At 40.6% G+C, this 53,263-nt stretch overlaps 2 protein-coding genes across 3 annotated transcripts; both read right to left on the bottom strand.

The window, feature by feature from the left end:
- Nucleotides 1–6,380: 6,380 nt before the first annotated feature.
- Nucleotides 6,381–14,154, bottom strand: chmp7 (charged multivesicular body protein 7). 2 transcript variants are annotated; one of them, XM_061729833.1, is made up of 10 exons: nt 13,740–14,154; nt 11,225–11,396; nt 9,404–9,589; nt 9,162–9,295; nt 8,272–8,320; nt 8,052–8,171; nt 7,869–7,967; nt 7,718–7,775; nt 6,685–6,864; nt 6,381–6,581 (listed from the first exon to the last, which is right to left on the bottom strand). In XM_061729833.1, exons 1-10 carry the CDS (start codon nt 14,000–14,002, stop codon nt 6,529–6,531), a joined length of 1,314 nt encoding a protein of 437 aa, XP_061585817.1. In that variant the 5' UTR covers nt 14,003–14,154; the 3' UTR covers nt 6,381–6,528. The 2 variants fall into 2 exon arrangements, with proteins under 2 accessions (XP_061585817.1, XP_061585816.1); XM_061729832.1 differs by having other exon boundaries at nt 6,661–6,864; nt 13,740–14,153.
- A 4,081-nt stretch (nt 14,155–18,235) lies between these two features.
- On the bottom strand, nt 18,236–31,457 carry lgi3 (leucine-rich repeat LGI family, member 3). Its single transcript, XM_061729831.1, has 9 exons — nt 31,204–31,457; nt 29,450–29,521; nt 28,403–28,474; nt 24,493–24,564; nt 24,321–24,392; nt 24,031–24,200; nt 21,900–22,064; nt 21,726–21,816; nt 18,236–19,130 (listed from the first exon to the last, which is right to left on the bottom strand). Exons 1-9 carry the CDS (start codon nt 31,404–31,406, stop codon nt 18,401–18,403), a joined length of 1,647 nt encoding a protein of 548 aa, XP_061585815.1. The 5' UTR covers nt 31,407–31,457; the 3' UTR covers nt 18,236–18,400.
- Between the last annotated feature and the right edge of the window lie 21,806 nt (nt 31,458–53,263).

The raw sequence follows: 53,263 nt of genomic DNA, 5'->3' as shown, positions 1-53,263 counted from the left end.
TCACACTCAAATACAGTAACACTTTATAAATGTTATTGGAAATATTCCACAAAAATGCACCCATAAAGATAAACCTGGACAAATTTGTCACTGCAGTCCCACAATGCTCAATGAAATAACTGTAAATATAAATGAATAAATAATTTACCGGAAAATCAACAAATGAAAATCAGACATTCATTCTGTTAAACTGTGTCGATAATTCTGTTAAACTGTGGTTTAACAGAATTATTTGGGGAGGACAACACATAAAAACAATGTTACTGGCCTGGACAAAATTAGTTGGTGTCCCTGGAAAAGGCTGAAGATGATTTGATCATAGTGATGTTAAACTGAAGTGTGTCCTTAAATCATCATCGCAGGTGTCCTCAGTGAAAGTTTCTCATTCTGCTGAACATGATGGACCAGAGAAAACAAAGGAGAGAGTTGTCTGAGATGCTCAGAAAGGAAATTCAAGACAAGAAGTCAAAGGTTACGGTTAGAATCTCCAAGCAGCTTGATGTTCCCGTGACTCCAGCTGCAAACTGATTCAGATGTTTAGGGTCCACAAGAGGAAAATTGATGACAAACTGAAGATGCATATAACACAAATGATAACTGAGATCCCAGAATAACCTACTAAGAGATTCAAAGTGAACTCCAAGGTCAAGAAGGAACATCAGTGTCTGATCACGCCAGAGTGAACAACCAAGGACGTCTGCACTGTTGAAAGGAAATCATTAAACAAAATCCAGACTAGAATTTATCAAAATGCATATTGACGAGCCACAAAGCTGCTGTCCTTTGAACAGCTGAGACAAAACTAGAGCTTTTACCAAATCACATCAGCTTTTATGTTTACAGATGGAAAAATGAGGCAAACAAGGAAAAGATGACCGTACCTGCTGTGAAGCTCAGTTCTGTTCTGCTGTCTGACACAAATATGTGCAGGTCCAACGACATCTCCAGACTATCAAGGTTATCTGGAGCGACGTGCTGCGTCTATGAGCCCTGATCTAAATCTGATCTAAGTCCTAATAACCACATAGAGACACCGCTGAAACACGCAGACGGAGATGAAACCCTTCAAACCTGAGACCGCTGGAGCAGTCTGCTCCAAAATACCTGTCTACAGGTGCAGAAGATACAGTATGTGCAACAAAATACTGCACTGATGAAACCAATTCCTTTCTCAAGGTCAGTTGATTTAAAAAAAATAATTTATTTAATGATTCTCTTAAACCACAATCATTCAAAATCAAGACCTTGTTTTCAGTTCACTATTTATCATTACTTTTGTCAGTTTCAAGCACTTTACATTGTAATTATAATTCCTACATCAGGTTCAAGGATTTTTTATTTGCCATTTGTGCATAAACCAACAGTCCAGACACATTGGTATTCTGGTGCAGAGCTCTCTTAGAATCAGGAGTTTATGAGAAAATACACTTTATAAGAAATATAAGATATAAAAAAAGGTGGTAGTATGTCCACGGAAATTTAAATACAAGTACTAACAAATGTTAAATAAGTACAACAATATACTGTTGCTGTGTTGTGAAAAGAGATTATTTATTTATATATTTATTCTTTATTTCATTCATTGATAAAATAAAAATAACTTGTGCAATAACATAACAAGATGTGCAATATCATATGCGCAATATCTGCCTGTCTACCTCACACACACTCTACCTGCTTTTTTTCTTTTCTTTCAATCTACTGTATATACTGCTCATATTTTGTAATTATATATATTTTTTTATTTTTAACTTTTTAGTCTCTTTTACCCCTCCCCTGCATGTGTGTGCTAAGTGTACTGCTGCCAACAAAGTAAGTTTCCCCACTGAGGGAGAAAATAAAGGATTATCTTATCTCTTATCTTATCTTAAAACAATAAACAATTTAATATAAACACAAATGTTCCTAAATTGTGAATGAAAGGGAGCAGAAAGAAGAAGAGATGACAGCTGTACTGCACATTGAGACACACATCAGTAATATTTTTCCACCATCAATCTGACTGTGGATGGAAGAAGCTGTTAAAAAGGCGTCTCTCAGCTCGTATGTGCAGCGTTGATGTCCCGGAGTGAGCTGGGTGGAGTGAGTCTCTGATGATGCTCTCCGTCCTCATACATGGGTCCATGGAAGGAAGGTTTGTCCCTCTGATCCTCATTACTCTCGGCCTCTGTGGCGTTACTGTACCAGACAGTGAGGATGTTCTCTATCAGTCCGCTGTACGCCTGGATGAGAGGGCGGCGATCAGGACCAGCTTTCCTGATAACCCATTCATTCATTGTGAATTCATGTCATGCCAATTTAGAAAAACAATCCACTGTATTAAATCTTGCCAACTCTTCTTATTCTCCCACCACATGATCTGGCTGCATGTCACTCACATCTCCAGGTCTCAGCTGGCTCAGTGGATGGGTGGGGTTGATAACAAGGGAAGGTTATACCCAGTACTCGAGTTGTAAAAAAGAAATCAGGGGGGATGGTGGATTTTATCATATGGGGACAGATCATTTGTGCTGATTACAAATAATATTATATATTACAAATAATAGCACTGACCAAAACACCTGCAGAAATACTGCAGGAATGACATAGCAGCAGTTAAATGCAGCCTTCTGTAAGCTTTAAATATCCACTGGGCTTACATCAAATACATCAAAACACAACAATAAAAAACAGTTTTCTGAACTTATCAATATGACTCTGTCCTTCACAGGATAAGTAACATGGATCACTGCAAAAACTCAAAATCTTAACAAGAATATTTGTCTTATTTCTAGTTAAAATGTCTCATTTTAGTAAAAAAGAATCTCATTACACTTAAAACAAGACTAATCACTGGAAAAAACAATAATTTCCACCTGTTTCAAGTAGATTTTCACTTGAAATAAGTAGAAAAATCTGCCAGTGGAACAACATTTTTTTGCTTGTAATAAGAAGATAAATCTTGTTCCACTGGCAGATTTTTCTACTTATTTCAAGTGAAAATTTACTTGAAACAGGTGAAAATTGTCAAATTAGTTATTTTTCTGGTGTTATTTTTCTGGTGATGACTCTAAATGTTGAAATAGCAGTAAAACCACATTCATTAATGAAATGACATAAGGGATGGAAAGGGGGATGGCAGTTTTTGACCGTTTTTATTGCAGGGGGGGATGCCATCCCCCCTCATCCCCCCTCAACTCCAGTACTGGTTATACCACACTGCCATGTTGGTAATGTTATCTGTATTATGATGTGATCTGAATCCTGACTGAAACTCTTCAAAAAAATCCTTTCTATTTAAGTAGTTGACTAGATGATTTGCAACAGCTCTTTCAAACCCTTTAAACATAAGGACTCAGACTTTAGCTTTAGTACCTCCAGTGTATCAGTGTTAAAGTCTCCCATAATACTGACTGCTTGTACTCAACACTATATAAAGATTTTATTTTATTTTTGTAGAGTCTGAGACGTCAGAGAGAAACTGTGTAAAGACCAGGTGGACGAAACGGACAGAATCTCAAGACCAGTAGCTGAAGTTGGTTCTGACATACAGACATGACAGTCGAGTGCAACCAGTACTGGAGTTGAGGGGGGATGAGGGGGGATGGCATCCCCCCTGAAATAAAAACGGTCCAAATCATCCCCCCTGAAATAAAAACGGTGTAAAACTGCCATCCCCCCTTTCCATCCCTTATGTCATTTCATCAATGAATGTGGTTTTACTGCTATTTCAACATTTAGAGTCATCACCAGAAAAATAACTTATTTGACAATTTTCACCTGTTTCAAGTCAATTTTCACTTGAAATAATTAGAAAAATCTGCCAGTGGAACAAGATTTATCTTCTTATTCCAAGCAAAAAAATCTTGTTCCAATGGCAGACTTGTCTGCTAATTTTAAGTGAAAATGTACTTGAAACAGGTGAAAATTGTTGTTTTTTTCCAGTGATGAGTCTTGTTTTAAGTGTAATGATATTTTTTTTACTAAAATGAGACATTTTAACTACAAAATAAGACAAATATTCTTGTTAAGATTTTGAGTTTTTGCAGTGATCCATGTTACTTATCCTGTGAAGGACAGAGTCATATTGATAAGTTCAGAAAACTGTTTTTTATTGTTGTGTTTTGATGTATTTGATGTAAGCCCAGTGGATATTTAAAGCTTACAGAAGGCTGCATTTAACTGCTGCTATGTCATTCCTGCAGTATTTCTGCAGATGTTTTGGTCAGTGCTATTATTTGTAATATATTATATTATTTGGAATCAGCACAAATTATCTGTCCCCATATGATAAAATCCACCATCCCCCCTGATTTTCTTTTACAACTCGAGTACTGAGTGCAACCACTCGTCCTCCCCCACCAGTGCTTCAGAGAATATGGACGTTTAAATACCTAGGATATGTCGATCATTAATACTAACATGACCCTCTTGCTGCAACTAGGTTTCTGAAATACAGAAAAAAACTGTTTTATGATCTCATACAGATAGATAGATGACTTTATCCCCCAAGGGGAAATATCAAGTCATTCACTAACAGAGACTATATCTGGTTTCTGTCGCTTTCGTTATTGAGGCAGCAAGAGAGAGCACAGATGTAGTTAAATGTATTATTTTAGCTGTTTGATGGGAAGTAATGGAGCTGTGCTGGGAGACGCCACACCGGCACCAAACAGTGATATTTTGAAAAAGTGCTGTTCATCAATAACATTGATCCACACAACCTGCCTGCTGCAGAATGGAAGAAAAACCCAGAAGCATTACCGCATCTCACACACACCTTGACATTATGAATTATCTGATTTATGCTTCTATCACTGCAGTGACTGCCTACACACTGCAAACTGTGAGAGCCCAGTCTCGCAGGGTTGCACTTTTTTTTATTGTTCTACTTCTTTTTCTATTGGAACATTTAATCCCTGTAGCCTCCTGAGTCATGCATTTACAGTTCAGTCTCTTCAGATCAACATCCGGATACCCGTGGTCCTCCTCCACCTCCACCTCTTCTAGTTAACTGTTACTAAAAATACTGATGACGCACATGTGGCAAAGCTGCGCCTGGTCAGGTGCAGTTCCCGGTCCAGCCACCAGGTGGCTCCATTGGACTGCAAGTCCACTGTGAACGCCTCATTGCAAATGCTCCCAAATAGATATATAACATATATAACATTAAAACAAACAAATCTATGAGAGAAAGTGAAAAAACATTATCATTTTTCATCACTTCAAAAGGGGCTTTATTATTATATTTATTATTTCTTTCTCTGTCAACAATAATTATGATAATAATGAAATATTTGCTGCAATGAAACATGAATCTTGCTTCCCTAATACTAAAGTAAAAACCAGTAATAAGATAGTTTTTAGATAAATCCATTTTAAAGTGCTCAGCATGCCAAACATCACATCTAAGTGAAGATACTGCACTGAAGTCATTGTTTCGTAATCATTTCCAGATTCAAATGTACGGTAAGCTTCACGTGAATTTGAGCGGAGATATTGTTTATTGTTAAGTTTCCAAAAACTTTTTGAATTCACTCTTTGAAAATATTCCTCATTCCTGCGTATATATATGTATATATATTAAATATAGTAATAATGCACATATATATGCCTTAGGTTTGTACCGGAATGGTATCAACCATTAATATGTGTGCAGACAAGGTAAAAAAAAGAGAATATTTCTCAGACTAATATATATATATATACACATATATACACACACATATATATATATACACACACACACACACACACACATATATATATATATATATATATATATATATATATATATATATATATATACATATACATATATTAGTTTTCAGTAATACTGAAACAGAAAATGCAGTTGTGTCTGTTGCAAATAAATCTACAAGAAGTTATTAATTACTTAAACTCATAAGTGCAATAAAATCTGTTGAAATAAAAGTAAAAGAACGATTAACCCGGCTTCATGACAAGTCAGGATGCATATTCTCATCATTTCAAAAGACACCACCAACAAAAGATTAAAATACATTTTATTTTGACAAAACATATTTGGTAAAACTAATGAGTGGTTTATTATTCCTCACAGGTACATGGCAGTGGACTGAATATACTTAAGTCCATATAAATCATTTGGCATGACATTCTCTCCACAATCATTTTATTTATTAAATTTACAATAAAGAAGGCCACTTAAATGCAGAACCGTCAATAACAGACATACACACATCAGTCAACACATGAGCCATCAGTGCAGTTCTGTTGAGAAATTAAAAACCTTTATTGTGATAACAGACTAAAATATTTTATTATATATGTGTATATATATATATATATATATATATATATATATATATATATATATATAGTTATATATATATATATATATATATATAGCCTTTTTTCAACTTTTTCTTTTTTCAGTCATCCAATTATTTAGCAGTTTATTGCTTCTTTTTTAATCTATAAACATGTATTCCCGTATATTTATCACCATAGAGTTTGTCTTGATACGCTGCTGAAGATCTTCAGACAGGAACTGTGTTGTTTGTGCCGTTACTGTGTCAGCTTGAACATCTTGACTGGCGACGTTTTCTCCCGACGAGAGTCTGAACAAAGAGATGGGACCACGCGTCACTCCAAAACCGTACAACACAGAGTTAAACGTAGACATGTGAACCTGCGGACCTGCGTCTGACAGAGTTAACTGACTCAGCTCTGCTTCCAGCTGCTGCGTGGTGGGGTCCAGGCGGCTCTGGGGAACCGCAGGCAGGGAACTGAGGAACGCGTCCAGGCTGTTGGTTGGGACTGCAGGTAAACGCGACGAGTAGTCTGGCCTCGACTCATCCAGCAAAGACTTCAGCTCGTCCTCCAACTCATCCATGTCTTCGTCTGCAGACAAAGAAACGTCAAAAACTGAACTCTTTGCCAGGGCTGGGCGATATATCGAGATTTTAATATATATCGATATATTTTCAAACGCGATATGGCACGAGACAATATCGTTTATATCGATATAGCTTATTTTGCGACAAATTGACTGTACATCAACACTGACCCCTCTCGCTGGGAGAAAAGTACCTTTGTGTGCTGAAACCTGACAGTGTTGACAGGTTAGTTTTCCTGGCACAAAATCTGTAAAATGTACAGTAGTTGGCTTGTTGTAGTTATTTGAGATTTGCACGAAGAGATGCACTATTTACATGTTTTATTTGAGATTTGCACAAATGTTTTGTTATTTGCACAACTGTCAACCAAGTGGGAAAGTCTGCCTGTTACTGTCCACATTGTGTTAATTGCACAGTGTATTTTAAATTAATTGCTGTGTGTATTTTTGTTATGCAGGAAAGAGATATTATTTGTTTTATTTAATTCAAGAACAATTTTTATTCTATATATGTAGGCAGTTTAGTTTTGTTTCATTTGTTTTATCCTTTTTTCATATTGTGCAGACCTCTGATAATAAAGGAACCTGTGTGACATTTGGCACGAGGCTTTGTATTAAAACTGACGGGGGGGTCAGGGTTTGCCTCAGAAAAAAATGAAGCTAACAGAGATGCTATGCTATAATGCTTTGAGGGAAACCCCAATTACGTCACGGAAAAAATATCGATATATATCAGGTATCGCCATTCAGCTTAAAAAGTATCGAGATATGACTTTTGGTCCATATCGCCCAGCCCTACTATCTCCTATGTTTTCTGAAGCAGCAAAGCAAAGACGAGACACTCGCAGAATGGCATACCTCCAGTCGGCACAGCACCGGAAATAGTTTGGTTCACGTCGTCTTGTGTGTCACACAACTGGTTACATGAAAGGAAAAACAGAGAGAAAGATGTAAAAGTCCGTTGAAGTAGCTAAACAAACAGTTCCCTGCCTCTAAAATAGACATGCACCTCTTGTATTTGATCCACAAGACTCTCCGCATGCTCCACAGTCACGTCTTTAAGAGACAGCCTCAGCGCCGCCACCCCCGCCTGATAGGCCTGCATGACCTGCAGACATGGACACACTCTTCATTCCAAACATCTGATCAGTACAGCTGAGCCCAGTTATTCGGTTCTGTGAGCAGCTCTTACCATCTTATCAGTCTGGGACTGGGCTATTCTGTCCAGGATCCCCCTGATTGTCTCCAGGTTGGCGAACAGGCCGTCTGCTCTCTTTTCCACCCTCTTGCGGCTTCTCAAACACCTGAGTGCCTGTGAGGCGGTTGGAGGAGACAGACAAGTAAACTGACCGTCAGGAGGTATTCTTCTGGGAAACAAACGAGCTTTAGGTTCATTTTAATAATGTTATTACATGTGACTTCTTCCCGTCCTTCAACAGACTTCTTGCTTCCTCTTTGCACCTGAATGCAGAAAGTGTCACATTATGCCACATTAGAATAAAATCACAAGGTTAGTCTTTTTGATCTGATGTAATTCAGTGCCTGGAGTTTAATGTCTTAAGACCCACATGGACTATTTCACAATGAGAACAATAAAATCCTAACAAAACAAAACTGGACACTAGGGATGGGAATCGAGAACCAGTTCTTGTTGAGAACCGGTTCCCAGTGTTTCAATTCCTTGGAATCGTTTGCCTTTTTTGCAAACGATTCCCTCATCGATTCCAGTGGGCGCAAATGATGTCACCACGCACGTTGCGTAAGGAAAACATGGCGACAAAGCGGCATAAACGCTCAAAAGTTTGGTTACATTTTACCAAAAAGGACGACTTGCAATGTGGACATTTCAACAAAGGTAGGAAACACTAGCAACATGCAAAAATGTTGAACATACTGGACATTCTTGTGTAATTGTCACAGAATCATTTGTTGTATTTAGTTAATTTCTACAGAAGAATATTTATTTTATTATTATTATTTTATATTTATTTTCAAAACAAATAGAGGAGCCCAAGGCTGGGAGCGTCTTAAGACCTCACTTGTATTTTTTTTGTTCAAAGATATAAAACAAAGTTGATGCTAATCGACCTGTTTGTTCTCCTTTTTTCCAAATGAGAATCGATAAGAGAATCGTTAAAGAATCGAATCGTTAAACAGAATCGAAAATGGAATCAGAATTGGAAAAATCTTATCAATTCCCATCCCTACTGGACACATGTTTCTGTCTTAACTAATGGCGAGTAAAGTCTTCTTTCCAAGTATTTCTCGTGATGGTTCCTCCCTGTGTACATCCATCCCTTACCTGTCCGCCTCCAGGCCCAGCTTCTTCACCCTCTCTCCCAGCAGTTTCTCACTGCGCTGCAGCTGGTAGATGCCGATGTCCACATCACCGGGGGGGGACACGCACTTCTGTCCAGGCTGACAAAATTTAACAATCTGCAAGAAAACACACAAGGACAGGCTTTACTTGTACAAAAGGTCTCAAGCTTTTTTTTTTTTTTTTTTTTTTTTTTTTAATAAAGTGGCAAACAAATCCTGATTTACCTTCTCTCCCTCATGCATGGCCACGATGACTTGTTTGTCCTTCTGCAGCTGCAGCAGAGCCATGCACAGGGTGCTCTCGTCAGCACAGATGTCAGAGCAGAGGCCGCTGAGCTCTTGAAATGACACGATGGAGCAATTGGAAAGTTCACTGCTCTGGTAGACCCTGAGTAACTCTGCTGCTTTCTCCTGGAAAACCAACCAAAAACCAAACTCAAATGCGTATCTAGCAACTACCAAAATAACGTGATTTTGCACAACTGAAAACATGTGAAAGTGAAACTATTCAGCAGGTTTCAGAACAAACCGCATCTAACCGTAAACCAGTATATAAAACCCTTTTTCTTTTTCTTCCTTAAATCAATCTGTTACTCAAATGTACAACACGAGTTCATAAAAGATGATATAGAAAAACAGAACGCAGTGATTTGCAAATACCATAAAACCCTTATTTGATTCAAAATGTTTACGCTATGAAAATGTATCATCATAAAGACAAAAACATTACGTAACTTTAAATATGAAGGCAGGAGCACATCTCAAAAACAATGTCACAGTCTGATGTTTACGTCCTCTCTGCTATCAACAGGCCGTTTACATCTGGTTGCCATGGAGACCAGTTGCTGGACATCTGATATCTGATTCAGGCTGTTCGACAGTTCTGGATCTTCTTGCTTAAACTAAATTGTTCAAAATGTTTTCAGTTGATGAAAGGACTCCTCTACAACAAACCTGTGTGTGTGTGTAAAGGATTGTAAAGGATGGTTGAGCAAGGCCCTCCCTGAATAAAATGGAAAGATGGGAGAATTTTTGGCTTTAAGACCCGTCTATACGCTTCAGCTTTAATGTTTCCTTTCCTGGTGTGTTATCAATCAATTTGATGATCAGAGCTGGGTGGTAACAATAAACCAGATGCTTCCTATTCTCTTTAGTCTAGAGCAGGGGTCGGCAACCCGCGGCCCTAGAGTCGCATGCAGCTCTTTAGCGCCGTCCTAGTGGCTCCCTGGAGTTTTTTCAAAAATGTTTGACTTTTTTAAATTTTTTCTTCTTTTTTTCCTCTTCTTTTCTCTTTTTTCTTCTTTTTTTCCTCTTCTTTTCTCTTTTTTCTTCTTTTTTTCTTTTTTTTTCTCTTTTTTTCCTTTCCTTTTTAATCTGGACATTTTGACTTTTTTCTCAAAATTTTGACTTTTTTTCCTCAATATTTTGACTTTTTCTCGACATTTCGACTTTTTTCCTGAGATTGTACTTCAACATTAATCTCGACTTTTTTCTCGAAATTTTGACTATTTCTCGAAATTTGACTTTTTCTGGACATTTTGACTTTTTTCTCAACATTTCGACTTTTTTCACGAAATTTTGATTATTTCCTCGACATTTCAACTTTTTTCTCAAGATTGTACTTCAACATTAATCTTGACATTTCGACTTTTTTCTCGAAGTGCATAATGAAAAAAAATCTTCCCCCAGTTATAACTAATATAGAAACATGCAGCATGTGTTGCCTTCATTCTAAGGCTTATACAAGACTTTTTTTTTTTGCGGCTCCAGACATATTTGCTTTTTGGTGTTTTTGGTCCAATATGGCTCTTTACACATTTTGGGTTGCCGACCCCTGGTCTACAGGATGCAGTGTTCATGGTTTGGAATAAAAATAAAGAAAAATCTCAAATTTTGATTTGTCTGACCAAAGGACAACTTTCCACTTTGCTAATTTATAATAAGACGTGATATTTTGTGTGTGTGTGTTAAAAGTATAACAGAAATATGAAAGAAAAGGAGTCCCTGTGGCTGCAGGAGTCCACTGGACAGACTGAATCCACAAACCTTCACCAGTTCAATGACCACGAAGGACTCGTGCAGCGGCACCCGGCTGCTCCCCAGCAGCGTGGAGAAGGTCCACTTGAGCGGCTTGACCAGCAGCAGGCCCACGCTCCAGGACACCCAGCCACAGTCCACGCTGGCGGCGAAGTCGGACTCCCTCTGGATCCGTCCACACCTGCCGAGAGGACAAAAACAATCAGTGATGAGGCTGCAGCGCCGGCACAGATGTGGCACAGATGTTACCACATTTCACCACAATAAATGTTTTTCATTTCTCAAGAGAACTGCACTGATGGCTCATCATGTGTTGACTAATGTGTGGATGTCTGTTATTGACAGTTCTGCATTTCAGTGGCCTTCTTTATTGTAAATGTAATAAATACAATTATTGTGGAGAGAATGTCATGCCAAAGGATTTATATGAAATTAAGTATACAGGACTGTCTCAGAAAATAAGAATATTGTGATAAAGTCCTTTATTTTCTGTAATGCAAAAAATGTCATACATTCTGGATTCATTACAAATCAACTGAAATATTGAAAGCCTTTTATTATTTTAATATTGCTGATCATGGCTTACAGCTTAAGAAAACTCAAATATCCTATCTAAAAAAATTTGAATATTCTGGGAATCTTAATCTTAAAATGTAAACCATAATCAGCAATATTAAAATAATAAAAGGCTTGCAATATTTTAGTTGATTTGTAATGAATCCAGAATGTATGACATTTTTGTTTTTGTAATTGCATTACAGAAAATAAAGAACTTTATCACAATATTCTAATTTTCTGAGACAATCCTGTATTTAGTCCCACTGCCATGTACCTGTGAGGACTAATGTTTGAGGCAGGGCATAAATTCCTGCGACACCGGGCGGGCCCGAGGAAAAAGAAACACTTTCACCTTGAGGCGTTGGGTGCAGCAGCGTTGTGTGAGTAATTCTTTCTTTGTGATGTGTGTAGTTTTAATAATAAGTGTGAGCTTGGGCGGGGCTTAGAGAATTAGGCAACCTGAACGTAATATAAAACTTTCTTCAGGTCACTGTTGTCGGCCGTGCAGTTTCACTGACGGGGTAGTTGCCGGTATGCAGCAGGTACTTCTTTTTAATGTGAAGGTTCCTGTTTTGTTTTATTGTTAAGCTGTTGTTTTCCTTGTTTCAGTGTGGTATTTTTGACACTGATTCAGAGTTGATGCTTTGATATGTTTTGGTTGAACAGTAAGAAGCCAGACCGAGGTCCTGTTTCCCAGTGTGAAGTGTGTGTAAACTAGTGCACCGTACTGAGGGGAGTGTGCACCAGCCAAGTGGTGTATTTATGTAAATGCAAATGTATATGCATCCCTGGCAAATGGTATATATTTAAGTGGGTCTTTGTGTCTGCAGGAGTCGTGGATAAGTAGGCTGCTCCAGTCCACTGTGTCTATTCAGACCGAGCTTGAGCACCTTGTGATGTTTGTTTACTGAACCTAGTGAGTCTGGGAACCTCAAAGCACTATTGCACTTCAGAGTTCTGGTCATTAGTGGTATCTAAATATCTTGTTTGTTTCCTTTCTTTTGTTGTGTAGCAAAATGTTTTTCTTGTTTTGTTTTCTATGAAATCCTCTTTTTCTGTCATTACTCTGACTTTGTAATAAAATAATTATTTTTATATTTAACTCACCTGACTGACTGCTTCTTACTGTTGGTGATCTTGTCATAAGGTTACACACATAATAATTATATATATATATATATATATATATATATATATATATATATATATATATATATATATATATATATATATATATATTCAAATTGCTTCAATCTGCCTACAGGATATATGTAGATCTTAAGAGAAGAATATTTGCAAGGAGTAAATTCAAAAAGTTTTTGGAAAATTAACAATATCTCCGCTCAAATTCACGTGAAGCTTACCGTACATTTGAATCTGGATTGATTACCAGCCATGTAGCTGTGAGGACTAGTTTGCACCTGCACAGGTGTGCGTGTACCTGGACATGGACTAGAGCAGTGGTTCTCAAATGGGGGTACGTGAAGGCACTACAGGGGGTACGTGAGATTTAAAAATATACATATATTTAAAAAGTAGCATCCATGCAAAAATCCTTTAGAAATAAATATTTCATAAATAATTGAGGAAAATATAAGTCTAAATTCATAAAATGAATTTTATCTTTAGGAGTAGACTATTCAACTTATCATCCTGAAACCGCAGAGTATCCCCACACCAGGATGGTTCCACCTAACCTGTCAATCACCTGGCTTCACCTGTCAATCACTTGGACCAACGATGGAGTCGTGGTTGAAGCGTAGCAGCAATATTTTTATGTTTAATAAATCAGTTACTGATGGCACAGTGCTCTGTTTTAGGTCTTTTTTACAACCAAAAGTGCTTTGCGCTGGTTAGGGGGTACTTGGTTGAAAAATTATTTCACACACATCACTGAAAAAAGGTTGAGGACCACTGTTCTAGAGGACAGGTGAGCTGGTACCTGGACAGGTAAAGGTGTGTTTACCTGGCCATGTCCGTCAGGACGGTCTGCAGCCCCAGCGGGGACCGGTCCTTCCTCCTGAAGGTCTGGTTCAGCTCCTGCAGGTCCAGTCTCACCGTCCCCCTGGTCCTGCAGCTCCGGACCACCAGGCCCGTCCAGAACCCCATCTTACTGTCCCAGTCCGTGGAGTCCACGTCCCGGTTCTCCCTGAAGTCTGAGAACAGAAAGTTCATGCGCTCGTCGTCCTCCCAGTCGGGCGGGAGGTCCATGTCCGAACCCCGAGACATCCCGACCCCGACCAGGGTTAAACCCGTGTGTTACTGAGTGGAAGAGGGAGATGAAGAGCTTGTTTTGGTGCTATGGCAACGTCAGCTCGGCGGAGCCGCCATCACTGCTGCATGGTTTCATAAACGTCCCGAGCTAACGACATGTCAACAACAATCGCTGCTCGCTTTAGGACTCAGGCCCGCGCGGAGGGGCGGGGACAAACGCGCCGCTGCAAGGGTAAACAGCGAGTCTCCGCCCCTGCAGACGACCCGAGAACAAATCAAGCGAATCCACAGTTTTGCTCACGAGTCTCACATTTGCGCCTTATATGCGCATGTGTGAGATATTTAACCACGCCCCCTTAGAAATCACCGTCAATAATGCAGAATATTCAACCATTTAGGGTTTTACAAGTCAACATACAGGACTGTCTCAGAAAATTACAATATTGTGATAAAGTTCTTTATTTTCTGTAATGCAAAAATGTCATACATTCTGGATTCATTACAAATCAACTGAAATATTGCAAGCCTTTTATTATTTTAATTTCTATTTCTATTCTATATTCTATTTCTTTTAGGCCATTTAGGCACAGATGTTCTTGTCCAGTTTTGTTCTTACATCCGTTCCCTCAGATTCCTGCAACTAAACTTGGATGTACATTCCAATAAAGGTTAGGATAAATGATAACATGCCTCTGAAGTTTGACTTTTTGCACCATTACAATACTTATAGGCAACTAGTCATCATATCTGCTGCTCTCTGAAACACATGTTAATGCTCAATAGTACACATATATGGTTCTTTAATATATTTGCATTATACTAAGATGCATTCATGTTCAATGGATTTTGTCCTTAATGGCTTTTTTCCCCCTTACATTACTTTTACTTTTATACTTTAAGTAGTTTTGAAACCAGTACTTTTATACTTTTACTTGAGTAAAAAACTTGAGTTGATACTTCAACTTCTACAGGAGTATTTTTAAACTCTAGTATCTATACTTCTACCTGAGTAATGAATGTGAATACTTTTGACACCTCTGTACTAGTGGAGATGCTTGGAAGGAGCAAATACCAAGCATTCAGTTTTACTGAGACGGCCAGAGTTTAGTGTCATCTGCTCATCTGTGGATCGACCCCAGGATGCTTGATGAACTAGGCGTGATTGGTTATTACATTTGTAGATCATCTGCATACACATGAAAGGAGACATTATGATGGGAAATGATTGATCCTGAAGGCAGCTTTTATAATGGAAATGTGGAGGAGAAACCAAACCTGCCCAGTTCATTGACTGGCACATTATCAGGCTTATTTACAGCAATTATTACCTGTGGCTGAAGTGCCTCTGCACAGTTTGTGCACAGTTTGGGGCAGAAGCAGAACTTTTTTATTTTAAAAAATAAATCCTGTAATCTTAGATTCTCTCATTTTGCCACATATCCAAATGAGTCTCATGTAGGACCCCCAGTGATTATTATTTTATGTCACATATCACAAATTTACAACAAAATCAAGGAACATATTTTTTCAATTTCAACACAAATAAATCAATAATAATTTGCATAAGTGTGTGTACTCCAGTGTGTTTCTGTCTTAAAAGTTTATTTCTGATCATGCTATCGCTTGTCCACTGCGGTTTTTGCAGAACAAATATTCAATCCTGAACAGATTCAAACATATCTCAATAAAGAAATTCATTATGTATTTTTTCTATCGTTAAACAGTCCCATGCAAAATGGTTCTCAGTTCGGCATACAGCTTACAAATCATATCTGGTTTTTCTTCCTAGTTACAATAGTCAGTCTGAACTAGGGAATAGTTCAATGAATGCACGTGCACATCATTTTCATGTTAATTAAGTACGATGCAGAACACACAAAAAGGTCCGTGAACAACATGGTTTCAGCAGTAGTTGAGCAGAACTGGTGATGCAGCAGCGACACGACACACTGGCCTGGTAGTTAGTACATCATTCCAATAAAATGTTAAGGTAGAGTACATGACAATGAGATCAAACGATCACTAAATTAGCTGTCTAACTTATAGCATTAAAGGAAACATGAAACTTTCAGTTACATGGCTTTATCATTTTATGACTTTTATTTGGCACATTTTTTAAGATAATGAGATCTGTGATTCAGCTAGGAATGGGCGATATTTTACCGTTCACGATTTACCGTCAAAAAAGTTCCCCACGGTAAGAATTTGTCATCTCGTGGTAAAAACGATAAATTCCCATTGATGACGTTTTTGTGTAAAGCTGATTTATGGTTCTGCGTTAAATCCACGCACAACGTACATGAAGGAAGGAAGGAAGGAAGGAAGGAAGGAAGGAAGGAAGGAAGGAAGGAAGGAAGGAAGGAAGGAAGGAAGGAAGGAAGGAAATGAGCCTGAAAGAAAGAAAGAAAGAAAGAAAGAAAGAAAGAAAGAAAGAAAGAAAGAAAGAAAGAAAGAAAGAAAGAAAGAAAGAAAGAAAGAAATGAGCCAAAAAGAAAAAAAGAAAGAAAGAAATGAGCCAGAAAGAAAGAAAGAAATGAGCCAGAAAGAAAAAGAAATGAGCCAGAAAGAAAAAGAAATGAGCCAAAAAGAAAGAAAGAAAGAAAGAAAGAAAGAAAGAAAGAAAGAAAGAAATGAACCAGAAAGAAAGAAAGAAGGAAATGAGCCAGAAAGAAATAAAGAAAGAAAGAAAGAAAGAGAAAGAAAGAAAGAAAGAAATGAGCCAGAAAGAAAAAGAAATGAGCCAGAAAGAAAGAAAGAAAGAAAGAAAGAAATGAGCCAGAAAGAAAGAAAGAAAGAAAGAAAGAGAAAGAAAGAAAGAAAGAAAGAAAGAAAGAAAGAAAGAAAGAAAGAAAGAAAGAAAGAAAGAAAGAAAGAAAGAAATGAGCCAGAAAGAAATAAAGAAAGAAAGAGAAAGAAAGAAAGAAAGAAAGAAAGAAATGAGCCAGAAAGAAAAAGAAATGAGCCAGAAAGAAAGAAAGAAAGAAAGAAAGAAAGAAAGAAAGAAAGAAAGAAAGAAAGAAAGAAGAAAGAAAGAAAGAAAGAAAGAAAGAAAGAAATGAGCCAGAAAGAAAGAAAGAAAGAAAGAAAGAAAGAAAGAAAGAAAGAAAGAAAGAAAGAAAGAAAGAAAGAAAGAAAGAAAGAAAGAAAGAAATGAGCCAGAAAGAAAGAAAGAAAAAAGGATAAATTCCCGTTGATGATGTTTTTGTGTAACAAACATGGCGGATCTGAGAGCGAGATAGATTTATAGTTACAAAGGTGGAGTTGAATTGGTATTTTTTTTATCGTCATTTTTATCGTTATCGGGATAAATGCCAGAAATGATCGTGATACATTTTTTAGTCCATACCGCCCATCCCTAGCTTCAGCTGTGGAACAGGTTCATTTGGCACTGAGATCCACCACCAGGTGCTGGTAGGCCAGGGTGTTGCCCTTGAAGCTGGCGGCCAGCAGCATGTCCTTGTTGTCGACGGTCACCAAGTTGAACCCTCTCGGGGCTCGCATGTTGAGCTCCTGGAAGGGCTGAAAGCGCTGGGTGAGGTCGTCACAACGTACGTGAAGGAAGGAAGGAAGGAAGGAAGGAAGGAAGGAAGGAAGGAAGGAAGGAAGGAAGGAAGGAAGGAAATGAGCCTGAAAGAAAGAAAGAAAGAAAGAAAGAAAGAAAGAAAGAAAGAAAGAAATGAGCCAAAAAGAAAAAAAGAAAGAAAGAAATGAGCCAGAAAGAAAGAAAGAAAGAAATGAGCCAGAAAGAAAGAAAGAAAGAAAGAAAGAAAGAAATGAGCCAGAAAGAAAGAAAGAAATGAGCCAGAAAGAAAGAAAGAAAGAAAGAAAGAAAGAAAGAAAAAAGAAAGAAAGAAATGAGCCAGAAAGAAAGAAAGAAAGAAGGAAATGAGCCAAAAAGAAAGAAAGAAAGAAGGAAATGAGCCAGAAAGAAAGAAAGAAAGAAAGAAGGAAATGAGCCAGAAAGAAAGAAAGAAAGAAAGAAGGAAATGAGCCAGAAAGAAAGAAAGAAAGAAAGAAAGAAGGAAATGAGCCAGAAAGAAAGAAAGAAAGAAGGAAATGAGCCAGAAAGAAAGAAAGAAAGAAAGAAAGAAAGAAAGAAAGAAAGAAAGAAATGAGCCAGAAAGAAAGAAAGAAAGAAGGAAATGAGCCAGAAAGAAAGAAAGAAAGAAAGAAAGAAAGAAAGAAAGAAAGAAAGAAAGAAAGAAAGAAAAAAGGATAAATTCCCGTTGATACGTTTTTGTGTAACAAACATGGCGGATCTGAGAGCGAGATAGATTTATAGTTACAAAGGTGGAGTTGAATTGGTATTTTTTTTATCGTCATTTTTATCGTTATCGGGATAAATGCCAGAAATGATCGTGATACATTTTTTAGTCCATACCGCCCATCCCTAGATTCAGCTGTGGAACGGGTTCATTTGGCACTGAGATCCACCACCAGGTGCTGGTAGGCCAGGGTGTTGCCCTTGAAGCTGGCGGCCAGAAGCATGTCCTTGTTGTCGACGGTCACCAAGTTAAACCCTCTCGGGGCTCGCATGTTGAGCTCCTGGAAGGGCTGAAAGCGCTGAGTGAGGTCGTCCCACAGATATACTCTGGAGAAGGAGAAATCACTCCCGAGAATGAGGTACTGCCGGAGCCCCACTGTAAACGGATACACCGCCATCGAACCCCGGGAGGGCAGAGTCTGGATCTCTACAAAACGCTGTCCCTCCCAACGGAGGATCTTGGAGTCACCGATGAAGCGCGTGAGACACAGGTAAAGGACTTTCCTCACCCAAAAATGCTTAACCATCTGCACGTCGGCGAGCTCGGTGATCTGGGAGTGGAAAGCGAACTGCTTCAGGTTTCTGTTCCACTGATAAACCACCGGAGGCTGAGAGGCGCTGGAGAGGATGAGGTGAGGCTTCCCCCCGACGTCCAGGAACTCCACGTGGGTGTCCCGATGCCAGGGGTGCAGAGACTGGTGGGAGTAGAAGCCGTTGCTGTTCCAGCGGTAGATGCTGGTGGAGCCGGCCTTGGAGCTGTCGGCCACGATGAAGTACCACTCTGCGTCCAGCTGGAAGGTCTCCACGAAGTTGGGCTTCCTGACCCGGCTCGTGTCGATGTCCTGGATCTTTACAAAGCGCTGGGGGTCGTCTTCCCACCTGTGTTCAGAGACAGGCTGTTAGTGTGTCCGTGAAGCTTTGCTTCATTAAAGCCGTGGTCTTGAACGTCAACAAACACATGTTACTGCGTTGGAAAAGAGGACTGGTGTCACTCTGGCGTATGGAAGTACAATCAGTACTGGAGTTGAGGGAGGATCAGCGGGGATGGCATCCCCCCCTGAAATAAAAACGGTCCAAATCATCCCCCCTGTAAAACTGCCATCCCCCCTTTCCATCCCTTATGTCATTTCATCAATGAATGTGGTTTTACTGCTATTTCAACATTTAGAGTCATCACCAGAAAAATAACACCAGAAAAATAACTTATTTGACAATTTTCACCTGTTTCAAGTAAATTTTCACTTGAAATAAGTAGAAAAATCTGCCAGTGGGACAAGATTTATCTTCTTATTACAAGCAAAAAAATCTTGTTCCACTGGCAGATTTTTCTACTTATTTTAAGTGAAAATCTACTTGAAACAGGTGAAAATTGTTGTTTTTTCCAGTGATGAGTCTTGTTTTAAGTGCAATGAGATTTTTTTACTAAAATGAGACATTTTAACTAGAAATAAGACAAATATTCTTGTTAAGATTTTGAGTTTTTGTAGTGATTTCATATTTATATTTTATATTTATTATTTTATATTTCTATTTCTATTTTATATTTATATTTTATATTTTATATTTATATTTATATTTATATTTATATTTATATTTATATTTTATATTTATATAGTGATCTTATCCTGTGAAGGACAGAGTCATATTGATAAGTTCAGAAAACTGTTTTTTATTGTTGTGTTTTGATGTATTTGATGTAAGCCCAGTGGATATTTAAAGTTACAGAAGGCTGCATTTAACTGCTGCTATGTCATTCCTGCAGTATTTCTGCAGGTGTTTTGGTCAGTGCTATTATTTGTAATATATTATATTATTTGTAATCAGCACAAATTATCTGTCCCCATATGATAAAATCCACCATCTCTCCTGATTTGTATTTACAACTCGAGTACTGTGTACAATGGCTGCAAAATTCTGGGGACTTTCAAAGTTGGAAATTTTAAATAGGAATTAATGAGAATATATTCACGTTAATGTGAAATAAACCTGAAATTAACAAACGTGCAGGTCAATCCATAACAGGGAACTTAAATATAGTCGAAAGAAAAAAAACCCTGTTTTTTTCAGGTTACTACTACTGTCATTTAGGAGGCGCTTTTATCCGAAGGACTTACACCTGAGACTTCTGAGACTTACATCTGAAGTTAAACTTGGTTAAATCACATTTAATGCAAACATATTTCTTTATTTAACCATGTATCTTCATGTGGCATTGCAGATGTATAGTCTTATGTTTGCCTTTGTAATCTTAAACTACAAAACATCATGTATGGCATCTAATGTGAAGATTAGTCTGACACAATTTACAAGGAAAAGTTGGGTACATTTGGGAAAATCTGTGCAAAGATTGATGTGAAGAACAATATTCAAGGAGCCCTGGAAAGCTCAGTGGGCTAAGCAGGCGTCATTTACAGAGGCTACTGTCCTCGTGCGGGCAGCGCAGGTTTGAATCCCGGCCTGTCGCTCTTTGCTGCGTGTCTTCCCCCTTCTCTCTACCCGTTTCCTGTCTGCCTACTTTCCAAATAAAGGCCAATAGTATTTTAAATGAATCCATTAAAAAAAGAATGACATTGATGAGAAAGGCGGGGTTTACACGCTGGGCAGGTCGTCCATCAACCCCGGGTCACCTTTGGTTGGAAAATTTAAAAGTGGAATTTTTCAACAATTATCCATCTCTACTTTTCATGCAAAGTTTCTGAAGATCTACCAAAATCTTGTAATCCTTTGAAACACAAAGTGGAAAAGTGGAAAGCCAGATAAAGAGAGAGAGGGAGAGAAAACCTGTATGGTTTTGTCCAACGCTAACGTAATCATTAATATCGGAAAGACTGTTCACGTGAACCGTCTCTTTTTTTCAATCCCTTTACTCATAAAATTGAAAAAAAAAAAAAGCTTAATTTATGAATTTCTTGCACGTGAAATCGCTTGCTCCATCCTGCAAAGCGTGATGAGAACACGCTTCAAAAGAACAATTAAAGCCTGTATGTTAAGTAAATATAATGAAATATGTTAGTTAAGTTTGATTGACATACCCATAGATGGCGGTAATTTTATTTTATTTTAGTTTTTTATTCACTTAGTTGTTTTTTTTATTTTTTTATTTTTAATTTATGTTATTTGTGAAGTTATTTCTTGGAAAAAAGGGCAGATCAGATAAGATTCTTCTTTTTTCTGCTCCCTTTTCATTCACAATTTAAGAACATTTGTATTTGTATTGAATTGTTTTATTTTTTTGAATGAAATAAAGAATAAATGAAATGAGGGAAAACTGATTTAGTTTCCCAGGATACTAAATCCTAGAGTACAACTTTAATCTCGTTGTGGAAACCCACTTTGTTCTGGAGTAGAAGTGTCTGGCACTTCGCTGCTGTTACCCCCCTTCAACTAACCGTTTCCTCCTGCTTCTAGTCTTAATGCGGAGCCATTCTTCAAACATGAAACTCCATGCAGATGAGGTTCGTTTGGAAACCTTACTTGTATATATGAGATCCACCAAAGAGCTGAGCCACCACCATGTACAGAGTGTTGTTTATCACCACTGGTTTGCAGTAAACGGCAGAGCGAGCTGCAGGAGACACACAGGAGACAGTAGTATCACGGTTCATGTCTGGACATACAGTTGTTGTAGTTTCATGACCATCAACTTACAAGTAATGTTGTGAAACCTCCTGAAGACCATCTCCACGTGATCCCAGATATACAGGGTGCAGAACCCCGTATCGGGCTGGGCAAAGGCCACAAACTGGTCTCCACTGAACTCGTAGGACTCGGCTGACACCGAGTGGAAAGGGAAGGTTTCATACACAGCAAAATCTGCAGGAAGAGATAACAGAGCAACGACACTTATTTGTTTTAATATTTTTTATTAGGGGATAAGGCACAGTAGAACAGGAATAAAAAAAAAAGATATACAGTCTACCTCCTAGGATGTTTTTTTTTTTTTTATTCAAGAACGGAACAAAAAATCCACACAAAATAATGACAAATAAATGAAAATTATTCTAAGTAATATTTAAGTATTAAAGCTACACAGTATAAATTAAAAAATAGATGAATAAAAAGGGGGCGAAAAAAAAAGAAAAAAAAAAACCCAAAGCAAAAAAAAACAAACCCCAAAAACAAAGGAAAAGTAAATAAATAGATAAAAAGGAGGAAGAAAGAGCGGAATGACAGAAGAGAGGGAGGGGGGATCCTTCAATCAGGAGGCAGGGACTGGAGAGAGTGGAAGAATGTAAGAAAGGGAAGCCACTTATTATAAAATTTGTTACAACTACCCTTCAGTGAATATCTAATCTTTTCCAGCTTCAGAAAAAACGTGGTATCGTAGAGCAACGAGCAGGGCAGCTGACAGTCCTTTTTTTGTCCCATCATAATGTCTTTAGTTAGTTCTGACAAAATAATCTAAGATGGGCCCCCCTGCGCCCGGATCTCTCCTTCTCCCTCTTCCTCTCCTCTCCTTCTGCTCTTCAGGTTTTTATACAAGCTAATGGACGTTAACATTAGAGCTAGCCAGTTAGGTTAAGTTACAAGGTTGGTAAACGTTGGCTGCTGTTTCTTACCTTGCTCTACGCTGACATTATTAATTCCAGCTTCACCGTCACCACCTTTTTAAAATATGTGTGTAGAGAATCTCTGAGGCCTCTATTTTCTTCTTCTCTTCTTCTCTTCTTTTCTGAGCACCGGACTTGTGCTGACCGGACATTTTGACCATTCCAATGGTTGAATTAAATGATAACATCAAATTTTGATCAGCGGCCAAACCATTTTTGTGTTGGGGGTTCTTGACCACAAGGAAGATTGGGAAGAAAACAAATAACAAGCCTCTATGTAACTCAAATACTACATATTTTTTTTCCACAAATAGGCATATTTTGAAACATTTTGAAAAATAATTCCATAATTTAATGAGAATTAAAAAAAAAAAAAAAAATTTCTTCAGTTCTGGGCCCCCCCTTACCCTGGGCCCGGGACAACAGACCCGTTTGTCCCCCCCTATCGGCGGCCGTGACGACACTTATGGCACTTTTCCACTAGTACTTACTCAGCCCGACTCGACTCGCCTCCACTCGGTTTGCTTCTTTCCCACTAGGGGTCTGATGTGCCGAGTAGATACTTTTCTGTATCTATTCTGCCGAGGTTCTAAGCGGCTGAGTCGGCTGTATCTGACATCATCACACTACAGGACACCGATTAGTCGGGGGTTGGAGTTTGACGTCTGAGTCAGGAGGAGGAAATCAGTGAAAGAGCGACTCTGACGACGGCTTCTTGTTCGTTTTATTCGACCAGCAACGGCAGCAAAAGTCTGTTTGGTGATCTAACTCTGAGGTGCAGATGTTCATAAACCTGGTGGCTGAGGAGAGAATTAAAAAGGGATCTAGACGGGCGATAAGGAACGACCAGATCTACCAGGAGCTCTGTCACTTCATAGCTGCTCGCGGCTCCAACTGACTTTTCAGCAGCGCCGAGACAAACAAAAAAATTAGAAAGCGTCGCCGCTTGAAGCTTCTCTCACTCTCATTTTTTAACTTGATATCGAACACAAGTAGCAGACCCAGCAGCACATTTATCATCTCCTCCAGGTTCTACATCTTTGGTGTTGCTGTCTTATAATCAAATACGTCACAGCAGCTTCCCTCCAACCCTCCTACTTCTGCTCCAGGTGCTGAATTGTTATGGAAAAGAAACCAGGCCGAGTTGAGCTGAGTAGGTACTAGTGGAAAAGCGCCATTAGCCACGTCTGAATTTAGGTGGTGGTAAAAGACGAGGGTCAAGGCCGAACCTGCGCTGATGCAGTTGAAGTCTCGCGGCGTGAGGTCGTGGATCCTGCGACCCTGGAACTCAAAGGGGCTGGCGCAGTAGATGGCGGGGACGGACGTGTTGGTCTTCTCCATCCAGTCCACCAGCCACTTGATCTTACAGTCGCAGCGGAACGAGTTCCCTCGCAGGTCTCTGGGGGACAAACGGGAACAAGAGCGAGCGTGTCGGTTTAAATCTCAAAGGCTGAATCACCCAGATACTGGCAGACGACGACGTCCACTGAACCAAGATCAAACCCGTCAGGAGACTTACAGGTCCGTGAGGATGTCCAGGTGTCTGAACAGATCTCTGGGCAGCTGCTGCAGGTTGTTGTTTGAGAGAGATCTGCAGAATTAGAGTAGACACAGTATGTCATGACATGTAGACTGTTGCATGTTGAAAATACAGGTACAATGTCACTCAATCAAGTGAAACACATACTTACAGGTGAGTGAGAGATTTGAGCCCCCTGAAGGTATACTTGGACAGAGCCTGTATGTCATTATTCTCAATGAACCTGAGGAGAGATAAAAAACAATCGTAAGACCAGAGGTGGGTAGTAACGAGTTACATTTACTCCGTTACATTTACTTGAGTGAATTTTGGGAAATTTTGTACTTTTAGGAGTAGTTTTGAATCACTATACTTTTTACTTTTACTTGAGTAGATTTGTGAAGAAGAAACTGTTACTCTTACTCCGCTACATTAGGCTACGTTGAGCTGTTACTTTTCTTTTATCCCTTTTATCCACGTACGCGTCAATCTCATGACATCACTGAGTGATTCTTTGGGAAAAATGTTTGTTTTTGCATGTTTTGTCACATTTACACAGACTCAAACACACACAGAGTTTCTATGAGTTCATGGGCTTGTTCTAGTTCTGCCTGGTTAAAAAAGAAAAGTACAAAGGCTTGAAATTTTGTGCTACTTGTGCTTAATTTATTTTTTATTCTGTTATTATTTTATTTATTTTATTATGTATTAAAGTACTTGAATTTACTTTAAGATTATTTTAATTTAAGCTATTTTTAATTTTTAATTTATTTTAATTTATTTTATTATTTTATTGATTTCATTTGCCTGAATATGATTATTTTGTACTTTTGTCTGTTTGAATGGTTGTGTTAAAAAATAAATCAGACGTTACTCAACAGTTACTCAGTACTTGAGTAGTTTTTTCACCAAGTACTTTTTTACTTTTACTCAAGTAATTATTTGGATGACTACTTTTTACTTCTACTTGAGTCATATTATTCGGAAGTAACAGTATTTTTACTTGAGTACAATGTTTGGCTACTCTATCTGTCATGAAACCTAAAGACTGCAGAGACCACTGCTCAAGCCCAAACCGCAGAAAAGTTAGGAAAACGATGCACTTTCATTTCTTTGCAGGTAGTATGAAGGCAATATTTACATTACATTTTTCACTCATTTGCTTCATGTTTTTATTTTTATTAAACACACAGGAATCTTTACATGCCATGCAACACAGTCCACAAAAGGTGGCACGGAGGCCTTTTAGTTGTGTTAGAGGAGATGAAAGAAAAGAAAAGATGATATTTCAGGCAGATGACAGTCATGGTGGTCGTGTTCAACAACAGCATCCAAGAAAGGCTGAATCTTTGAGGAGCAAGGTTTGGAAGAAAAGCCCCCCTTTGTCAACAAACATGAGAAAGCCTTTGAAATGTTTAAAAATAATGTTTCTCAAAGAAAATGCGAATGAATTTGCGCATCTGTCGTTCTCCATGACAGATTAAAGTGTGTAAAGGGCAGAGCCACATGAGCAGCCTCAAGTACAAGGGATACGTCTTGGAAACCTCTGTCAAGCACTATAAATCAGAACCACGCTCAAAATAAGCCATTTAAAACTTCAGTGTGCAAAAATAAGTCTTATCTTTCTATAAAACTTTACTGTGGAAATAGCTACGCCTGTTGGTAACGCTGGGTATCAACATCTCAGTTTGGAGGCTTCCGGGACGACCCACCACCCCGAGGAAATGTGTAACGATGTCAGACAAATCCCTATTTCTGATGAAACAGGGACACTACAGGACTGTCTCAGAAAATTTGAATATTGTGATTTTCTGCAATGCAATTACAAAAACAAAAATGTCATACATTCTGGATTAATTACAAAGCAACTGAAATATTGCAAGCCTTTTATTATTTTAATATTGATGATCATGGCTTACAGCTTAAGAAAACTCAAATATTCTATCTAAAAAAATTAGAATATTCTGGGAATCTTAATCTTAAACTGTAAACCATAATCAGCAATATTAAAATAATAAAAGGCTTGCAATATCTTAGTTGATTTGTAATGAATCCAGAATGTATGACATTTTTGTTTTTTTAATTGCATTACAGAAAATAAAGAACTTTATCACAATATTCTAATTTTCTGAGACAGTCCTGTATACTCCAAACCTACAATGAAAAGGCCCCATCCAGACCTTCACCGCCAACAAGTCAAAAAGCCACACTGACACGGTACGGGGTTGTGTCAGTGTCCTTGGCAAAGCTCAGTTACACCTCTGCAGAGTGTCTCTTTAACTTTAGAGCAACGTGCTGTGCCCTTTTAATCTGCATCTTTTGCCATCTTTATTGGAGAGGAGGTTGTGATGTCAGAGCAGAGTAAAGAAAGTACCAACCCGTGGAGTAACAGCCTTACAGAGCAAGTCAAAGTAATCTTGAATTTAAGATTCAATTCAATTTTCAATTAAATTTTATTTATATAGCGTCTATTACAACAGAAGTTGTTTCTAGGATCTTTCCAGAGACCCAGAACATGACCCCCGAGCAGTTATTACATAAACATAATATAAACACTGGCAGGTAAAAACTCCCCTAGTGGAAGAAAAACCTTAAGCCAAACAGTGGCAAGACAAACTCCCCTTTAGGACGAAGAAACCTGGACCAGGACCTGGATCGTAAGGGGGCCCCTCCTGCTGAAGGCCAGCACAGATATAGATTAAAGTCAGATTCTGTGAATTTAGTATTAACTACCAAAAGTGGAACTTAAAAAAAAGCTTAGTTCAAGTCTAAAAACAAGAATTACAAAGGCCTGTTTGATTATGTTGGGGTTGGGTCCTCTTAACTGGAGCCATGGAGCATGTGCAGGTGTCTGAATGGGATGATATTACTTTATTTTATCGTTCCCAGCCGGCAGTAACGGTGGAGCCAGTGATGCAGAGACCTGCTGGCTGGGCTGCAGCCAGCAGGCCTCCAGCGAGCAGGGAGCTAAATGATAAAATGCTAAATGCTTTCTGAAGCTCATCAATTCAGCGGATGGCTTTTTGCCGTTTCACTCTGCAGAGGAAAGTGCTCGCTGTCAGACCAAGATTAATTTCCATTTTCACTCTTGGCATTCGTCGCCACACTGCAGAGGGCGTCTGTGCTGGTTCATCAACCGCTCCGAGACCAAGTTTAGTCAAAAGTTATTTTAAAGGGGACCTATTATGAAAAATGCGTTTTCTCTTACTTTATTTTTTGTATACATTTTCTTTATTATTATTATCCTACTTTTATATTTTTAAAGGAAAAACGAACAAACAGAACTAACTAAAGACAAAAAAAAAAGATAAAACGGGCTGTATGGGCTTGTAACAGCGACTACATTCAGTTGTAGGGAGACCAAACTACAATATTATAAGGATTTGGATATACACACACATAAAATGATGTACGTATAAAACGCATAAAACCTGGCAGTCCTTCAAACCAACAGGGAAATGACCGAGAAAGTAAGTGAGTGGAGACAAGTAATTTAGTTTCGAGGTAATTGTGACTTTTGTATATAGGAGACCCATTTTGACCATGACCTTGTGAATTTATCCATTTGTAGCCTTGCTTTAACAAAAATAAAGTGGTCTCCCCTCAGCCTGCCAACTCAGAGAAGGAGGAAAGCAACCAAATTCTGCAGTGTCTGTACAGCCGCCCGGATGAGCCGTCCAGTGTGATGTGGATCCACGAGCCAATAAGATTCTGCTCCCTTTCGTTTTTTAATCTATGTAAATGCGATTTACATAGGTTGGCCTCCGATGCCTGAAACCACGCCCACAACTAACTCCGCCGGCCGGAGCTTCCGTCATTTTTTCGTAGCGGTGTATCGCGTCATTCAGGCAGCCAATCAGCACAGACCTCATTATCATAGCCCCGCCCACTCAGAATCCTGCATAGATAATGAGGTTAGAGAATGGGAAGATAAAGACATGGCTCAGAGGCTGAATTTCTAATTTATTTAGCAAAAAAAATCAAAAGCTTGTTTTTAAGACATTCAAGGCCTGTTTAAAATAGGTATTAGATGCCATAATAGGTCCCCTTTAAAAGAGGGATATTGTGCATTTGACACTCACAAGTACTGCAGGTGAGACAGACCAGCGAAGGCATCGTCCGCTATCATGGTGAAGGTGTTGGAGTTCAGGAGCCTGGAAGAACGCAGGATTTAATAACAGTTAATATTGTACAAGCTAGGAATGGGCGATATTTTACTGTTCACGATAAACCGTCAAAAAAATCCTCACGATAAGAATTTGTCATCTCGTGGTAAAAAGGATAAATTCCCATTGATGATGTTTTTGTGTAAAACTGATTTTTGGAAGGAAGGAAGGAAGGAAGGAAGGAAGGAAGGAAGGAAGGAAGGAAGGAAGGAAGGAAGAAAGAAAGAAAGAAAGAAAGAAAGAAAGAAAGAAAGAAAGAAAGAAAGAAAGAAAGAAAGAAAGAAAGAAAGAAAGAAAGAAAGAAAGAAAGAAAGAAAGAAAGAAAGAAAGAAAGAAAAATTCCTGTTGATGAGGTTTTTGTGTAACAAACATGGCGGATCTGAGAGCGAGATAGATTTATAGTTGAAAAGATGGAGTTGAATTGGTATTTTTTTATTGTCATTTTTATCGTTATCGGGATAAATGCCAGAAATTACCGTGATACATTTTTTAGTCCATACCGCCCATCCCTAGTACAAGCGCAGTTAAAGTTACGAGAAAACACCTCCGTTTCTAAATCATGTAAATAAGAAATTAAAGCGAAGGTCCTGCAGTGTAAACATTACATGTCACTAGAAGTTTCTAGCCACACAGAGCTGGACAGAAACAGCAGATCTACACACAGATACGCGCATGAACACACTCATGATTGCATCTCAGGAGATAAACAGCTCTTTGTGTGGCCGAGCGCAGCTGAGGGGGGTGACACTGATACAGAGCCACTTTAGCCTTTTTACTGCTATGTCACCACTGTTTTCAACAACCATTTATTTGGAGTAGAGTCGCTGAAGTCCTTTCATTGTCACTGCGAATAAAAGACGTCTGCGCGCTGTGTGGAACCATAACTGCCATAGCCAGTGTTTCCAGTGTGTTGCTTTTAAATGGGAGGGAACTCTAATGGTGCTGTGGGTCAGGGGGGCTTACAGGAACTGCAGCAGGTGCAGGTGAGAGAAGGCCCCCTCCGGGATGGTTGTGAAGGCTGCGTTCACCATCGTCCTGTTCAGAAACACAGCAAGAAAAACAGAAACTCCTTAACCGAGCCTTAAAACTCTTCAGACATGCATACTCACAATAATCTTGGGACTGGAATGACCTCGCTATTGCACTTTACTGTTGTTTTATGTATTGTACTCAGTACTCGAGTTGAGGGGGGATGAGGGGGGATGGAATCCCCCCCTGAAATAAAAACGGTCCAAATCATCCCCCCTGTAAAACTGCCATCCCCCCTTTCCATCCCTTATGTCATTTCATCAATGAATGTGGTTTTACTGCTATTTCAACAATTTAGAGTCATCACCAGAAAAATAACACCAGAAAAATAACTTATTTGACAATTTTCACCTGTTTCAAGTAAATTTTCACTTGAAATAAGTAGGAAAATCTGCCAGTGGGACAAGATTTATCTTCTTATTACAAGCAAAAAAAAATCCACGTTTCCACTGGCAGATTTTTCTACTTATTTCAAGTGAAAATCTACTTGAAACAGGTGAAAATTGTTGTTTTTTCCAGTAATGAGTCTTGTTTTAAGTGTAATGAGATTTTTTTACTAAAATGAGACATTTTAACTAGAAATAAGACAAATGTTCTTGTTAAGATTTTGAGTTTTTGCAGTGATCCATTTTACTTATTCTGTGAAGGACAGAGTCATATTGATAAGTTCAGAAAAGTGTTTTTTATTGTTGTGTTTTGATGTATTTGATGTAAGCCCAGTGGATATTTAAAGCTTACAGAAGGCTGCATTTAACTGCTGCTATGTCATTCCTGCAGTATTTCTGCAGGTGTTTTGGTCACTGCTATTATTTGTAATATATTATATTATTTGTAATCAGAACAAATTATCTGTCCCCATATGATAAAATCCATCATCCCCCCTGATCTTTCTTTACAACTCGAGTACTGGTTGTACTTTGTTATGTTTTTGATTGATTGCCATATTTTTATTGATTTTTTTTATTGTCCTTTTTTGTACGGCAACCTTGAGTGTCCTGAAAGGCGCCTATAAATAAAATGTATTATTATTATTATTATTATTAGAGGTTATATAGAGGCAGAACCCGACAGGTTCTCATAATGGAAAACCTCTTACTGTCAAAGGAAACAGTGTCATTTTATTCCAGCTAAAGCCTCCGCCAGGACCTGTGTGTGTGTGTGTGTGTGTAGTTGGAATTACAGAACATCTCTTTCCAAACTGGGACACATACAGTAACTTCTGTCTTTCCGTGGGTCCTTCTGTTAAAAATGGGGCATCAGCAGCAGCTGTTAACTGTTTCAGCTCGGTACTCAGTCCACTCCGTCCCTCTCAACCCACTCAGCAGAACACAACTTCCCTGTGATCAAGTGTCCAGCACTTTACTTCACTACTTGTGCTGCTCGTGCTACTTGTGAGGGTTAAATCTGCCGGAGGAGCAGCAGGTTTCCTGCAGCGACTGAGGGAGTCTATTGTTAGTATTCCTCTGTGGGGGCTCCGCAGGGACAAGATTGCACTTGCTCAACTAAATTTAGCACATGACATGTTACCATTATCTTTTTAAAAAGAAAAAAAAGTATTGAAAAGGCATACAGAGGTATCATGCAGGGTTACATAACAAGGGGTGACATCAGTGATGTAGCAGTACCAGTCTGCTGCCAAGACCTCACACATGTTATGAAAAGCTGCACACATTAAAATCTGGACTCACAGAGAGATGATTCCTGGGGGGAAGCTCTTGGGGATGGTCTTGGTGTCCACGCAGAAGGCACTGTCTTTGGTGCAGGAGCAGGTCGTAGGACAGCGGGGAACCTTGGGGGCTCTCCTGGCGTAGGATTCCCTCGGCAGGCAGAGACAGAGACACAGCAGCGACAAACATAGCAGCCTCACCCATCTCGCTTGGAGCTCCAGCATCCTGGCAACCAGCGGGAGTGAAGGGAAGCTGCGTGAGGGAGCTTTCTAGAGGTGGCCAGTGATCTCGCTGAGGGGTGATGGTCAGCCTGCCGATGAGCCGAGCAGCTCTGCTGAGGCTGAGCTGAGCGCAGGGCTGAGGCAGACAGCACGAGAGAGGAAGGGAGGGAGGGAGGAAGAGGGAGGAAGAGGGAGGGAGGGTTGCCCCGTGTATCCTCAGTGGGTGTGGGTGCTCTGCAGCTTCCCTGGACCGTATACCGAGCTCCTATTGGGAGCTGCAGGGGTGATGAGCGAGGCAGGACCTGTAGGCAGCGTCGCTGTCAATCAATTATTTACTACTGTACATGCGCAAAACCTAAAAAAAGAGAGAAAAACATCAGCAGGAAGGGAGAGAGTGAGGGGATGGGGCTCACATCAGCACTTTTCTCAAAGATTTCCCTGCCAGGAGGACACGTGCACGTGGACGGTCCCTGCAGACACGCACTGATATCAAGGATGCAGAGGAATGTGTGGATGTGTGGGGGTGGATCAATACACACACACACACACACACACACACACACACACACACACACACACACACACACACACACACACACACACACACACACACACACACACACACACACACACACACACACACACACACACACCAGGGTCGCCACCCGTCCCTTAAAATACAGAATTGTTACGTAATTGGGAATTAACAGTTGCGTTCCGTATTGAACCAATACGGACATATATTATGCTCTTATTTATTGATGTCATAATATACAGGTGAAGGTCTGAAAATTTGAATATATTGCAAAACTTCATTCTTAGTAAATTCAACTAAAGTTGAAACAAATATATTATTTCCCACTACATTCAAAGTGAGATATTTCAAGCCTTTATTTGTTATAATTTTGGTGATTATGGCTCACAGTTTATGAAAACCCCAAATAAAAAATCTCAAAAAATTAGAATATTTTATGAAATCAATAAACAATTCAATCATCATAATTATGACAAATAAAGGTTTAACATATCTTGCTTTGCATGTAATGCTGATGGACAAACATATCACAGGAGGATATTTCAAACTTTAAATCAAAGCATTTTGTTTTTTCATATAAAATAAATACATTTCTAAGCAGTTTAGAAGTTTTGGGGATGTCCTTTTTTTTGGCGCCTGCGCTGCTGAAATCGGGGCGTCCCTTATTTATATTTCTGAAAGGTGGCAACCCTAACACACACACACACGCACACACATCTCATATTGGAGAGACAACATTTCAATACTCTTTTACTGTTGAAATGTCTTTATTTGGTTAAAAATGTTCAAGTTAAAGAAATGAGAAAAAGTTTCTAAATTATTGGGATGGTTAAGAAGCTTCTATGTTTGTTTTGTTGCTCCCAACACGGGTCAAGAGATTGAAAGTACACTTTCGGCTCGGAGGATTCGGGACAAAGTTGCCACCTGAAAAACATTGCTAGAATTAAGGGGTTTCTGTCTAAGCAAGACATGGAAAAACTTATTCTTGCATTCATTTTCAGCAGGTTGGATTATTGCAATGGCATCTTTACAGGCCTTAACAAGAAATCAATCAGGCAGCTGCAGCTGATCCAGAACGAGCCGCCAGAGTCCTTACAAACACCAGGAAACTGGACCACATTACACCGGTCATGAAATCACTACACTGGCTTCCAGTGAGTCAAAGGATAGAGTTTAAAATCTTACTGCTGGTCTACAAAGACCTGAATGGTCTTGGACCAGAATCCATGCTGGATCTGTTAGTTCCTATGAAGCTCCCAGACCCCTGAGGTTCATCTGGATCTGGTTTGTTGTGGTTCCCAAGAACCAGAACCAAGCAAGGTGAGGCAGTTCAGTTATTCTGCTCCTCACCGGTGGAACAAACTTCCTGTAGACCTGAGGTCTGCTCCAACTGTAGATCCTTTAAATCAGGACAAAAACATTACTGTTTACTGAAGCGTACTCTTAAATTAAATACTTACCTGCTGGACTCTACTGCCCTTACTTTTTAACAACTTATGCTTTTTTATTATTTTACCTCTTTCTTATAATTCTATTTCATTTTATTTGCTATTTACTGTTTTATTGTGTCTTGATGCTTTTAATGTTGATGTAAAACACTTTGAATTACCTTGTGTTGAATTGTGCTATAAGAATAAACTTGCCTTGCATAGAGGTTTGTGAGATTTACTACTACTGCCCTTACTTTTTAACAACTTGTGCTTTTTATTATTTTACCTCTTTTCTTATCATTGTATTTGTTATTTACTGTTTAATTGTGTCTTGCTGTTTTTAATGTTGATGTAAAGCACATAAACTTGCCTTGCCTTTGTTGCAGATGAAACCTGGACGAGCATAAAAATACCTCCTTATCTGCAGATAAGGAGGAGATGCAGCTGCAAAGCAACGTCAGCAAAACTGGAAAAGGGAAAGGAAAAAAACGTTGACGTAACACAGTGGTGTTATGATATTTATAGCACTCCGGGTCTGAGTCCGGTATTCACTGAGGCATTGGCACAGGCAGGGTGTTGTGACATCACAGACCTAGCTCTGACCCTCTTCATCCAGCTTCTCCATCTTCCCCTCGCCCCAACTTCACGTCATGCAGTATTTGTTGTTGTACAAAAAGGTAAAGTTTCTACCAGGTTGTTCCACTGGGATACAGGTTTTACCATTGCTGCTGCAGAGGGAGGTTGGATCCCTTCAGCAGGTGCAGCATCCTCCGGGTTACTAAGCAACACAACAGGGACTGCGTTTACATGCACTCAATAACCCTTTTAAAACCCGAATATTGGCAATAACCCGAATTTGCACGGCCATGTAAACACCAATAACCCCTTTGAATAACCCAAATTTGTTCATATTCCGGTTTTTAAAAACCTGAATATGACCCCTGGGTTACTCCTTTTAAAACCCGAATATTCAGTCAAGTAAACGCCTAACGGAATATCCCCATCAAACGGAACAGGAATTAGTTTTCTGCGCATGCTCTGTTCACAAGGAATCCTGGTCTTTTGAGTCCAGGAAGTTCTTATAAACACGGAGAAACACAAGACCACGCCACACTTTTGGAGTGAGGAGGAGACTAATCACTTCATAAATGTAATGAAGGATATGAACATTTTGGCATTTGTAGACGGTAGAAAGTAACGGGATAGCCAGATTTACAAGAAGGTGAGCGAAAAGTTGCGCGAAGCAGCATTTGTTTTGAATTTGGATACAAGAAGAAGAAGCGGAAATGACGCTAATTCCGCCATCACGTTCTCCGTGCGTCGCTGGTTTGATCGAGATATCCTGAATGATTAATTACCATGTATACAGGGATAAACCTGTTTGTAAACGGAATATTCCGAATGTTTCAGTAACCGGAATATTAGCAATAACCCGAATTTTGACTGCATGTAAACGTAGTCAATGTTTGCTTTCGACTGGCAAAGTTTGTAACCCGGCCAGTTCAGGGGGTGCTCCCTCTCCAACCTCCGTTGTGGAAAACCTAATGGTGTTTCTTCCGCAGTGTTTTTATCTGGCTTGTGGCTCGGCTTGGCCCTCTGGTGATGGCGTCCCTACCGTGTGCTGACTGATGTCACCATTGTTACTGAGTTTGCACCCCTGTTGCACTGAATTTCCATTTCACACGGCACCCGTTCCTCCTCCACCTTTACCTGGTGGGGAAAGTATACGCTCTTTCGCCGTCCTAAGTTTCACACAGCGTAGTGGTTCTACGCTGTGGTTCTAAGGTTCTATTCTTGGCCCACTTCATTTTTCGTTATGTACAGGACTGTCTCAGAAAATTTGAATATTGTGATAAAGTTTTATAAATTTTCTGTAATGCAATTAAAAAAACAAAAATGTAATACATTCTGGATTCATTACAAATCAACTGAAATATTGCAAGCCTTTTATTATTTTAATATTGCTGATTATGGCTTTGTCACAGTCTGTCAGTGTCTGTGTTCTGTCTATTTGTTTGTGTGTGCGTGTTGTGAGTGGGCGTGTACTGTGGGCGTATAGGCTTGGCTCCAGCTCTCAGCTTGGCACACCTGGTTCCAGTTCCCTCGTCTCCTCACCTGCCTGGCGTCAGCTAATCATCCCCAGTCTTTAAATGTTTGGAGATCCTGCAGCGCCGATGCCAGATCGTTTCACAACCCTAGTGTTTGGTAACGCTTCTAGTCAACCTGTCCAGTATTTTTCCTAGTTTATTTTCTGGTTTAGTATTTTTGGAAAACCCAGTTTTGTTAGTGAGTGCTGATTTTGTGCTCTTCATGATTTTTGATTCCTGCTCTTCTCATCCTCAGAGAATCTCTGCCAGCCGTTTGCCTTGCCTGCCTGCCTGCCTACCTGCCACTCAGCCTCAGCCTGCTCACCTGCACATTAGAATCCCGCTTCCCTCCGGATTGCTTTTTCCCGCATTATTTAATAAACACGCTTGGACTTTGATTTTGTTGTGTTCTGCTTTTGGGTACGCCAATCGTGACAGAACGATCTGGCCTAATATGGACCCAGCGGAACTTGGTAGGGTGAAGGAGGCCGTTGCTAATCAGGGACAGCTTTTAGGCAACCATGATTCACTGCTTCAAAGACTTGTCGATCAGATGACTGTGATCTCCAACCAACTTACCGCTCTCACCATTGCATCGCAGGCGCAAGCTCCACCTCCTGAGGCACCTCCACCTGTACCTGCTGCTCCAGCTGCTGCCGCTGTTCCTCATGCAGAGCCACACATCCCCCCACCAGCTAAGTACTCTGGCAATCCTAACACTTGTCGGGACTTTTTAACCCAAGTCCAGCTGAGCTTTGAAGCTCAACCGTCTCGCTATGGTCGTGAAGAAGCCAAGATAGCCTATACTGCTAATCTGCTTGAGGGTCCTCCTCTCAGTTATTTCAATGCCCTCCGTGAGCAGCGTTCTCCTGCAGTCCAATCCTTTTCTGCCCTTGCCACAGAACTCAAGCGAGTCTATGACCACCCTATACGAGGACAGCAGGCAGCTCAACAGCTTCTGAGACTTCGCCAGGGCAGGCGCTCAGTAAGAGAATTTGCCTCTGAATTCCGGTCCCTTGCTGTGGAGTCGGGGTGGAACGACCAAGCCCTACTCACAGCTTTTCAAAATGGGCTCAGCCGCGCCATTGGGAGGGAAATCGCGCTTAGACATGGGCAGCTCTCTCTAGATGATGCCATTACAACTGCCATCAACATCTCTGACCAAATGTCCCAGTGGCAAGCCGAGCCTATTCCCCCTAGGTTTTTTCCCAGTAGCAGAGACCCACCAGCTGAGGTCAGACCTCCCGTGTCCCAAGCCTTGACCCCTAGTCCTCCAGATGCGGAGCCCATGCAGGTGGGTCGAGCCCGCCTTACACCAGAAGAGCACACTCGCCGGAGGCGCGCAGGGGTGTGCCTTTACTGTGGCAATCCTGGCCATTTCATTGCTACCTGTCCCGTGCGGCCAAAAGATTAGGCTCTCCAGTTACAGTGGGGGTTCTGGTGAGCCAGACTGTCTCTTCCCCCAAACCCTTGTGCAGAATGCAGTTCTCTGCTACTCTTCGTTGGCAATCTCAATCCTTGTCCCTGTTTGCTCTGGTGGATTCTGGTGCGGATGAAAACTTCCTGGATGCGGGTGTTGCCTCTCAAATGGGCTTAACCATCGAGCCGCTTCCTTCACCTCTGAGGGCCAATGCTCTGACTGGTCGCCTCCTCGCTCAAGTCACTCACCGATCCGAACCTGTGCACCTCCTGGTGTCAGGCAATCATCACGAACAGATCCAGTTCCACATAATCTCGTCCCCACACGCTCCCATAGTCCTTGGTCAGCCCTGGCTGGTTTTGCACAATCCTCTTATTGACTGGGCCGCGGGTAAAGTAGTGAGCTGGAGTCCCCACTGCCATTCCACCTGCCTGCGGTCCGCTCGCTCTCCTAATGAGGATACCATTTCCCCTATCATCTCTGAGCCACCAGACTTTTCCAAGGTACCTCCAGTATACCACGACTTAAGTGAAGCCTTCAGTAAGCAACATGCTTTGTCTCTCCCTCCGCACCGCCCCTATGACTGTGCTATTAACCTTCTTTCTGGAGCTCCCCTGCCATCCAGCCGGTTATACAACCTGTCTCGTCCAGAGAGGGAGGCAATGGAGAAGTATATCCATGACTCATTGGCTGCCGGCATCATTCGACCCTCATCCTCCCCAGTGGGCGCAGGCTTCTTCTTTGTGAGCAAGAAAGATGGCTCTTTACGTCCCTGTATTGACTACAGAGGTCTCAATAACATCACCGTCCAAAACAAATACCCTTTACCTCTACTTGCCTCTGCCTTTGAGCCCCTACAAGGCGCCACCATTTTCTCCAAATTGGATCTCCGAAATGCTTACCACTTAGTTAGAGTCCGAGCTGGAGACGAATGGAAGACTGCATTTAAAACACCACTCGGCCACTTCGAGTACCTTGTCATGCCTTTTGGCTTAACGAATGCCCCAGCTGTGTTTCAAGCCTTGGTCAACGACGTTCTCCGTGACCTGCTTAACCGAACAGTCGTTGTGTACTTGGACGACATCCTGATTTTCTCCCAGAACCTGAAAGAACACGTGGGTCATGTCCGAGAGGTGCTCCAGCGTCTTCTAGAGAACAAGCTCTACGTAAAAGCGGAGAAATGTGAATTCCATGTTCCATCTACTAGATTCCTGGGATTCATCGTGGAGAGTGGCCAGGTGAAGGCAGACCCTGAAAAGGTGCGTGCAGTCGTTGACTGGCCTCAACCAACCTCTGTCAAGCGTCTCCAGAGTTTCCTTGGGTTCGCCAATTTTTATAGACGTTTCATCAGGGACTATAGTCGGGTAGCCGAACCCCTCACCAGGCTCACCTCCCCAACCAACCCTTTCACCTGGACCACCGAGGCAGATGCAGCCTTCAAAGAACTAAAGACACGGTTTACCACAGCTCCTGTCCTCATCCACCCTGACCCCTCACGCCAGTTTATCGTCGAGGTTGATGCCTCTGAGTCAGGGGTGGGGGCCGTCCTTTCTCAAAGATCTGCCAAAGACCAGAAGCTCCACCCATGTGCGTTCTTTTCCCGTCGTCTCGAGCCCGCCGAACGCAATTACGATGTGGGAAATCGGGAGCTACTGGCGGTTAAACTTGCGCTAGAAGAATGGAGGCACTGACTTGAGGGAGCTGAACACCCTTTCATCATTTGGACAGACCATAAGAACCTGACATATATCCAGTCTGCGAAACGCCTTAACTCTCGTCAGGCCCGGTGGGCTCTGTTCTTTGGCCGATTTCGCTTTACGCTGACCTACCGCCCAGGCTCCCGCAACGTCAAACCAGATGCCTTGTCCCGTCAATTCTCTTCTGAGGACCGCCCCAGTCCGGAGCCCATTATACCCCCATCCTGTATTGTGGCTGCAGTGACTTGGGACATTGAGTCATTGGTTCGAGGAGCCCAGCGAGACCACCCTGACCCGGGTAATGTCCCTGATGATTGCCTTTTTGTGCCTGACCCTGTCCGCTCTCAAGTCCTGTCCTGGGCACACACATCCCGGTTTGCTTGCCACCCAGGGGTTGGCCGTACCCTGTCCCTACTAAAGCGCCATTTTTGGTGGCCTACTATGGATGCCGACACTCGTGCCTTTGTGTCCGCCTGTTCTGTGTGTGCCCGAGGAAAGTCCTCCAACCAACCTCCTGCTGGCTTACTTCGTCCACTGCCTGTGCCCAGTCGACCTTGGTCCCATATTGCTCTGGACTTTGTAACCGGGCTCCCTCCTTCCCAGGGAAAATCTGTTATCCTTACCATAGTGGACAGGTTCTCTAAGTCTGCACATTTCGTGGCTCTTCCCAAGTTACCTACGGCATTGGAAACAGCTGACCTCCTGGTGCAACACGTGTTCCGTCTCCACGGCATCCCGGCTGAGTTGGTTTCAGACAGAGGGCCGCAGTTTGTGTCACAGGTCTGGAAAGCTTTCTGTCAAGCCCTTGGAGCTTCTGTCAGCTTAACATCTGGTTATCATCCCCAGTCTAATGGACAGACGGAACGAGCCAACCAGGATCTGGAAGCTGCGCTCCGTTGTGTTGCCTCCAAGAACCCTTCCTCCTGGAGCACCCACTTGGCCTGGGTTGAGTATGCCCACAACTCCCTGTCCTGTGCGGCCACGGGAATGTCGCCCTTCGAGGGGTCCCTGGGTTACCAACCGCCTTTGTTCCCAGCGGAGGAGGACAACATCTCCGTTCCCTCTGTCCAGGCTCATATGCGGCGCTGCCGCAAGGTGTGGAAGGATGCTCGTTCGGCAATCCTCTGCTCTGTAGAGCGAAATCGGCGATACGCTGACCGGCGCCGGTCCAGAGCCCCCGTGTACCTACCAGGCCAGCGGGTGTGGCTTTCCTCCAAAGACCTCCCCCTGAAGGTGGACTCCAAGAAGCTTTCGCCCCGATATGTTGGGCCGTACGAAATCATTTCCATCATCAATCCTTCAGTGGTCAAGCTGAGGTTGCCTCCTCGCTGGAGGGTCCATCCCACCTTCCATGTCTCCCAGTTGAAGCCTGTGTCATCCAGTCCCCTGGCTCCGCCTGATGTCCCCCCCCCGCCCCCCCGCGTCATTGATGACCACCCTGCCTATACGGTCCGGCGGCTGCTGGATGTGCGGCGTCGTGGGAGGGGCTTGCAGTACTTGGTGGACTGGGAGGGGTACGGCCCTGAAGAGCGGTGCTGGGTGCCTCTGCGCTTCATCCTGGACCCTCCCCTCGTCTCTGCACTCCACCGCAGTCACCCGGGCAAGCCTGGTGGGCCGCCCGGTGGCGTCCCTTGAGGGGGGGGCCCTGTCACAGTCTGTCAGTGTCTGTGTTCTGTCTATTTGTTTGTGTGTGCGTGTTGTGAGTGGGCGTGTACTGTGGGCGTATAGGCTTGGCTCCAGCTCTCAGCTTGGCACACCTGGTTCCAGTTCCCTCGTCTCCTCACCTGCCTGGCGTCAGCTAATCATCCCCAGTCTTTAAATGTTTGGAGATCCTGCAGCGCCGATGCCAGATCGTTTCACAACCCTAGTGTTTGGTAACGCTTCTAGTCAACCTGTCCAGTATTTTTCCTAGTTTATTTCCTGGTTTAGTATTTTTGGAAAACCCAGTTTTGTTAGTGAGTGCTGATTTTGTGCTCTTCATGATTTTTGATTCCTGCTCTTCTCATCCTCAGAGAATCTCTGCCAGCCGTTTGCCTTGCCTGCCTGCCTGCCTACCTGCCACTCAGCCTCAGCCTGCTCACCTGCACATTAGAATCCCGCTTCCCTCCGGATTGCTTTTTCCCGCATTATTTAATAAACACCCTTGGACTTTGATTTTGTTGTGTTCTGCTTTTGGGTCCGCCAGTTTAACAAATCGTGACAGGCTTACAGTTTAAGATTTCCCAGAATATTGTAATTTTTTGAGATAGGATATTTGAGCTTTCTTACACTTTAATGAGGACAAAACGGAGTGCATTTTGTTTGGAGACACCGTGACGGCTGACTTTGGCGCTTTGTCCGGATCTTTCAGTCCCAAAGTTAGAAACCTGGGAGTGATTTTTGATAGCTTTTTAAAATTTGACCGACAAGTGGACAATGTTGTGAAGACAAGTTTTTATCAGTTGCTTCTTTTAGCCAAAGTAAAAACATTTTTGAGCCGTCACGACAGAGAGAGCTATTAACGCTCTAGTCAGCTCCAGATTGGAATATTGCAATGCACTTTATGTTGGCATCGCCCAATCTTCTTTTAGGCGTCTTCAGCTGGTACAAAATGCAGCTGCCCGTCGTTTAACAAACACAGCCAGACGAGAGCAGATCACCCCGGTCCTCTCTAATCATCCCGGTCCTCTATTCCCTTCACTGGCTGCCTGTTTGTTTTAGAGTTGATTTTAAACTTTTAATGTTTGTTTTTAAAGCTCTGAACGGCCTTGCTCCTCCTTATTTATCAGAGATTTTAACGGTGCGTGAGCGTGGCAGAGCTCTGAGATCCTCCAACCAACATTTGTTGGAAGTGCCCAGGTCAAAGGTCAAGCGCTGGGGTGACCGAGTCTTTTCAGTTGCCCCGGACTCTGGAATCAGCTCCCCTGTGAGTTACGCACCATCTCTGACCTGGGCCTTTTTAAATCTAAAATTAAAACTTATTTATTCAGGGTGGCTTTTAATACCCAGTAGTGTGGCAACACTTTTTCATACTTGATGTTTTATATGTTCATATGTTTTATTCTTGTTTTATTTTGATGATTGTATGTTATGTAAAGCACATTGGTTCACCTGTAGGTCGATGTAAGGTGCTATATAAATAAAGTACATTTACATTTTAGGAATGGGCGATATTTTACTGTTCACGATAAACCGTCCAAAAAAACTCCCCACGGTAAGAATTTGTCATCTCGCGGTAAAAACGATAAATTCCCGTTGATGACGTTTTTGTGTAAAGCTGATTTATGGTTCTGCGTTAAATCAACGCACAACGTACGTGAAGGAAGGAAGGAAGGAAGGAAGGAAGGAAGAAAGAAAGAAAGAAAGAAAGAAAGAAAGAAAGAAAGAAAGAAAGAAAGATAGATTTCATCAATTCAATTTAATTGGTGTAGTTTAGTAGCATTTAGTATTCTTTTAGAGCAGTGTTTTGGGGGCTGTGGTGATAGATTTTTAGTTAAAAAGGTGGAGTTGAATTGGTATTTTTTTTATCGTCATTTTTATCGTTATCGGGATAAATGCCAGAAATTATCGTGATACATTTTTTAGTCCATACCGCCCATCCCTATTACATTTACATTTAGTGAGGCGGGATTAAGGTGCGATAGGGGCAGCATGACCTGGCAAGTGTGGATGGAGTTAACAAAATTCAAAAGCTTGACCCCACAGAGGAGCCAGCCCTCCTCAAACTGGCTGAGATAGAAAGAGCTGCAGATGTTTCATGGAGGTGTTGTAGTCCGTCACTGATGACAGTCTGAACCAAACGTGCTATCTGCCAGAACAAAGAGAAGCAGCACATCCAAGGAACCAGTTAACACCTTAAATTTGTGCGGAAACCGTATAGGATACAGGTGGAGGCAATCAAGAACAGACCAGTGAAAGAAGTGACACTTTCAAAATAAAACAGGAAATCAAGCAAACAGGAGACATGAATATAAAAGCAATAAAGCATCAAACAAAATAAGAGAACTGAGCAACACTCAAACACACTCAAAAATATCAGTTTCAACATTTGCTCTAATGTTTGTCAGTAACAACAGATAAATGTGATTTTTGTTGCATATTACAACATTACATTACGACGCTAGGATCCCCAAGCGACGACACCGAGGACTACGATCCGTCTACATGAGCATGAGCGGGAACTGCTGCTGCTCCAAGGTCAATAACAAGAACCCGGCCTCCACTGAGAATCCTAAACGACACAATACAGACAACAAATCTCTCAGAGAAGAGGGATTATTACATCAGCAATGATTATTATTACAATTAAAATGATTACACCAGCGTAACCCTTCTGATCACAGCACAGCCCCGCAGGTGAAACGGGTTGTTTATTTCAGCAGTACTGTCATTTGTTACATGAATATGTGTTAACATATAAGCATCTCATGATAAGAATCAATGTTGATCTGCTACTTTTTATTTGAAATCATGGAATAAGTAAAAATTAGCAAACAAAGAATAAGGTACTACACAAATTTAGGGGGGGGGGCGTGCAAATGAATTGACAGACTTACTGATTAATGATAAAATATTATTTTAATAATATAACATTTTATTTATTAGATGCATTCAAAGATTCAAGATCTTTGTGTGAGCATTAAAAGATATATGAGACACAACACAAAGACTAGCTAAAACTAAATAAACACAAATAGCAAACAGATATAAAAGATATAAAAACAAATCTATTGATGAGAGTATCATGATGGACGATACAATTCAAACGTGTATCTGAAAGATGGTGCAGGAGACAGACACTTCAACATGAACAAAGAAAGGTCCTAATGAAACGTGACAGCTTTGATCAGGGACCACAGGGATGTTGTGCAACAGTTTCCTTCCCAACCCGTCCGTGACACCTGTGTGTTTCTGAATCAGGTGTACAGCTCAAGGTTCAGGTTCAACAAATGCAGTAAGATGTAAACTTGTGTGGAGATAAAGGCGTCATATCTGGATAGTTCTGATCCGATATGGGTCTGTGATGTCGTAAAAAAATTATCTCTCAATGAATGACTTCATATCAGATCCGATGAAAATAACAGGGTTGACTTATGTCAAAGTTTTTGATTTGGTAGTTTCATCAGAGATCCTAAACATGATTTCAAGCACGTAAAAAAACTACAGTATGAATAAACATCCACTTTCTGTGTCCTTTGAAATTCCCAATGTGTGTAGATTTAACACAAACATTGCTTATTAATAACATCAGCTCATCTATGTCTGGGGGAATGCCTGTAAAACATATATTCAGTCAATTTTCATTTTGCAAAAAAGAACCATAAGAATAATCAGTAGAAAACGATATAGAGATCCAACAAATCCATTATTCCTTCAGTTACAATTGTTGAAATTTCATGAATTAGTAGACTATAGTATTCTGCAAATTATGTTTAAAGCTCATAAAAAAACTTTACCAATCAACATTCAGAAAAGATTTGAAAAAAGAGAAAGCAAGTATAACTTAAAAGGAACAGAGATCTTTAAAAACAAAAAACAAGATTCAGCACTAAATTGATGGAACGTTGTGTTTCTGTGAAAGGAATCAGTTTATGGAACAATCTGAACAAAGAAAACAAAGAATCCAAATCAAACATTACATTCAAAAGAACAATTAAAGCCTGAATGTTAAGGAAATATAATGAAATATGTTGGTTACGTTTGATTGACATACCCATTGTCATGAAAGGTATGATGAACATTGTTTGTTGTTGCTGAGTGGTATTAACCGAGTTGTGACTTGGGAACTAAGAAAGAATGTCTGTCTGTGTTGGCCGGCGGCTATTTTATTTTAGTTTTTTGTGTACTTTGTTGTTGTTTTTTAATTTTTTTAATTTACGTTCTTTGTGAATTGATTTTTTGGCAAAAAGGGGCAGATTAAATAAGATTCTTCTTCTTTCTGCTCCCTTTCATTTTACAATTTAGGAACGTTTGTGTTTACAGGACTGTCTCAGAAAATTAGAATATTGTGATAAAGTTCTTTATTTTCTGTAATGCAATTACAAAAACAAAAATGTCATACATTCTGGATTCATTACAAATCAACTGAAATATTGCAAGCCTTTTATTATTTTAATATTGCTGATCATGGTTTACAGTTTAAGATTAAGATTCCCAGAATATTCCAATTTTTTGAGATAGGATATTTGAGTTTTCTTAAGCTGTAAGCCATGATCAGCAATATTAAAATAATAAAAGGCTTGCAATATTTCAGTTGATTTGTAATGAATCCAGAATGTATGACATTTTTGTTTTTGTAATTGCATTACAGAAAATCACAATATTCTAATTTTCTGAGACAGTCCTGTATATGGGATTGTTTGTTGTTTTATTTTATCAATGAATGAAATAAAAAAAAGAAAAGAAAGAATTATCTATGACCAGTACTCGAGTTGTAAAAAAAAATCAGGGGGGATGGTGGATTTGATCATATGGGGACAGATAATTTGTGCTGATTACAAATAATATAATATATTACAAATAATAGCACTGACCAAAACCCCTGCAGAAATACTGCAGGAATGACATAGCAGCAGTTAAATGCAGCCTTCTGTAAGCTTTAAATATCCACTGGGCTTACATCAAATACATCAAAACACAACAATAAAAAACAGTTTTCTGAACTTATCAATATGACTCTGTCCTTCACAGGATAAGTAAAATGGATCACTGCAAACACTCAAAATCTTAACAAGAATATTTGTCTTATTTCTAGTTAAAATGTCTCATTTTAGTAAAAAAAAAAAATCTCATTACACTTAAAACAAGTCTTCACTGGAAAAAACAACAATTTTCACCTCTTTCAAGTAGATTTTCACTTAAAATAAGTAGAAAAATCTGCCAGTGGAACAAGATTTTTTTGCTTGTAATGAGAAGATCAATCTTGTCCAACTGGCAGATTTTTCTACTTATTTCAAGTGAAAATTTACTTGAAACAGGTGAAAATTGTCAAATAAGTTATTTTCCTGGTGTTATTTTTCTGGTGATGACTCTAAATGTTGAAATAGCAGTAAAACCACATTCATTGATGAAATGACATAAGGGATGGAAAGGGGGGATGGCAGTTTTACAGGGGGGATGATGTTGACCGTTTTTATTTCAGGGGGGATGATGTTGACCGTTTTTATTTCAGGGGGGATGATGTTTACCGTTTTTATTTCAGGGGGGATGCCATCCCCCCTCAACTCCCCTCAACTCGAGTACTGTCTATGACTAATCGAGGATCAACCAACACGTCAACAGTCAGTTCAGTTCTGCAGCGCAGCGGCGACCGCGGCCACCAGGGGGCGCTGTTGTCGCTCAGATGCGGCTGTGCAGCAGTGAAGTGCGGAGGCGGCAGGAGGCCGGTGCCGGTGCCGGTGCCAGGCATTACCAGCTCTGCAGCACAACGACCCTGTTGTCTGCTCTCCTCTGCCGTCAGACTCGCAGCATGTGGCTTGGACCATCTGATCCGAAGCAACAGGTTTCTGGACCCGTTTCAAAGCATTTGATTCCCCCACTTTACCCATTACAAATATCCAATTAGGTTTTTACAACCCAAAAATCTGGAGTGCACAGAAAATGTGGAGTAAAAGAAAAAAACAAAATACATTGAAAATGTCACTGTATCAGCCCTAGATGAGTAACTTTTTGTCTTGTTGATATCATTTTTTTTTCTGAAGCATTCACATTTCTGCACTTAAGGTCTGAAACTTATAAAGGTCAAAGCAACAACAGAAGAGGGGGAGGATTTGTATGACCATTCTACAAGGTTTCACGTCAGTGATGGAGGGCCATCTGAGATCAGGAGTATCCAGCTTACACTTATATTGCTATCACGTACTCATACCCAGATTCTTTAACTACACAGGAATAAAATGTGCGATTTCAGCGATACTAGAAAATGTTTTAGCCATCTTTGCTCCTCAAAGACACTTCTGTTTCACCTGAAATAATCTTGTTTTAAACACATTACAAGATAAAAATTGGCCCTGTTCCACCTTTTTTTTTATTAATACGAATCGGCACAGATTACTTTTGTAATACTGTATTTGACCCGGTCTTTGTACGTTTTGAGCGTATAGAAATGTAATTCTTGTCAGTTGAGTGAAATAGGACCTGGAAACAGGCATTGTGGCATAGAATTGTCAAATTGGTTTAATTCACCGTACGAATTGTTACAGATTACTTTTGTAATACTGTATTTGACCCGGTCTTTGCACGTTTTGACCGTATAGAACAGGGGTCGGCAACCCGCGGCTCTAGAGCCACATGCGGCTCTTTAGTGCTGCCCTAGTGGCTCCTGGAGCTTTTTCAAAAATGTTTGAGCTTTTTTTTTCTTTTTTTTTTTTATTTTTTTCTCTTCTTCTTTTTTCTTGTTTCCTTTTTTCTTCCTTTTTGCTTTTTTAATCTCGAAATTTCGACTTTTTTCTCGACATTTCCACTTTTTTCTCGACATTTCGCCTTTCGCCATTTGCCTTCATTCTAAGGCTTATACAAGACTTTTCACTTTTTGCGGCTCCAGACATATTTGTTTTTTGTGTTTTTGGTCCAATCTGGCTCTTTCAACATTTTGGGTTGCCGACCCCTGGTATAGAAACATAATTCTTGCCATTTTAAGAATGAGATGTGTACCTGCTGTACTCTACTGCCCTTACTTTTTAACAACTTGTGCTTTTTATTATTTTACCTTTTTTCTTATCATTTTATTTAATTTTATTTGTTATTTACGGTACTAAAGCACTTTGAATTACTTTGTGTTGAATTGTGCTATACAAATAAACTTCATAAAGATGAAATGAAAGTCAGAGTAAGATTTATTTTCCTTTTTCCCCTACTTTCTAACTTATCATTCCAGCTTTTGTGAACTGATGTTTTCTGTGTTCGTCCCAAACGTCCATTGCTTCAGTCGGAGACCCGTGTCCTCTGAAGTTCTCCTACCAGAAAGATCCATCCATCTCTACAGTCGGCCTCATGGGGTCTGACGGCGCTTATCTCAGCCGCTTCAGGGCAAACGCTTGGTAAAATGAAATAAAAAAGCCTCATCTCCATAAGATACCGAGGAAACCTCGGTATCTTCCAGGGCTTAAACTTTGTAAGGTGTTTTCTTCTCTTGGCGACAGTCTGACGTAGATCACAGCCCTCGAAGAAGCTGAAAGGCACATTTCCACAGAGTTAAATGTGAATCAGTTCAAGTATTTTTCTGGGTGCCGTCCGGCTCCTCCACTCGCCGGTTTCCTGTGCAGCAGCTTTTCTTATGGCGTGTTTTCTTTTGTGCTTTGGTATTTCGTGTTTGTACATGTCTCAGCTTTTTGTGCTAACTGTATTTGTGGATTTATGAAAGCTATGCTCAGTGAAGAGCAGTTAATGCCTGAGATTACTCGTTGCAAAGCTCCACCCAATCCAAACCTCCGGTGGGAACCAGTATAATTGCATGGCGCAGCGAGAGGAGCATGAAACAGCAGCTGGAAACCCTAACATGCCCCATGTGAAGCCCAGGAATCTGAAATGCTGCTGAGATTAGCCCAGTAAATTCTCTCTATGCGAGCATGCTTCCTAAATCGCAGGTCTCAGGTTTAAATACTGTTTTGGAAAATGTGCTGTGTGAAATAAATTGATTATGACTTCAAAGCGTGCGTGATTTCATTGTCTGAGACAACTGCTCGGCGTCTTGAACGCTGAACCCTCAAAGCAAGTCGACGGAGAGTTCTGGTCCTGCAGAGACATATATGGTACTTCATTCACCCCGAACAAGCTGCCAGAGTTGCATTATATCAGAGGTGTTGAGAAGGCGGGACTTAAAACACCAAAGTCAATCTTTTTCTTTCTTTTTTAAGGCTATAACTGCTCTGACTCTGGATAGAGGTCAGGTAGTCTCCTCCACTAAAGTGTCAACTTCATTTTACTTGAATGCATTTGTTTTATTTTGCCTTTTTTGAGCACTTTTAGGCAACAGGACACAGCTCTTTATACCAAGCAGCTATCAAGCTTCATACTGGACTTTAGTCTCTCCTAGCTTGAGAAGAGGCCGCGGAGCCGTGTAACGTGTCTGTTTATGCAGAAGGTGACGCTCGATTACTGAAAATGATGAGCAGTGAAAATGACCAAAAACTGCACTTTTTTTTCGCCCCAGCACCACAAACATGTAACGGATATTTTCACTAGTGAGTAATGGGCACAAAGACAACAAATACTACCAGAATATAGTTACAACTGAGACTTAACGCTACTTGAAAGTGATCTTGTCTGGTTGGGAAGATATTCTGGGCCTCGTGGATTTGGCGGTGGGATTTCTGTGGAAACTCTTTGTTGTGTTTTTCTGGCATTCGTGACGAGTGTTCCTAAGTATGTATCTTCATAAGACCTGAATGCAGACATTGTGACGTAGAATTGTCAAATTGGTTTGATTCACCGTACGAATTGTTACAGATTACTTTTGTAATACTGTATTTGACCCGGTCTTTGTACGTTTTGATCGCATAGAAACATAATTCTTGCCATTTTAAGAATGTAATGTGTACCTGCTGTACTTTACTGCCCTTACCTTTTAACAACTTCCATCCATCCATTATCTATACCCGCTATATCCTCTGCAGGGTCACGGGGGTCTGCTGGAACCTATCCCAGCTAATTTCAGGTGAGAGGCAGGGGTTACACCCTGGACAGGTCGCCAGTCCATCGCAGGGCTCATTTTATCTAATTTTATTTGTTATTTATGTTTTAATTGTGTCTTGCCGCTTTTAATGTTGATGTAAAGCACTTTGAATTACCTTGTGTTGAATTGTGCTATACCAGGGGTCGGCAACCCAAAATGTTGAAAGAGCCATATTGGATCAAAAACACAAAAAACAAATATGTCTGGAGCCACAAAAAATGAAAAGTCTTGTATAAGCTTTAGAATGAAGGCAACACATGCTGTATGTATCTATATTAGTAGAACTGGGGGGAGATTTTTGTTTTCATTATGCACTTCGAGAAAAAAGTCGAAATGTTGAGGAAAAAAGTCGAAATTACGAGAAAAAAGTCGACATTTTGAGAAAAAAGTCGAAATGTCAAGATTAATGTTGAAGTACAATCTCGAGAAAAAAGTCGAAATGTCGAGGAAAAAAGTCGAAATGTCGAGGAAATAGTCAAAATTTTGTGAAAAAAGTCGAAATGTTGAGAAAAAAGTCAAAATTTCAAGAAAAAAGTCGAAATGTCAAGATTGAAAAGGAAAGGAAAAAAGAGAAAAAAGGAAAAAAATAAGAAAAAAGAGAAAAAGGAAAAAAACAAGGAAAAAAAAGAAAAAAGAAAAGAGAAAAAAAGGAAAAAAAAGAGAAAAAAGGAGAAAAAAAGAAGAAAAAAAGGAAAAAGAAGGTCAAATATTTTTTCAAAAGCTCCAGGAGCCACTAGGGCGGCGCTAAAGAGCCGGGTTGACGACCCCTGTGCTATACTAATAAACTTGCCTTGCCTCCACATGGTTCCTTCTTCTCCTCGTTGGCTTTCTGCTGCCGGAGACACTCACCTGTGGATCCATCTCCAGGTCCTCGGCTCTGACTCCTCAACGCGGAGCCGTGAAGCAGATCACATTTGTAATTTCAAAGAAAATAAAAGGGTTTGTTTTCCTGTAAAGTCATTTTACCAACATCAGTAATCAGTCTGCGCTCCGTCATCATCTCACCCTCTAACGTACCATTCAAATGATCCTTAGCTGTAATGATACGCATCTTATACTTAATTAAACAATCCATTTTCATTCAGTCTCCTTTACTCATCAATAAGGCCGGCTTGTATCTTTGTCTTGTGAGATCAGGCAACAGAACTTTATCGGTAACAGAAAACAGTACCATGTAATGTTTCCCAGCATTTAGAAACTGCAGTTTTCAGTATTCAGTGGGAGGAACCTGAGTGATGCAACACGGATAAAAAGTATTTTTCGGTGAGGACACAGCAGGTTGTACTGCGTCCTGTCCTGAAATGGTCCGGTCAGTATAGAGACAGCAGCTGGGCCTCTTAAACGGCCTTGCATCTTTGCAGCATTCCTCAAAGCAATAAAAGAAAGTTCAGCCAAGTTACCATTTCCATGTGAGGGCTCAACATTAGAAGTAGCACTTGGCTACGCTGAGCTTGGAAAACATTAGCCAAGAAACATTACACGAGCCTGCGTCCTGCGCCTTCATGTCCCAGCAGTCTGGAAGGTGCAGCGAGCATTGGAAATGTGTTTACCTTTCCACCCGCCGACCGCTGCTTATGTTACAGCAGCATATCACAGTAACTCTGCTCTCAAACCCACATCCCCGCTCCGACTGGAAACCGAAATAAACCCTCAAAAAGACGTCTTTGTCAGTCTGTTTATGTGTTTGGTGGCTTATCCTCCTGGCTGCTCGGGGCACAGGAAGAACAAAATAAAGATTAGATTTGTTTCACCTCGGCTCTCTTCGGGGAAATTCCTCGTCTACATGTCTGACTTCAGTCTACATGTCTCAGGCATGCATGCACACGTTTGTGGGGAGTGTTTTCTGCCCGGTGTAGCACAGCTGCAGTCCTGCAAAAACGCGTGTGCACTAAGTGACGAACAGAGTTTGGACGAGGTCAAAAATACACGCGTGAATCCTGAGGAAGTGAATCAAGAGTTTAATCTTCACGTGTCCCCGTGTGCCGTGTGGATGTCAGTAAATCAGCCAGCCAAGTCCGAGCACAAGTTGACGTCAAACCCCGGTGAGTCAGGAGCATCTAATGCACTCACATGTGAGCATGAATCCAATAAGGTGAGTGTTTGTCACCGCCGGCCCCGGCTGAGCAAAGATCCATCACGTCTGACGAGGCCGACGTTAACGAGCCGGCGTGGAGGTGCAAACACGCTGGTACAATTCAAATCACTCTCACTGCAACTTTACAACCGCAAATCAGAAAAAGATTTGCCACCGTGAACCCAGATAGTTCATGTTTTCTCTCCTCAACCACATTCGTTTGTTAATGAACATCCGCTTTGGGCCTTTCCGGCCTGTGACACCTGCCCCGAAAAGTAGGATCCACATTTCAATGTTGCCATTCCCTCTCGCTATAATTACTCTTCTGGAGCATCAATCAGGACTTTCTCTGGTTATCTTTCTACCAGATGGACGGCTTTAACATAACGCTTCTCCTTCTACACAGTACAGGTTTGTTTAATAGTATTTGCAGATGCAGCTCTGCACTGCAGCGCTTCACAAACCAATGCCTTGTCCATCTGCTGATGTCGTGTTTGTGAACGACGGTTCTTGGTGCGCTGCCGTCCGAGGGATCATTGATCACAGGTGTCCAGGGCAGCCTTTTATACAATGAAATTCTCCACATTCCTTGAATACTTTGGTGATATTATGAACTAACGAAGGAGAAATGTGACAGTCACCTCCCGATCTTGCTTTAAGAAAGATTTTTTTTAAACTTTTCATACACATTTGTCGACAAGCCTTTCTTTTTCTCTCCTAAAATGACTTAACCTTTCATGGACACTGCTTTTAGTAACCGTCGAATTGTCAAGATTAATATTGAAGTACAATCTCGAGAAAAAAGTCGAAATGTCGAAGAAATAGTCAAAATTTTGTGAAAAAAGTCAAAATGTCGAGATTAAAAAGAAAGGAAAGAGGATGAAAAAAAGAAGAAAAAAAGGAAAAAAATAAGAAAAAAGAAAAAAAGAAAAAAAGAAGAAAAAAGAGAGAAAAATGAAAAAAAGAGAAAAAGGAGAAAAAAAGAAAAAAAGAAGAAAAAAAGGAAAAAAAAAGAAAAAAAGGAAAAATGATGAAAAAAAGAAAAAAAAGAAGAAAAAAGAAAAAAAGAAAAAAGAAAAAAAGAAGAAAAAAAGAGAGAAAAATGAAAAAAAAGAGAAAAAAGGAGAAAAAAAGAAAAAAAGAAGAAAAAAAGGAAAAAAAATAAAAAAAGGAAAAAGAATCACCTGTTTGAAGGAACACGATTACAGTAAACTGTGACTCCAGATCATTTTTTTTTCTTAAATGTGTAAAAGACATTAAAGATCTCCTGTTCAACTAAATGTGCCAGTCACCGTCTTCTGCATTTCTGCATCATCCCAACTTTTTCCACTCCAGGCTTGTCATCTGGACGGTGCCAGTGATGATGTCAGCGAGGCTGCAAGGCAAAGACACGTCTGTAGGACGTGCTTCAGATTTTATCCTCCACTGTGCCAAAAAAGCAGCCGTCCCCCCGACTGTAAGTCCTCGCCACCACGCTCTGTCAGTGCGGCTCCGTCAGTGCGGCTCCGTCAGAGGAAGGTATGTCAGCCAATCTCATCCCAGCCCCAATTCAATTAAAGAGAGTACAAAGACATATGGCTCGGTGGGAAGTGATATGATTAGAATCCAGCGCTCAACGACGTTGTCGCCTTGATTCATGCGCCGTGTCTCGGCCGGGCCGCTCACAGCGCGCGGGGTGTGATCTTAGGCCCCGTTTACACGGAGCAAAAACTGTGGCGTTTTCATGCGTTTTGGCCGTTCGTTTACACGAAAACGAAGCTCAAAGTCACCGAAAACGATCATTTCTGAAAACTTCGGCCAAAGTGGAGATTTTCAAAAACTCAGTTTTCACGTTTCCTTGTAAACGGAGGGAAACAGAGATTTAGGCTTCAGAACGTCACATTATGCAACAGAAACATCACCAGCATCATTTGTGCGACCTGTGTTTACAATTAGTTTGGCCACCGTCAATATTTTCTTGTATTTT

Source organism: Cololabis saira, chromosome 9, assembly GCF_033807715.1.
Source record: "Cololabis saira isolate AMF1-May2022 chromosome 9, fColSai1.1, whole genome shotgun sequence".
NCBI lineage: Eukaryota > Metazoa > Chordata > Actinopteri > Beloniformes > Belonidae > Cololabis > Cololabis saira.
The sequence above is the reverse complement of the archived record's forward strand: the minus strand, read 5'-3'. Positions and strand labels throughout refer to the sequence as shown.

What these genes read in the sequence shown, in the direction of transcription:
- lgi3 (XM_061729831.1), bottom strand. Translation starts at nt 31,406, where the DNA reads ATGCTGGAGCTCCAAGCGAGATGGGTGAGGCTGCTATGTTTGTCGCTG. An exon ending in CTTCAACTGCATCAGCGCAG is followed by an intron (nt 22,065 to 24,030) that starts GTTCGGCCTTGA and finishes CTCTTCCTGCAG; the next exon opens with ATTTTGCTGTGTATGAAACC. An exon ending in GAGGTTTCACAACATTACTT is followed by an intron (nt 21,817 to 21,899) that starts GTAAGTTGATGG and finishes TGTCTCCTGCAG; the next exon opens with CTCGCTCTGCCGTTTACTGC.
- chmp7 (XM_061729832.1), bottom strand. Translation starts at nt 14,002, where the DNA reads ATGTCTCGGGGTTCGGACATGGACCTCCCGCCCGACTGGGAGGACGAC. An exon ending in CCATGCATGAGGGAGAGAAG is followed by an intron (nt 9,296 to 9,403) that starts GTAAATCAGGAT and finishes GTTTTCTTGCAG; the next exon opens with ATTGTTAAATTTTGTCAGCC. An exon ending in CGGTGCTGTGCCGACTGGAG is followed by an intron (nt 6,865 to 7,717) that starts GTATGCCATTCT and finishes CTTTGTCTGCAG; the next exon opens with ACGAAGACATGGATGAGTTG.